We start from the raw sequence: 63,804 nt of genomic DNA on the forward strand, positions 1-63,804 counted from the left end.
GCAGGAAGCAGACAGGCAGGGCGCTGGAGCAGTGGTTGAGAGCCTCACATCCTGATTTGCAAGGCGGTGGGCGGGGGGTGGAGGAGGCCACACCTCCTAATTCTTCTAATCCTCCTCTAACAATTGTTCCGCTGAGGACCAAGCATTGCTTCTGAGCTCATGGGGGCCATTTTCATTCAAACCTCTGCAGTGACAAAGACACTGGAGGGCTCCAACAGTCGTCTGGGCTGGTCTTCTCAATGACAAAGCTGCCTCTGAGACCCCCTACTCCCATAAGTAACCCTACTAACTCCCGGATCCACTAGACTAGACTTGTGTGGAATCATTTCTCGGGTTTGTCATTAGTACCCAGCCTAGTGTAAATAGACGTGTATTCCTGTATCCCCGGAAAAGGACGAGCCATCACACCCCGGCTGGAGTCCTTTCTCTTCTGTAAGAATCTCCCAGATCTTGCCTAGCCTGGCTTCCCAGCTGTGCTTCCTGCCTTTTTATTATCCCGGCGGGTGTCAGAGTTGACTTGGCGACCCAGGAAATTTTGCACTATTTACCGATCCTGTAGTGTGGTGTTGCCTCTTGAAGAGGACTTCCCATCCACTTCTGGGTTGGATTTTTTTTTTTTGTACTGTTTGTTTATTTAATATGTATGTGTATGAACCTGCATGAGTATATATTCATGGAGTGTATATGTATGGAGTGTGGGGAGGTGCCCGTGGAGGTCAGATCTGGAACTGGAGTCCCAGGGAGTTTCAAGTCACCACGTGGGTGCCAGGAACCAAACCCAGGTCTTTTGCAACAATACTGAGCATTCATAAGGACCTCTCCAATCCTTAGGTTGGGAATTTTTAAGATGGGCCACTGCACTGTTCATGGATGGACCCAGGAGGACGGGCCACTGCGCCATGCATGGATGGACCCAGGAGGACGGGCCTCTGCGCCGTGAGGATACTGATCCACGAAGGTGGGTAACTGCTGGGTGGAAACTAATCCAGGAAGATATGTGACTGTGCTGTGCGTGGGCCGAGATAGACGGCCTGCTCAGCACGCAGGAGCTTCAGGCGCTGCACTGATCTGAGCACAGCAGCAGCGCAGCAGTGTTGATGGGGACTCAGCACAAGCCCTGTGGCTCTAACAGGTAAAACGCTTGCTCTGCAAGCCTGGTGGCCCGAGCTCAATCCCTGCATCCCGAAGTGGAAGGAGAATCCAACTCGAAGAAGCCATCCTCTATCTAACTTCCACATGCAGGCTGGTACTTGCTCACTCATGAACACACACATGCACACACGCAACAAACAAACAAACACAAACATACAAACACATCATACACACGTGCTAATAATGATAAATTGTTGAAGCTGACAGGTGTGGTGGCACACGATTTTAATCCCAGCACTCAGGTGGCAGAGATAAGCAGATCTCAGTAAGTCTGAGGCTAGCTAGCCCAGGCTACAGTGAGATCTTGTCTAAAATAAAAAAAAATAAGTAGTCTGAAGGAGAGTTGGTAACTCTGGGAATTAAGGCCTGTGCCTGTAGTTCTAGGCCTGCTAGGCTAGCACCTGACCACTGTGTTGCCTCCCTAGTCATAGGACTTAATTTTTTAAATTTAATTTTATTAATTTTCTTGTGTATGGACATTCTATCTGCATGTATGTCTATGCACCATGTTTGTGCCTGACACCCTCAGAGCCCAGAAGAGGCTGTCAGATCCCCTGGAATTGAAGTTATAGATGGTTGTGAGCTCTCTCGTGGGTGCTGGGAATTGAACCCAGGTCCCCTGGAAGACTAGCTACTGCTTTAAAATGCTGAGCCATCTCTCTAGTTCTTAATTATAGGATTTTTGAGACAAGGTCTCACTATTTGCACTCCAGGCTGGCCTTAAACTTGTGACCCTCTTGCTAAAATTAGAGCTATGAGTTTCCATACCCAGACGAATTACACTTTGACACATTACCCAGATGAAGCAACACAAAACCCTGTATCATTAAGGAAAAGACTGAAATGATGAACTTTCTTGATGTCTGTATAAAATAAGTTACATGTATAAGATGACTAATGAATATTAGGGGTTTGCTGGAGAGAAGAAAGTTCTCTCTCCAATATCGTCTAAATTAGGCTTCATCAAGATTAAAGTGTTGCGTGTGCTGGGTTCTCATTGCTGCAAAAATAGAACTGGCTTACACAACAGAAAGCACTTTCTTCTGCTCCCTAAATGAACTGACGATTGCAGCCTTGTTTCAGCTGCTCAAGCCCTCAAAGGCTCAGGCTCTCTGCTTTGACAACTCTGGCTTTTGGGTTTTCAATATCATGTTGACATCCTCATTGTTGCAAGGTGGCTGCCGAACATCCATACGTTGTACCTGAGCTGAATTTTGTGTTTGACTCATTAGATGAAACAATGTCACATTATATGATCCTGACGCCCTCTTCTGGCCTCCAGGAGTATAAGCAGAGACTGCTCATTCGTTTCCTGGATGTCCAGATCCAATAAGCACACAGAAACCATTATTAATTACAACAATGTTCGGCCAATGACTTGGGCATATTTCTAGCTAGTTCTTACATCTTGAATTTCTATCAATCTGTGTATTGCCACGAGGCTGTGGCTTACCAGAAAGGTTCCTGGTCCTTCTCCTTTGGCAGCTGCATGGTGTCCCTCTGACTCTGCCTACTCTCTCTATGTATCTCTTCCAGTCTGGCTATATTCTGCCCTGCCATAGGTCAAGGCAGTTTCTTTATTAACCCCCACATCATCTCCCCCTTTCTATCTAAATAAAAAGGATGGTCTTAACATTAATATAATAAAATTACAAATACAAAACAGCTATCAAGCAAGAATTATAGTTACAATAGTTAGTCCATTTACATTTGGAAAATATCATCTATTCTATCTTGTGAGTCTAAAGTTTTATATCTGATTTGTCTTTTACCATAACTAAGGAAAACTATAACTATCTGTTATTAACTCTTCAAATTATATCCAAAAGGATATAATTTTACCTAAGTAAACAGAAAGTGCATTGTAAGCAACTTCCAAAACTAGAATTGACAGGAACATACCGTTGCCTGGATAGTCACCCAAAGTTCTTCTGTAACATTGGTGCATCCATCTTCAGCCTTCAGGACCATAGTATCTGGCAGACTTTTCCATGAAGCAAGAAATTTGAAAGACTGTTTCACCTATATTGGCAGAGTTGATCAGTAGCTTCCTTCTGTGTCCTGCAGAATGTCTGGCAGTTTCTTCTGTGAAGCAGGAACCCTCAAGGACCATCCTGTCTTTTGAAAGGTTCAGCAGTCATTTTTCTGTGGGTCCTGTATGTCCAGTTCTTACAGCATAGCCTAAAGCAGTCCCGGCAAGAGCAGTTTCTTGCCCAAATGACTAGCCTTGTCACATTGAAGGCGAATCCCATAACGAGGTTCTTCAATGCTCATCATCCTCTTGACGTAGATGGGTGCAGTAGCTGCCACAACCTTGGTGGCTTAAAGCAGCAGAAGCTAGGGGCAGAGAGATGGCTCAGCAGTTAGAGAACCGGAGTTGGGATCCCAGCACCCACATAAAAAACTGGGAATGGTCGTAGGAACACCTGTGACCCCCAACACTGAAGGAACAGAGACAGAAGGATCTCTGAGGTTTGCAAGCTCTAGGTCCAGGGAGAGACCCTCAGAGGAAGAGCAAAGAGAAGGAGGAGAGGACACTGAAACCCTCCTCTGGCCTCTGCAAGGGCATAGGTGCACACCCTCACCCCACCACCCCCATCACACAAAGACATATAAACGTTTACAAATTTTACAAATAAAAATTTACAAATGTAAATAAATAAATAAGCCCAGAAGTGCACTCTGACAGAGTTCTGAGGACAAAAGTCCTCTATCTGTAGCCTTGAGTTGAAACCAGGGTATCAACGGGAACTACACTTCTGCCTCTCGTAGTTCCTGTGGCCACCAACATTTCCTGACCGGTGGTGCCATTACTCCAAGCTCTGCTTCCATGATCACAAGGCATCCTTTTTATCTGTATAGTCTGCCCCTCTCTCTCCTAATGACGTTTATAGTGATATTTAGTGTCCTCCCAGATAATTGAGGGTAAACTAATCTTAAATCCTTAATTTACCTGTAAAGACCTTTGTTCTAGGGAAGGTCACACTCATGGTTTCTTTCATGATCTCATGAATGGAGACAAGGATACCCTCTTCAGGGAGACAGTATGTGTATCTTAGTCTATAACAGTGGGGGAAAGCAAGGAAGAGGAGGAAAGGACTTTGAGATCTCAGACCTTCCTACTTGAAGGGTTACCCTCCTTTAGAATAAATATCATTGTCAATTGGCCTCTTCTGATGTCACTGGCAGGATGGTAGCTCTCTATATGCACCAGGGGCCGCTCAGAGCTGTGACTGCAGGGACAGTGAGGACCTAGGACCTTCGCCACTGTCTTCTAAAGCTCACTGTGCTCGAGAGGAAAAGACCTTGCTTCCAGCCTTCCCTTCCTTTCTCAGCATCCTTTTCGGGGGGGGGGGAGCTCCCTACCCAGGCTTGATCACCCTCCGCATCCTGGAGGACAGAGCTCTCATCCTTTGGTCATCTTCAGAGCTGGTTCTGTTTGGGTCTCGTGTTTGACACTGAGGTAGTCACTATGGCCAAGGTGACAGAGGCTCTGATTAGCTGGGTAACATGTCCACCTCTCACAGGTGGGGTGGAGCCAGCCTGTCTAGAACCAAATAGGTTTAGAGCTGGAAAAAGCAGTTTGTCACTGAGAAAGGCTACAGGGAGGGAAGGCCCTGGTACAGGTAAGAAAACTGTCCTGACTTTCCGAGACAGTGTGCCTCAGATGTGGAGACACGGAGACCTCTGCAGAAAACTTCCACTGTGCTTACGGACTGAGTAGACTCTTGGCTCAAGTGGGAAAGGCCCTGCTAGTTCCTATTGGGGGCTCTACACGTTTTATAGAACCCCGGATGAGAGCTTAGGGGCATTCAGGCCATTCCTTTTACATTTCTATTGGCATCTGATCCATTGGGTTATGGAATATTCCTTTATACTGTGTGTGAATATATTTCACTGTGATTGGCTTAATAAAAAAGCTTAAATGGCCAATAGCTAGGCAGGATTTTGAGGGCAGAGAGTGCTAGGGAGAAGAAGGGCAGAGTCTGGGTAGTCGCCAACTGGATGAGAGGAAGCAGCATGAAAAGATGAGGCAAATGAGCCTTAGGGCAGAACACAGATTAATAATAAAAGTTATAAGAGCTAGCTAAAAACAAGCCTAGGTTGTCTGGGCAGTGGTGGCACACACCTTTAATCCCATCGAATCTCTGTGAGTTCGAGGCCAGCCTGGTCTACAGAGTGAGTTCCAGGACAGGCTCCAAAGCTACACAAGAGAAATCCTGTCTAAAACAAAACAAACAAACAAAAACCAAAACAAGCCTAAGCTATTGGCCGAACATTAGAACATGCATAATTAATAAAAGAAGTCTTTGTGTGGTTATTTGGGAGCCAGCAGTCCAGACAAAAAACTCTGCCTACATTGGGTCTATACACTAGTTTTTCAGGAACACTGACTCTTCTTACACACACACATACACACACACCAGTTTTCAGAGTCTCTATGCCACCCTGGTAGGTCTGAAATTTACTACTTGCCCAGGCTACCAGAAACCTTGGAGCTGTCCTCTCACCACTGCTTCCTGAGTGGTGAGATTGCAGGTGTGCACCACCACCCCTCCTGCCTCCCACAGAACTTTGGAAGACGTTTGTCACCAACCAGGAAAGGCCTTTTGTTCCAAGTACTCTAAAGGATTGTATTAAATCTATATATGAGGGCTGGGCTGCAGCTCAGTGTCAGGACCTTTGCATGGCATAGGTGAGCACCGGGAATGCATTCTGTACTCCAAAATAAGTAAGAAAATGAAAATTTAACTCTCCAGATGGACTTGCGCTTTCTTCCTAGTTAGGAGTTCCCTGGTCTGTTACATGGTCTGTCCACTATCAATATCTTCTTTAAAGTCTTTCAGTTTCTCCAAAAGAAACCTGCACATTTGGAAGGTCTTATTTCCAGGATCTTCACGTTGTTGACACTACTGTGACCATTCCTCTTCATTGATTCATTTTCCTGACTGCTGCCAGCATTTAGCAGTGTAGTCACGGGGCTGGAGAGATGGCTCAGCAGTTAAGAGCACTGGCTGCTCTTCCACAGGACCTGGGCTCAATTCCCAACACCCACATGGCAGCTCATGGCTGTCTGTAACTCCAGTTGCAGGGGATATGACACCCTCACACAGAGAGTGATAATATACGTAAGCTAAAAATAAATAATTACTTAAAAAAAAGAAATGTAGGGCTGGAGAGATGGCTCAGAGGTTAAGAGCATTGCCTGCTCTTCCAAAGGTCCTGAGTTCAATTCCCGGCAACTACATGGTGGCTCACAACCATCTGTAATGGGGTCTAGTGCCCTCTTCTGGCCTGCAGGCATACACACAGACAGAATATTGTATACATAATAAATAAATAAATAAATATTTTTTTTTAAAAAAAAGAAATGTAGTCACGACATACTCATATCTTCTATACAATGACCTACCTTTCTAAATTCTATTAATTTCATAATATACGCACAGACTCTGCTGGGTTGCTCACATAGATATCCAAACTGACTATAATAAATGGTAGTCGTATCTTTTTCCATGAAAATCCTTGTACCTTGACTTTTTTTCCTCAACATTAAACGGTGTTCCTTGGCTGACCAGGAACTCACTGTGTAGACCAGGCTGGCCTTGAACTCTAAGATCTGTCTGCCTCTTCCTTTCAAGGGCTGGGACTAAAGTTGTTAAGAGCTGGACAGCCATGCCCAGCTTGACTTCTTTTCTATTTTATAGCACCTTTAGGGGAATTGACAAAATAATGAATGGAGGCTTGAGACCAGCATTAGACTGTGTTTGCTGGTGTTGTCTGTGCAGGTGAATTTGTTTATCACACACACACTCACAGAGACAGAGAGAGAGAGGGAGAGAAATACAGACAGACAGACAAAGAGAGAAAGAATACTTCTGCTTGTCCGTTAACAATTGAGCTACTCCTCCAGCGGCAACCTATTTCCTATGGCTGTGTGTTCTGAGTACCACCGAGCAGGTCTGTACTTGTCTATTTCCAACCTGACAGCAGTTTCTGGAGAAAAAGCCTTAACTAAGACTATGTAAATCTTCTGACCTGAACTTGAACCATGGGAAGGGGAGGCAGGGGAGGGGACTCAAGAAAAATGTGTCACCTCCAGGACAGAATGAGAGATGAGATGGGAACACAAGTTGAAGGAGATATGTTTAACCACAGGCAACATTGCTGTTGGAGGTAGTGAGTCTTTCAGTACTGGAAGGATTCAACTGAGCTGGATACCCATTCTATGGATCCCATACAAGATGCTCATCCTCAGTATTTCATGGGGTGTGGGTTATATCCTGTTTCTCATCTTTTGCTTCTTCAAGTCTAAAGTTTTGTTATTTTAATAAGATCTGTTTGCATACTGCTTTTGAGGCTGCATTAAATGCAGAGGCTGGTCCTTTGTACGTTAATGATACTGATAAACACATATCAAGACTGAGTTTTAAAAATAAGAGAATAAAAGCACATTAGGATTCTTTTCTTTTAATACTTTTTAGAGAGGATTTGGCAAATTGGGGGAGGGGAACCGTGAACAGAATGTATGAAAAATAATTATTCTCAATAAAAAGAAACAAGAAACACCTAGCAAATATATATCATAGATGTATATCCCTTAAATCGTATAATAAAATCAAATTTGTTATTCTTCATTTCCAGTGTCCTCAAGTTTGCAAAGCCTTTTAAGGTTTCTAAACATATAAACCACAAGTCTATATGATCTTTTTAAATAACAAAAATAATGATTCAGTGATTTGAAATCCGGAATAAGGGAGGGAAGGAGGGAGGCAGAAAGGCTAGCTTTAGCAATAGAATTGACTGGTTCTTGAATAAAAATAAGGAATTTTGAATGAAGTTTTGAAAATCTTTAAAGATGGAGGATAATTCTGTGGCTTCGTGGTTTTATTTTTACTCTTTCATTCACCACGCTCCTTCTTTCTAGCAAGTCTCCAGTTTGTTGGCAGATAAAAATACATCTGCAGAGTTGCCCAGAAGCTGCGCCATTAACTCCGTAGCCAACAAGCCTCATTTTCTCTTGCCGCTATAGACATGTCTCCCTCCTCTAGTTTACCAGGATCAAAGTCCTTTTCATTCTTAGTCGAGTTTTCTCGGAGGAAACCTGAATCCAGAGTTGATCCCAGATGGGGTCAATCCTTGAAGACAGATAGATCGGTAATCGTGGTGCGAATGCCTTATCTTCCCGCACAGCCTCGCCCGAGTTGCGCCCCCTCTCTGCGTTCCGTGAGAATACGGCAGGCAAGTCCAGAAATCCGTTACCAGGCTTCTGTATCCCTAAAGGCCAATCCAAAGGCGGAAGAAGATCGGGACAACCTCTGTATTGATTCCCCGGGCCAAGTGGGTCGGGAGCGCATCGGGTCGTGTTATGGGCAGGTGAGGCTGGCGGTTCTATGAACCGCAGACACCTGAGCACCCCTGGCTAGACGAGCCCGGCAGCCTCCAGCAGCTGGTACTCGTCTGCTCACCCCCTGGAGCCTGGCGCCCACGGCGGTGGCTGTGTGGGTTGTTCTGGGCGCAGCGCAACAACGCCTTGGTATAGGGGTATCGGGGTCCCCAAAATGAGCAAGCCTCCCCTATAAACTTAGTATCTTTTACCAGACACATCCACGCCCCCTCCCCCACACTTCCCTTCAGGAAGGAAAACAAAACAAAACCCCCCAAAAAACCCTAAAAACAAAAAACTCAAAGCTTTCCCGCCGTCTTCAACGGCGGTGGAGGAGAGAGGGTGTATCAGTTTTCAATCCTTGGCTTCCTGGATGGGTCTTTTCTTGCCTCCGAATTTGAGGATCCAGTGGTTAGCGTAGGCAATAATGGGACAGGTTGAGGACCAGAGAGACTCGCTTTAAATAAGCTTTCTCGTGACTTGCACTTGGCTTTTGTCTTGATTGTGCGTTTATCTTGGGTGAAGGGACACCTGGGGTGCAAGGTTTCGGGGTGGAAGCTGCTTTGGTAATACCAGCTTTATTTTCTTAGACTGAGTGGCACAGATCAGGAAAGCGAAGTGCTTCAGAGATGCAAGATTTTTAGATTTATTATTGAGGGGTGTTCCAGATGATAAGAAACTTAAGCTCTCAATACCCCTCCCTTTACCTGACAAGCGTCCTGTGGACCCTCCCATATCCGACCACCGAGATTCCAGAAAGCCTGGAAACAGTCCCACAAGGTCCAGAGCCAATTTCTGGCTTGCTTGACCGAAACAAATCCACTTGGGAGGTGGGGGCCAACTCGTGGGAGACCCCAACTCGTAGGAGAGGTGCGCGAGGCAGCGGACCTGGGGCTTGTTTTAAAGAGTTTATTTCATAAACTGCACGTGATGGAGGTATGAAGCAGAGGGTTGATTTTAAAAATGTTCTTCCTTTTTTAAAAAAGAGGAGGGGGGAAGAATCAGACGTTAAATTCTTTTGCAAACATTCATGCCTAAGGTAGGGCTGGATCAGGCAGCCCCGGCCGCCGGAACCGGTCGGACAGGTAGCGAGCTTGTTGACACCGTTATGTTGCAGGGCGCATGCTCACTCCCAAGTTTCCTGGTGCCTTTTCTATTCCACCTTATGAAACTTTTTCCCCGGCGTGGTCTCACGCGCGATTTAAGGCATAGGTGTCGCCGAGCCCGGAGGCTGCGAGTCACCCGGAGTGAGGGGAGAGGCCGAGGCAGCGCGGCAGGGGGTGCAGGAAGAGGGCAGGCAAGGCGGGAAGGTGGGCTCGGGACTCCCGGAGCCAGGAGATCCAGGCGCCTCCACCGCCACTAGCGGGGAGCAGCGGGGAGGAGGGGGCCGCAGTCGGAAGAGGGGATCCCACCATGCCCAAAGTCTTTCTGGTGAAGAGGAGGAGCCCGGGAGTCTCGGTCCGCAGCTGGGATGAGCTCCCGGATGACAAAAGAGCAGACACCTACATCCCAGGTGAGGAGCGTGGGGGCCCGGCCTGGGTGCGGGGCTCCCGGGTGGGGGCAGGGTGACCGCGGCCCTTCTGCTCGCGATCAGGGCTGACGTTCCTACCCCTTCCTCTCTCGACTGGGGTCGTGGGGGTTCTTGCGGGAGGGGGAATCGAGGACCAGGTTGGGAAACCTGGGACGCTCGGTGCTTTCTCCCTAGACAGGGCTAATTGCCTGGCGGCGGGACCGTTGGCTGCAGCGCGGGCCGAGGTGGCCCTGGAAGGGGGTGGGAGGTACTGAGGGTTTCTTTGCCCCCTCTGTCCTCTAAGCCGCACGTGAAGGTCCGCTAACCTCTCTGGAGCGAGGCAAAGCGAGGGCACACCCGCCTCCGCGGGCGCGAGAGAAAACTTGGCGCGCGGGGTTCTCCGCGGCGCATGGCCCTTGGTGCTTCGTGGGCGCCGGGGTGGCCTGAGGACCGGTCTCCCGGCACCCTAAGTTAGTTCGAGGGGCCGATCGCCCGGCTGACTCGTCTACCCTCGGGACGTCGCCCACTTGGCGAGGTGCCCAGGTCCGGGGCGGGGCGGCGGCACCGCCCGCAGGTCAAACTGCCGTGGGCGCCCGGGCGTGACGCCGCGTGTGGTTGAGTGTCGGGGTGCGGCCCCCTCCCTCCGCAGTGAGCCTGGGCTGTCTGCTCCCCGACCCCCCCGAGGACTGTCGCAGCGACGGCGGCAGTAGCAGCGGTTGCAGCAGCAGCAGCAGTAGCAGCGCTGGGGAGCCCGGAGGCACCGAGAGCAGCTCGTCCCCGCGCGCGCCAGAGCCTGAAACTCCTGAGCTCCACGACGCCGAAGGCCCCGATGGACACCTGGCAGCGATGCAGCGCCCGGTTGCCAGGTCAAAAATCAAGGTAGGGTGTCGACTCTGCCCCCGCCGCCACCTGCACCACGCCCTGGCGTCCGGCTCCGGAGCCCCGGCGCCCCTCCCTGCCGCGCCCGCCCGCGCACGGGGGCCCAGGCGCCGCACGCCGGCCGTCACTCCTGCACCTGCCCCTGGGCGGCAGCCAGGCTCCGCGCGACCTGTCCTCTGTGCCACAGTGCCCGGGTTGCCAGCATCTTAAGCGGATCCAGCCCCCAGGGTGGTGGCCCTGTCTGACCCTGGTAGTGGCTCAGCTATCCGGGTTCAGATGCCCACCTTGTCTCCAAGGCCAGACTATTAACTAGGTGACCCAAGATTTCGGGTGGAGAAGGAGCGCGACCCGAGATCTTAGACGTGATGCCCTCTGGGACGCAGTCCTTGGCACCTCGAGGTCCTGAGAGTTGTTTCCCTCCTTGTTTTTTGGGACACAGTGAGCCTTGCAATCACCGCTATTCCCAGTGCCCTGGTGGTGGAGCCTGTTAGACGGGAAGCTGGTTGTGCAGGGCACTGTAGATTTGCCTTTTCTCTCAAATCTTCAAGAATTAAATTAGTAGGTAAAAGATGAAAGGGTTCACCTGCAGATTTTTTTTAAACGTTCCTACCCTAGTGGGTTGGAATGTCCCCCTCGAAAGCTATAGAAGGCAACGTCTTATCTGGATGGCCATCAGCGCCTTGTTGGGTGGAACTTCCATGACCACCTGTTCAAAGGTATCCGCTACCCCCAGGATTAAGGAATCCTGTCCCGCTGACTCAACGGCCCGCCAGAGGGGGAGGGGAGGCGGCGCGGTTTTTGCATAAACCCCAGGTCCTAGCCTGGCCGGCTATAGTGCCACCTTGTACAAAATGAGCCATAATTCTAGGGTGCTCCAGAGTATCGGCTATCCAGGTTCCCAGGCCCATGCAGGGAGGGAAGGGTGAGCCCAAGAGTTAGGCTGGGAATAAAGAAAGCAGCCTTTTCTTTCCCCATGGGTAGGCCGGGAAGCATTTGGTTCTGAATTAGGATTTGAAGCCAGAGCACCGGAAAGACTTGAGGATTGAGGATGCTGCGAGCTGGGGGGAGGGGGGGGGGTAGCCATGACTATACTTAGCAGAGTGCGCCGAGGTTTAGGGTGAGTGGTCCGGAGGCTTTTGGGCCAGGCGGGGTTAAGTGGGAGGGGAAAGTTTTCCTGAAGCGGATAGCTCTTGCCCTTTGGGAAATTCTACAAAGTGCCCCACTTGCATATTTATCGCCAGGCTAGAAAGACAATTGTAAGGTTGTTTGGGGAAGGACAGTAGTTCGTTAGCTTGCCCCTCCTCCATCGCCATCTCGGTAAGGAGAGAAGCCAGTCTCATGAGATTTTGGAAGATCTCTTTTCTGCCTGGGGCAGACACAAGTGTTGGAATTTTGGATTAAGGGAGTCAATAAACCCGTCATTTCCAAGATAAATTGCCTCTGTGGTGGGGGAGGGACTTGGGCATATTTGCAGACCGTTAACAAGCAACCTGCTCCCCACACTTTTCCATTTCCTAGGGAGTTTTTATTCATTGAAAGAGGTCAGGTTCCTACCCTTCCTTTCTAGACCAGCATTGGAGACATTTTGGTATTAGGATTGCCAAAGCCTCTGGAAATATCTACCCTGGTATGGACAGTTTTCAAATGACTGATCAAATTGCCCACCTCTTAGCACAGTGTGTGACTACTTCACCGGGATACAGAACTCAAAGAATTTCCTCTAAGAATTAGTTTCTTAGCTTGGTGGGGTGGCCCGTGCCTTTAGTCCCAACACTCAGGAGTCAGAGGCAGATGGATCTCTGTGTTGCAGGCCAGCCTGATCTATATCATGGAGTTCCAAGCCAGAGAGGGCTGCATAGAATGAACCTGTTTCAAAACAAGCAAACAAAAAAAAAGCTTGGTTTTTTTTTTTTTTTTTTGACTGGAAGAAGAAGAAAGCCATTCAAGAATGAGGATGATCGTCCCCACCTTCTGTGTCAGACAAGCACCATATAACTGAGTTACCTCCCCAGCCGTGTGTACGGTTTTAATGACTTGAAGACACACATTGGGCAGTGGGCTTGTAGAACCAAAGAAAGGGCAGGTTTGAGCCTGTGCCCTACCCAGAGAGGAAAAAATAAAACCACAATAAAACGTCCAGCAGCATACGTTATGTCTGCTCTGTGCAAGACAGACAAGAGATAAAACACTCCTAGTGTGTGCCTTCCAGAACACGCTAGCAGTAGTGGTTACGTGTCTATGGACTACATCTATAAGTTCTGCAGAACTGTGCAAGCTTGGGAGTTTTTCATTGCTCTGGGCTCTGGTTTCCTTACCTCTAAAATGAAGATATTTGTGCTCTCTGCCTGATGGGCAAAGGGTGCAATGCAGTGTATGCTCGCTCACTATGATGGTCTCTGGTTCGGCAGGGGAAACACCTGCAGCCCTTCTGTAGAGGAGAATGAGGACCAAACTGGAAATGCCAGCAAAGATGTCATTGCTGAGCTGGGAAGGGTTTCTGATACGGATTCCAGGGCTGTGGAAATGAGGGGGCTGCTCTTAGGGTGATGCGGGCGAGCCCTGTGCTTGAGTAAGGAATCAATGTCCTGGGGAGCAAAGGACAGGAAATGTGCCGGTTAGGATCAGGGACAAGTTGGCAGCATGGAGCTGGAAGTGAAGCCTAGGAAAAGACAAGAGCAGTCGAAGGGCCAAGCTAGGTGGGCAGAGGAGTAGCTTTTGAAGGCTTCTTTTTTTTTTTTCTTTTTTTCTCTCTTTTTTTTTTTTTTTTTGGTTTTTCGAGACAGGGTTTCTCTGTGGTTTTGGAGCCTGTCCTGGAACTAGCTCTTGTAGACCAGGCTGGTCTCGAACTCACAGAGATCCGCCTGCCTCTGCCTCCCAAGTGCTGGGATTAAAGGCGTGCGCCACCACCGCCCGGCTTTTTGAAGGCTTCTGAGGGAAGACTGGGAACATCTTACTCCTCAAAGCCACTGTGAACAACTGTGTGAGTTCAATGAATAAACAGAGTGGGGAGCCGTTAGCATTCTTGTGCCCTCACTGACTGCCCCACAGGAAGGTCATCAGACAGCCCCAAGGTGAAGGTTTTGTTATTGCGCTGCCCTGCACCGGGCACCTGGGGGTTTGACCACCTGGTAATGTTGGCTGTGGTGAGCGGGTCTAGGAAGAAGGCTTGGAACCAGGCTGGGAAGATGGAGCTCATCCCTGCTTGTCTGACCTTTCATTGCGGGCTTTTGGGGCAGGTTGTGACGTGATCTCTTTAAGAATTCTGTAATTTAAAAAAAAAAAAAAAACAGCAGGTTGTGGTGGGGAGATGCATCCGTCTGGGGGTTCCAGTCAAGGACCTCATTTGCAGATCCCTAACTGTGGGCTAGACAAACCCTGGGCATACAGGTGCTCCCTGTCTCTAAGTCTTACCCCAAACAAAAGTCTAGAGCGAACTTGGTGAGTTGACTCACTGTGGCTGGCAGGACCCTGGTGCAAGTAGGGACTAGCAGGCGAATTTCCATTCTCATCCCATCCTAATCTGTTCTCTTTTGGCTTTCCCCTCCCTTGTGAGTTCTGCAGAAGTATAGCCAGGGCTGGTGGCACAACGCCTTTGATCTCAGCACTGGAGGCAGAAGCAGGCCGATCTTTGTGGGTTCAAAGGCACCCTGGTCTACATATGCAATTCCAGGTCAGCCAGGGCTATAGAGTGAGACCTCGTCTCAATAAAAAAGGAAAAGTATTCCACCTTTTATTTGGCTCTCTAGTGGGTGGTGACAGTCTGTATCGAATGTGTGCCCTTTTTTCCTATCAACTTTAATTATGAAGAGTTTCAAAGACAAAAACATCTGTCACTTCGTCCCTGCCCGTCCTTACTGGCTTCTATCCCCCACCTGCCCATATAAGACTTTGAAGCGGTTTTCAGATATACTACAGTCATGTTCTACATAACTACGGGCCGTACGTAGAACTGTGGTCCTGGGAGGTTTTAATGGTGTGTGACGTCTTAGCCGGCTCAGCTTGTGTAAATACACTCTGCAATGTCCAAGCTGTGGCAAAATCGCCTAAGCAGGCTTTTCTCGGAATGGGTCCATCATTAAGCAATGGCTGACTGTATTTCCATTATAAGTGGTTCCAAATGGGCCCCAATCACACCCACTTGAATTGTGTGTTCACATTGTTAAACGGCTTGTAAATGCCTGCTCGCCTCCTCCCGTTTGTTTAATCAGGTCCGTGTAATGTCCACACGCTGTGATTGACATTTGGCATGGCCTTTAGTTGCTTTTCATTTACATACCTTTTCCTCCCCATTTTTATGTACTTGCAGGTTAATTGTTGGAGCCAGGGGTCTTTTGCTTTGTAGAGGTCCCAGCAGCATTAGTCACCTTGGGCATTTCTCAGTCTCCGTTAACTTCAAATGGATTTTAGGGATAAGGGTGTACCATCCAGCAAGCAGGACAGTCCTTGTTAAATGTAGCTTAAGTCACATAGGATTAAAAGAGAAAGTCCTTAGTGCTGCTGAACTGGCCGATTCTGCATAGAGATTTCCCATCATAGAAAGCTGCACGGGACAGCACCGTTCTGTGTGCTTGATCAGCTATTTGGTTTTGGCTTGAACATGTCACTGTGTGTGTGAGAAGGTGAAGGGTTGGGTTCCATAAACAGGCAGTGCGTGTTTGTTACCTTTCTGGGGTGGTAGGAGCTGTTGATGCTTAGGGTGTAAATATTTTTGGCATTGCAAAATAGTGATATTCCAGTTCTGTTCCTCTGTTAGCTGTAGCTGATGTTGACCTTGAGGCCTTGCACACACTAATCACCTGCCTTCCCGTTGAGTCACACCCTAAGAGACCTCCAGAAGACACAAGTCTTTGCTTTGTTTTGTTCTTAAGTTTTTCGAGACAGGTTTCTCTGTGTAATAGTCCTGGCTGTCCAGGAACTAGCTCTGTAAACCAGGTTGGCCTCGAACTCACAGAGATGGGTCTGCCTCTGCCTCCCAAGTGCTGGGACCAAAGACATGCGCTGCCACCACCCGGAAGAAGGCATATTTCTGTAGAGACAGAGTTTTACCTCACATTCTGTTTGGTTTCGTAGGGATAGTATATTAGGACAGTCAGATGAATACTTGATCCCTGTTTGGTGTGACTGTGCACACCTATAGTCCCAGCACCCAGGCTATCTATAATCCCAGCACCTGGGAAGCTGAAGGCAGTAGTCTCTGGCAAGCCAAGCTGTGTAATCACATAATTATATATATATATATATATATATATATATATATATATATATGTCTATCTGTCTATCTATCTATCTATCTATCTATCTATCTATCTATCTAGATATATCTGAGCATAGTGATGTACTCCTTTAACCCCAGCATTTAAGAGGCAGGCAAATCTATGTGAATTCAATTCAAGACCAGCCTGGTGTACTTAGTGAGTTCTAGGACAGCCAGAGCTACACAGGGAGACCCTGTCTTAAAAAAAGAAAGAGTAATAACAAAACCAAAAAACAAATAAAGAAAACCCAACAATGAGAAGTGTTGGTTTCCTTTATGAATGAAGATCATCAACTGATTGACAAATTCTTCAGTGTCTTTTTTTGTTGTTGGTTTTTTTTTTTTTTTTTTTTTGGAGACAGGGTTTCTCAGTAGCTTTGGAGCCTGTCCTGGAACTCACTTTGTTGGCTTGACCTTGAACTCACAGAGATCCTCCTGCCTCTGTGCTGGGATTAAAGGCGTAAATGGCCACCGCCCAGCGAAGTGAGAAGGGTTTCTCTGTGTTGTCCGGGAACTCACTGTGTAAACCAGGCTGGCCTTGAACTCACAGAGATCCACTCGCCCCTCTCTGCCCGTACCAAGTGCTGGAATTAAATGCCTGAGCTACTACCACCTGGCTTCTTCAGTGATCTGAATTAGTTATTTCTTAACAATTGCTTTGATCCATATTTCTGTTTAGCTTGTGTATGTGTGCAGGCCTTGGCCCACTCTGAGAGACAGTTCTCTCCTGTCAGATAGGTCCTGAGCTTGAACTCAGGGCCTCAGGCTTGGGAGAAGGCGCCTCTACCAGCTGAGCCATCTTGTTGATGTTCTCTCTCTCTCTTTCCCTCTCTTTTAATTAATGAGTATTCATAATTCTGGGTTTCAGGAAGGTATTTTCATGTTAATTATTAGTCATTTTAAATATTGTTTTGAATCATATATTTAAATAGTTAAAACTATCGTTGTACTTTTATCTGGACAGTGGTGCTGTGCACCTTTAATCCCAGCACTCGGGAGGCAGAGGCAGGTGGATCTCTGTGAGTTTGAGGACAGCCAGGGCTACACAGAGAAACCATATCTCTAAAAAGACCAAAAAAAAAAAAAATCAGAAACCAAGAAAATGGTTTACTTTTTAGAAGAGAAGGGAAACTGAATGTAGGTAGAATCGCCGCCTGTCCTGTCTCCCTGCGCTTCTGAGCATCTTCCTGGCTGCACATTCGGCCAACCAAACTCCTTTAAGAGCAAACTCGGCAAAGTCAGGAACATGGCCTTCTGGACTTGTATCCTCAGCACTCCGTTAAGTGAATGACCACCAGCCTACAGAAAACAAAAATACAGACCTGGAAGGAAGAAGGCCACGACACCTAGACAGGAGTTATGTAATATGCAGGGAATAATATAGGAAGCAAGAAGAAAAGGGAAGTGTGAAGAAATGCTTGATAAACTCAGTGGGAGAGGGAAAGGGGAAATAGAGAAATATGAATGAATGAATGAATGAATGAATGAACGAATTGGAGTCAGTGCTGGGGCTTCAAATCAGGGCATCAGACAGGCTAGGCAGACACATATACCTCTAGCCTCTGCCACAGTTTTAAATCTGAATGCAGATGAAGTGGATTTTTGTTATTGGAAGAGACCTTGCAGGTTTAGTTGCAGAAAACAGAACCCGCTGCAGCTATTTTAAGTAAAGAATGGGTAATTACACGGCACTAAATGAACTAGAGACGTAGAACTCCGAGGAATGACTCAGAAGCCTACAATGCAGAGCCAAACCTCTGAGGCAGCTGCTGGGTTAGGGTTCTCTTCTGCTCCACCCTCACCCCCCAACCCCCTGCAATTTGATGCGTTTGTTAATAATCCAGGGTCAGATACTTTGCTCCTGCCTACCTCTGCTCAGTTAACTCGGGGCCTAATCCACATCATTTCAGAGTTGTGTAGCTGATAGAGCCCAACTTAAGCTTCAAGTCCTAGGTTCGAGGGAATTTGGGAAAAGGAGTTTGTAACCTTGCAGTAGAAGAAGGCTGGCTAAAGGGGAGTTGGTATACAAATGGAGAGTAGCCATTCAGAGGCTATATACTGTGCGGACTCTCGTTCAGGCGAAGAACGCAGAGAGTTTTCATTAAGTTCCTGATAGTTGTTAGTGGCAGGGGTCATTTCAGTGTTACAGTAGTGCCTTGCCATAGTCAACATATAACTTGGACGCTTGAGCTATTATCTGAGTCATAGGTTAAGGAATATGAAGTTATTTCTCATGTGATATGAGATAAGAAATGAGGATTCATGGCCAGACCCATATCCTTGTCTTGAGGAAGATGTAGGCACAGAATTTGGGGGGAACAGACATTCAAAATCTTAATTTGGGGCCGGGCGGTGGTGGCTCACACCTTTAATCCCAGCACTCGGAGGCACAGGCAGATGGACCTCTGGGAGTTCGAGGCCAGCCTGGTCTACAAGAGCTAGTTCCGGGACAGGCACCAAAGCTACAGAGAAACCCTGTCTCAAAAAAACCAAAAAATAAAAATAAAAATAAAAAAATTAAAAAAAAATCTTAATTTGGCATCTATAGACCATGTATCCACAGGTCAGTCCCATATCCTTGAGTCTTGTTTTTGTTTGTTTGTTTGTTCCTAGACAGGGTTTCCCTTAGTAGCCCTGGCTGTTCTGAAACTCACTCTGTAGACCAGGCTGGCCCTGAACCCACAGAGATCCGATACCTACCTGTCTCCCAAGTGCTAGGATTAAAGGTGTCTGCCATCACTGCCAGGCAAGTCTTGGTTTCTTACTTATTCACAAGTCTAACATTTATTTTTATTCGTGTGTGTGTGTGTGTGTGTGTGTGTGTGTGCCTGTGTGAGTTTATGTGCATGATGTGTGTGCAGGTGCCCACAAAGGTCAAAAGAGAACACAGTATCATCTGGTACTGGAGTTGTAGACAGTTTGTAGGCGCTAGGAACAGAACCTTGGGTTTCTGCAAGAACAATACGTGCTCTTGATCGCCGGGTCTTCTCATCTCTCTGGCTCCACTTCCATTCTCCTTTTCATCTCGTCCTTTGAGGAGGTCCATTCTGTCATGTGCAGGAGTTGAGCCTTAGGTGACGAATGGTACACGAACCCAGGCGTCCCAAAGGAGTTGGAGCAATGTATTTAGCATGTTTTGAGCAGGCGGGTGTAGCTGACACGCATGACAGTGGAAATCTTATCCAAGTGGCCACCAGAAAGTGTCCGGGACTCGGGATTCTCCGGTGGATACAGGAGCATTGATTTAGTGGCCTGGTCGGTGGAAGCATCCCACGACTATAAAGGGTTGTTCCCTTCTGGGTAGGTTTTCCCTTAGGAGTTTGGCAGGCAATGATCTTAGACACCTGGGAAGTTGGTCATTCCAGCTCAGGTCCTTGCCTCCCTGGACGCTGCTGACACTTCAGACAGTCCTTACATAACGACTGGTTTGTTGTGGGTTGATTTTTTTTTTGTTGTTATTGTTTTTGTATTTTGTTTTGTTTCTGGCCACAGAGGCCTGCTTTTTAGAACTTAGTTGGAATTTGGCTTCTTTTATTAGATGAAAGCTGAGATCCAACAGAGAACAGGGCTGTGAGCAGAGACAAGCCAAGTCCTAGGCTTGGCGAATCACTCATCCTCTCTTTATCTTGCTCTGAATTAATTTCCAGGCTGATGTCATTTCCCAGCCTCTGTGGCAGTTTCTCTACTTCACTAATAAGCCTTGGCAAAGTGTTGACTTCAGATAAGGTGAGGCTGGGGAGCATTTCCAGAAGATCACCCTCCCGGAGACCTGAAACAGCACCTAGTAGTTAAATGCATTAATAACTTCCATTTCAAACACAAGCAGGGGGCTGGAGAGCTGGCTCAGTTGCTGAGAGCACTCATTGCTCTTGCAGAGGACCCAGGTTTAGTTCCCAGCATCCACAAAGTGACTTCTAACTTCCATGACTCCAGTTCCAGGGCATGTGATGCCCTTTTCTGTATTCTGTACCAGACACACACGTGGGCAAAACATTAATAAACATAGACTAAAAAGTAAATCTAAAAACGTTTTTAAATAAGTAAATTATTTTTCTTAAAAATATTTATTTATTTATTTATTTATTATGTATACAATATTCTGTTTTGTGTGTATGCCTGCAGGCCAGAAGAGGGCACCAGACCTCATTACAGATGGTTGTGAGCCACCATGTGGTTGCTGGGAATTGAACTCAGGACCTTTGGAAGAGCAGGCAATGCTCTTAACCTCTGAGCCATCTCTCCAGCCCAAATAAGTAAATTCTTGAATTGCAAGCAGAGATAGAGGAAAAAGTAGGCTGAGTCAGTGAGAAGCCGTGTAGCTGCTGCAGGAGACAGATGCCAGGTGGAATTTACCAGTGGGCTACAACCACTTGGTGATACACAGATGAATAGAAATGCATTAATTTAAGATATAAGAGCTAGCCAGTAAGAAGCATGAGCTAATAGGCCAAGCAGTGTTGTAATAATAAAAAAATAAAATAAAATAATTAAATCCTTTAAAAGAACAAATGATGCCAACCCTGAGGGGAACAGAAGCTGTGCTTCTTGTACATTGCTGGGGTCAGATTTAACCACAGCTTTTTTGGTTTTTTTTTGGGGGGGAGGTTGTTTGTTTTTTGTTGTTTCATTTTGTTTCGAGACAGGGTTTCTCTGTGTAATAGTCCTGGCTGTCCTGGAACTCATTCTTGTAGACCAGACTGGCCTCGAACTCACAGAGACCCTCCTGTCTCTGCCTCCTGAGTGCTGGGATTAAAGGCTTCCACCACCACCGCCCAGCTAGCCGCAGAATTTTGGGTGAAGGATTTAGGGCTTATGGCTCACACTAAAGGAATATTCTCTCTCCCATCAGAGAGAGCAAAATTGAAAAGCAGAGTAAGGAACAGGGAATTTTGACCAGTTATCTTTGTGTGTGTGTGTTTTCTTGCCATGGTAAAAGTGTATGTGTGGAGGAGGTGTCAGGAAATGTCTTGCATGAGTTGGTTCTTCTTCCACCATTCACCGTGTGGATTCCAGGGATCAAACTCAGAATCATCGAGCTTGACTACAGCATCATTACCCGCTGGGCTGGCCCTCTCACCCGCCCTCGGATACTTTTGTTTTAGCGTTATAGAAATTTGGAACCGCTCTAGGTGTAGTAAGACTTACTTTTGCTGCTGTTTTTTAAAAAATAAGTAGCTTTCTTCTCTTTAATTTACTCCCAAGAGGCAAATGCCATTATTCATATTTTGGGGGTGACAAAATTAAGGCGGAGAGAAGTTAAATTGCTTGCTTACATTCTTGGGTTGTGGGAAGAAATGAACGTGTTGAATTTGGGAAGCCGGGAAACTGGCTCTGCTCTTAGCTTCTCACACTCCTGAGGAGACTGTGTGGTACCTCTTAGTATGTTTACATGTAGAGGAACTGATCTGGGGTTGTGGTTTGGGTTTTTCAGGACAGGGTTTCTCTCTGTAGCCCTGGCTGTCCTGGAACTCACTGTATAGATCAGACTGGCCTTGAATTCAGAAATCCCCCAACTCTGCCTCCCAAGTGCTGGGATTGCACCATGCCTGTCCTGATCTAAGGTATTAAATAGGTATTTTAAAAATGGCATTTCATATCATACAGATGGTCAAAGCTAAAGATCTATTCAATCTCTTGGAATTTCTTGCCTCTCTATGGTTGTTTGTTGTGCCTTTGTGGGGGTGGTGCAAGGTTGTTCACGTATGTGTGGGTGCAGCCTATGGAGGTCAGAGAAAACCCTGGGTGTCATCTTCAGAGATGCTGTCTCTTTTCTCTGACTGTGCTGGCGGCCACCAGCCAGGCGAGACTGGAATCCTTCTCTCTTGTCTCCCCAGCTCTGGGATTCGGCCATATTCCACGGCATCTGTCGTTTTCAGGTGTTCTGAGGCTCTAATGCAAGTCTCCGTGCTTGTCAGCACTTCGCTTACTGAGCTAGCTCCCCCGTCCGCCGCAGTCTTTTTATAATTACCGTGGTTAAGATGTAATTTTGGTCTAAGTTTTGGTTCATGATGTAACTTTGGCATATTACCTGTAGAGCCAAGTAAAGAAATCAGAGTGGCTGCTCTGCTTTGAACACCGAGGAGAGAGAATGTTAGCTGTAAACCTGTGGGAGCATAACAAAGATGGCCCAGACAGCAGACGCAGGACCTGGGGAGGGAGGACTGGTCCAGGAATCAGTCATGTCTGCTGTGCCCTGGGAGGGGGGACTGAGAAACATGGCAGGTCGGATCTAGGGATGCAGCTGCGTGGTAAGAATGGGTTCTTGATGTACAAAGATTCTACGTTCCATCTCCAGTTCCAAAGTTAACAAGGAAAAATGCAAGCAGTATGACAAAGCTGATATTCTGGAAGAAAATCTGTTTGCTGTTGATCTTTACTGTTTTATTTTCATTTATTTATTTTTTTAAATGTATTTATTTTATATGTATAGGAATTTTGCCTGTGTGGCTGTCTGTGCACCATGCGAGTGCTTGGTACCCATATACACTGGGAGAAGGCCTTGGGTCCCCTGAGATTGGAGTTACACACAGTTGTGAGCTATTATGTGGGTGCTCGAGATCGGACCCAGGGCCTCTGGAAGAGCAGCCAGTGCTCTTAACCACTAAGCCATCTCTCCGGTCAATTTATTTTCAATTACGTGCACGTGGGGATCGTGTGCACACGAGTGCGGGTGCCCTCAGGCCAGAAGACAGGGTCAGATACCCTGGAGCTGGAATTATAGGTGATTGTGAGTCACCTGTCAAGCATGAGTAATGGAAACTGAACTCAGGTCCTCTGCAAAAGCAGTCTGTGTTCTTAACTGCGGAGCCACCGCTCCAGCCCACTGTTACTGTTTTAGCTAATCCATTTCTTCTGTGCAAGTAAACCCAAATTGAGTAGCTAAAATAATGTATATCCTATTTTGTTTCTTTCTCTCTTTCTTTTTTTGGGGGTTTGTTTTTTGAGACAGGGTTTCTCTGTAGCTTTGGATTAAAGGCGGGCGCCACCGCCACCCAGCTGTATAGCCTATTCTCTGTATCTGTGGAGTGGCTGGGTAGTTCTTGGTGGCTTTCTCTGGAGGTTGCAGACATCCCTGATGGACTGCTTAGGACTTAGTACATTTATTTTGAAGCCCATACTAATAGGCATAGCATCCAGTCTCTTGCTATTTATTATAGACCAAGTTTTAAAGCACCACACCTGGAATACACCTACAAACCAAATACCCCTTTCCTTATTAGAAGTGGTACAATCTGGCAGAAACTAGTTATTGACAGTGATCCTTAGCCAATTGTTTCTGTCTCTTTATGTTTTTTAAAAAACAATACTTATTTGTTTTATGTGTAAGAGTGTTTTGCTGCATGTATATACATAGATCATATGTGTGCCTGGTGCTCATGGAGGTCAGAAGAAGGTGTTAGATCCCTTGGCACTGGTGTTATAGACAGTGTGAGCCACCATGTGGGTGGGTGCTGGGACCGTCCTCTGGAAGAACAACAGGTGCTCTTAACATCTCTGAGGCATCTCTCCAACCCTTCCTTCCTTCCTTCCTTCCTTCCTTCCTTCCTTCCTTCCTTTTTGAGACAGGGTCTCCTTTTGTAGCCTTACTGTCCTGGAGCTCACCGAGTAGACTAAGCTGGCCTTGAACTCACAGAGATCCACCTGCCTGCCTCTGCCTCCCCGAGAGCTATAGATGAATAAAGGAGTGTCCCACCACACTTCAGTTGCCTCTGTCTTGTCTGGGAGTTCTTTGTTCTCTGTCAGGCGACCTCTGCCCCTCTGTAGCCGTGTCCTTTAGAAGCCTAGAGTACTCAGTGGGCCTCAGTTAGTCTTTCTCCTTTGTCTTCAGAGCTCTCTCTTGCTTGTGGAGTAGATCTTACCCATTGGGTCCCCAAGGTGGACACTGCTCCTTTCCATACTCCTGTGACTGCTTTCCCAGGCCCTGGCAGCTCACACTGAACCAGACAGATGGCTATTTTCCACCATTTTCTTATCTCCACTCTCATTTCTGCTTGGCCACAGGACTTGGTTTCCCTGCCACCCTCTCTCTCCCTTGGTGTTCCATATCCCAGCAACTATGGCATCTTTTTGGGAAAAAGCTACTTTGACAGTGCTTTGACCAAAGGGCCCATCGGTCACTTTAGTGCTAATGCAGACACTGGCTCCGAGCCAGTGAGAATGAACAGGAGAGGAAGCAGCCTAGGAAAGCCTGTCCTGGCATCCTGCGGCCTCCCTGCGTCCTGAGATCACTCCCGGCTGCCCAGCGCACTAGGTACTGCCCTTGGGCATGGAGAACTGGGAGGCAGCGGTGTGAGTGGACTCGGGCTTTCTGTCCTCAGGGCCTTGAGTGGAGGAGTCCGCATGAACCCCTCAGAAGTGTAAATGTAATAGGCTATCTGGAATGGAGTGGAGCAAAGTCCAGGCAGCTCTCTATACCCGAGGCGTCCACATTCTGTGGATTCAACCCATTTGAAAAGAACACAGTGTCCGTGCCAAATATGTACAGATCTTTTTCTTGTCTTTTGTCCCTATTCCTTAAACAGTACAGCATAACACTAGTCACATAAAGTTTACGTTGGTACAAAGTTCTATAGACATCTGTTTAGGTCATATAGATGTACATGGGATGATACCCAAAGCCACAGTGTTGTTTTATATCAGGGCCTGAGCACCTGAAGGATTTAGTGTCTGCACAGGATCCTGATCTCCATCTCCGTGTCAAGGGATGACTGAACTCTAAGGACTGGTGCCCAGCCTCATTTCTCCTTCCTCTTCCTTCCTTCCCCTCCACTAACTCCCCCATTTATTTGTTTGTTTGTTTATTTAATACAGGGTTTCTCTGTGTAGCCCTGGCTATCCTAGAATCCATTCTGTGACCAGGCTGGCCTCGAACTCAGAGATCAGCCTGCCTCTGCCACCCAAGTGCTAGGATTAAAGGTGTGCACCACCACTGTCCAGCTATTTCTTTATTTTGGTAATAGTAGGGCTGGAGTGCAGGACCAGCATGTCCAGGTTAGTGCCCTGATGCCGAATTGCACCTCCAATCCTTGAGCTCCCTACAGGCAGAGCAGCTGGACCATCTCCAGGGTCTCCGCTGGTAGCACACCTGACCTTAGAGCACGTCAGATCTGGTGTTTCACATCATATCGACGGTCAATCCGGTGTTTATCCAGGGAGACAGCAGAAGTGGCTGAGAGAATCCTGCGCTGGAGATGGGGGACAGGCAGGAGGCTGGAATTCAGTTGTGATCTCAACTGGTGATAAAGCTCTGGAATCCTGACTCGAATCACTTTCCCAAGTGATGGTTTTATTTGTGCACAGTTTGGGTATCTGGACCTGGGGCGTGGCCCAGCTAGGCAGTTTTCATCTGAGTGGTGTTGTCTGGGACCACTCGGTTAGGTAGTGGTGACCCTGGGTTGGACTGGAAGGTACATAGCTAGCACCGTGGTGCCCCCTGCATGGGGCTCTGGCTCTCCACATGGCTAACCTGACCTCCGTCGGCTTCAGACATGGAGGCTGGCTTTTGAGAAGGAGGCAGTGAAGCTCCCAGGTGTCCCATATCCCAGAATTAACACATCCCTTCTGCTCTCTGTTTAGTCATAAGCCCTGCCCTGGTTCAGGGGGAGAGAAATCATCTCCATCCTTCTTCTATTCCTTTTTCAAAATTTGAATTGCATTTACTTATTCTGGGGGGTATGCTATGGTCTGTGACAGCTTGCGGGAGTTGGCTCTCTACCTTCGCTGTGTTGGTCCCAGGGATTAAATTCAGGTCGTCAACCTTTGTCACCAAGGTTGGCAGCAAGTGCCTTTCCTCACTCAGCCACCTCTCCAGTCCTGTTTCCATTGCTTGGAGTCTGGACCAGTACTCAGAGGCACAGAGAAAAGAGCTGACTGTGTCTGTCTTTGGGAACCCTTGACAACAGGACCAAGACCCTTTCCTTCTGTTCTTCCATCCTCAGCATTTGTTCCTTCCTCATGGTGCAGGCTGCTGGGGCTCTAGCTACTGGGAACCTTGCTTTTCCCTTAAGGAGATGTCTTTTTCATCAGTCAGGTGATCACATGTCTGTGTCTTGTTAAAAGGCTGCTGTCACATGCCTTTAATCCCAGCACTCAGGAGGCAGAGGCAGTCAGGTCTCTGTGAGTTCGAGGACAGCCAGGGCTACACAGAGAAACTCTGTCTCAAAAACAACAAAAGGCTGCTGTAAGATAGTGCAGAGATAGAAAGGAAAGATGCTTTGCAAAACCATTTCCCAGTACCGGCGTCTTCACACCTGTCTCAAAGCTGAGCCTGCTTGCCCTTAGAGGGAGCAGAAGCCATAGCCAGGCTCGACCTAGAGAGAACACGTCTGGTTTCCCAAATGAGCCCCCTGTGATCTCACGTACTCTCTCTCTGCTCCCAGTTTACCACAGGCCTGTGCAATGACTCCGTGATTCACAACTGTGACCTGTGTGGCAAGAGCTTCCGCCTGCAGCGCATGCTCAACCGTCACCTCAAGTGCCACAACCAGGTAAAGAGGCACCTGTGCACCTTCTGCGGCAAGGGCTTCAATGACACCTTCGACCTAAAGAGGCACGTTCGCACACATACAGGTGAGGCTGCGCACGTGACTTGTTCACTTCCAGTTCCTTTGTCGTCCATCCATCCGTGTCATATGTCTGTCCGTGTGCCCTCCCCTGCCAGTCTTGTCACCTGTCACATGCGGGCCACCTCTCGTGGCCTAGTTTTGCTCCTGTAAGGATGGGCACAATGTACAGGTTTGAGGGAGGCCAACACAAAAAGTCTCAGCCCCCTTAGTCTGACTGCAGAATGGGATGCTTAGGACAGGCTTCAAATATTTTGTGCCTCCTTCTCTTGACTCTTGCTTTATTATTGTCATTGGTTTTGTTTTGCTTTTTTTAAGGTAAGGCTTTGTCACGTGACCTGGCCTTGAATTCTCCAACCTCCTTCCTGGGCTTTCCAAGTGCCAGGATTGAAGGTGTGCACACGCGCACTGCTGTGCCTGGCTGACCTCTTGAAGTAAGCCTGCCTCCTGAGGCAGCAGAACAGCTGCCCTGAGCTTCCTAATGGAGCAGGCATTTTCCTGGAGACCTCTTCCTTGGCTTCCCAACTTTTTTTTCTTCTCCTCCTCCTCTGCCTCCTCCTTCTCGGGATAGAACCTAAAGCCTTGTGCATGCTAAGCAAGCATTTCCCCACTGAGCTACACTGAGCCCATTTTCCAACTCAGGCAGTCTGGATTTGAGGCCTCCTCTGGTGTGTTTCAGAGAGTCTGGGGGATGAATTTTTGCCTTGGTTGCAAACCTGCTGATTGGTCACAAGCTTCATTAGTTTTATCTTAGGCACATCTGGCCTCTAGGCTTCTCCACTTGAGGTCCAGTCTGTAACTTTGGCCCAGTAAGTCCTGGAGGAAAATTACAAGGATGCCACTTCTCTGCTCAAAATTCTGCAACTCCAGGTAGAGTAGATGCAGGCTTCTCCAGGTAGAGTAGATGCAGGCTTTTCCATTTCACATGAGGTCTCTCACTATGTGGGTCTTGTCATCAAATCTCCATCAACACCATCCCATCCCATTTAAACATGACCCATCTTTTCCTTTTTCTTTCTCTTTCTTTTTTCTTTTTTGTTTGGTTTTGCAAAACAGGATTTCTCTGTGTGTAGCTCTGGCTGTCCTAGAATTTGCTCTGTAGACCAGGCTGGCTTAGAACTCAGAGATCTGCCTGTTTCTAATGCTGGGATTAAAAGCATGTGCCAGCGTGCCTGGCTATGCATTTTCTTAATATATATATATATATATATATATATATATATATATATATACACACACACACACATATATATATACACATATATATGTATATATATACATATATATATTCTAAACTGAGCTTTTCATTGAAATGACATATCCAGCCAGATAGTGGTGGTGATGGTGATGTACACCTTTAATCCCAGTACTTGGGAGGCAGAGGCAGGTAGATCTCTGAGTTGAGGCCAGCCTGGCCTACAGAGCAAGTTCCATGTCCAGAAAAATGCATAAATTATAGGTCTCTAGATCTAGATGCATGCAATTAAAATGAAGTTAAAAAAATCAGAGTATTTCTAGCCCTAGAGGTCATTACCCTCTCACCTGCTTTTCTCCAAGGGAGTCACTGTCACAAATTCTAATTAGTATATGACCGGTTTTTAGCTTGATGACATAAATAGGATCTGTACCCCTTTGAATCTGGCTACAGGCCTTTTTCAGGCTCTAAAGGCTAATTTATTTATTTATACATTTCTGGAAATTGAATCCAGGGCCTTGAACATACTGGGCAATTGCGCTAACACTGAGCTGTAATCCCAGCCGTTTTAACTTGAATTTTGAGTAGGTTCTCACTAAGCTGATCAGACTGGCCTTGAACTCACTGAATAGCCCTGATCAGTCTTGAGCCAGGAGCTCTAGTGCCTGACAGGTACCTCCAGAAGTGGAAATACAGGGCCATACCAGTCTGGACCACAGCCACTGGCTCGGTGTGGCTGCTGAGCCCCTTACCTTGGGACTTTTAACACTTAAATGTGGTTTAAGACAAATTTTAAGTTTAAAACGATTCACTGAAGAAGATAATCTCTTTAGTCCTAGTACTCAGGGGGCAGAGGCAGGAGCATCTCAGTGAGTTCTAGGACAACCTGGTCTACATATGGAGTCCTAAGCCAGCCAGGGAAATACAGTGAGACCCTGTTTCAAAAAAAAGAATGGTACCTGTTTCTGGTTGTTTTCTCACTTATGTTTTGAGACAATGTTGCCTGTAGTCTAGACTGGCCTTGAACTCTATATTCTGCTGCTTTTCTTGGGTACTGGAGTAAGAGCAGCTGGGGGCTGATAGCCATGAGTTGTCACTGATCTGGGCAGGCAACGGTGGTGCTATGGGCTGGAAGAGGAGGCCAGGCCTGTGATTGTCTCCTGGGCTTTACCAACCATCAGCATGATTTCACGACAAAAACGACGTTGGAAAGTTCTCAAGTGTGTTAGTTCATGTGATCCAATCTCACTGGCTCCAAAGATCGTCCTGGGATTTAGTGGAAACTTGGTCTTTGCCTTTGGATGAGCTGCGAGCATCACAGTTTGGCTACTGACTATTCTAAGTGTATTTAGGCCAGAAACAAAGATACAGGCACTCGGCACAAACAACAGCAGACAGCTGAGTGAGAGATATGTTTGCATTTTAAAAACCTGGCTAGAATCCTAGGAACCTCCATGAGAGAATGGTTAGCAATGTTAAGTTCAGCAAAGACAGGAGTGGGCCATAGCGCTAACCTTGCCTCTTACCCGCCACCAAATGCATGACTTCTCATCCCGGGAGCTGGGAGGGCGTCCAAGGAAAGACTCGGAATACAAAGTAAACTTTCTGAGAAAGGTTCAGGGAAACAAGAGCCTGAAAATATCTTATGTTAATATCCAAACAGATGAAAGAAAGGATTGGCAATCCTTATTTGGGGAATGACGTCACCAAGAAAAAAAGTAACCATAGGGTTCTCTGTCTCTGACCGTTTCTGTCTCTCCGTGGTCTGTGTGTGTGTCCGGAGTAGGGAGTGAGGACGTGGTGTCATTGAAACAAACCCAGTGATGCTGAGGAAAACTTCCATAGCGTTAAAAAATAAAAGTGTTGGTAGCTGGCTATGGTGGTACATGCATGTAATCACTATGGAGGTGAAGAAAGGAGCCTTGAAGCTGCAGGCCAGCCTGGGCTACAAAATGAATTCTAGACAAGCAACAAATAACCACCTCCCAACACACACAAAACCAAACAAACCAGGACTAACAACAACAGAAAGCAGTAAATGAGCGGCAGGTTTTCATTCTTTGGAGTCTTGAGTCCTGCGTCCTGGAAGCTGTTCTGTATTAAAATGATGTTTGAAGTAAGGGTTCCTAGGAGAACTTGTCAAGACTGGGAAAGAGAAAAGTGTGTTAGCCTCAGCCCTACCTCAGAGGGCTCTGGGGTTTGAAGGATACCTCAGTGCTGTCCGGTGCACGGGTTTGTGGAGGACCTTTCTGTACCCATTTCAATCAGACAAAAACAAAAAAGAAATACTGAAAACATTTCATTCCCGGGCATTGGGAAAGTTAGTTGCTAGTGCTCAATCTTGAAGAAGGGGACATCCAGGAACTGTTAGCTGCCAGCTCACGTGGCCACTGGGGCTATGCATCAGCCCAAGAAGTTGATCTGGGTGAGGAGCCAACACTATCTTCTGTATACTTGACAGAGACGATTGCTTTCGTCCAGTGTCAGGGTCAGGGATACAGAGGCCAGACTCATCCACATCAAGACAGAGAAGCCCTGAGCGTTAAAGGAACAAAACATGTATGTTCAGTTCACAGCCTGAGAAAAATGCCACAGATCTGCTTTTATAGAACGTTCTTTTGAATGTTCTACACTTAGGCCAGCTAGGTTACTTCTAAGAATGGCTGCCTGTTGGCAGACATGATTTGTTTGGGGGAGAGATCTGTGAATTTGAGTGAACATTACTGGCCACCCTTGCATGCTCCACGCCAGGTGTCCACAGCTATACTGCCCAGTGTGGGTTGAGAACCAGCAGCACCTGGGAGTTGGTAGGTGCACACATTGATGCCTCAAGTGCCAGCTTGTTGTTCAGATACAGTATTTATTGAAAGTATTCTATTTTTCTATTTGGTAAAAATGAAGGTTTATGCGGCTGAAGACTTCAGATGGCATAAAAAGCTATAGCAAGTCAGCTCCCATAAATGGCTGATAAGGCGACACACATCAGTGGGATTCTGCTAAGCCTTGGAGTGAGGGTTGGTTGGGCCTGGGAAAATGATAACTCACATTTCTCAAGGTGTGGTGGCTCATGCCTGTAATCCCAGCACTCAGAGGCTGAGGCAGGAGGATTACTGAAATTTAATGTCAGACTGAGCATTTGTTTTTCTTGTAGAGGACCTGGGTTCAGTTCCCAGCACCCACACGGTAGCTTGCCAGGATCTGTAGCTCCAGTTCTTCGGGAGGGAGGTGCTGGGAAGGGTCTGATGCCTTCTGACTTATGCAAGCACTGTGCTCGCATGGTACATGAACATACATGTGGGATCATACACATAAAATAAAAATAAATACATTTTGTGGATTTTTGGTTTGTTTTTGAGACAGGATCTATCTCACCATGTAATTCTGGCTGACCAAGAACGCACTATATAGACCAGGCTGGCCTCAAACTCCCAAGGTGTTCACGGTTATCTTCAGCTGCACAGTGAGTTTGAGGCCAACCTGGGCTACAGGAAAAAAGTAAAAAGAACCTTGAACCTCCAGATGAAGTAAGAAGCTCATGCCTTTCCTGTGGACTGAGTTCCATAGAGAGAACCTGAGGAATTCCAATTTGAAGTCAGGTCTGGGGAGGGGCTGCCCACAGGACAGGGGGCCCTCTTACCTTATCTTACATCAGGGGCTACATTGAGAGAGGCCAGAAGGCAAACAAACCACAGCCTGACTAAAGCAGAGAAGACAATGGTGTCTTTGTCTGGAGCCTTAGGAGAAGGATTGACTGGATTGGGAAAAATGCAGAGCAGAAGTCTAAGGCAGGGCTGTTAGCTGAGGAAGCTCGGAATCCGCTCCCCAGCAGCCCCAGCTCGCCTGTGGAATTGCCTCCTGAACGGTTTCATTTTTAGTTTAACTTACATTTTTTTTCTTTAGCCGAAAAGATAATATATTTGTATGGGGGAAATTGAAAATAAGATTTTTTTTTTTTTAAAGCCAGCCTCCAGACAGCCCTAGTTCCTTTCCGAAAGCGATCTGCCATTTGTCTTCTCTCCTGGACGTTTCTAAGGCGCGCAGCTGCTGTCAGGGGAACTAGACCTCGGGCCTTGCTTGATGTCTACGTAGTGGGTGTACCTTATTCCTATCACCACTGTCCATTTAATACAGATCACGACAGAATTTCCACTACGGCACAGTCCTTTTCCAGTTCCCCAATGGAAGTACTTGCTTCCATTTTCAGGTTGTCATCCCCTCCCCCCACCTCCGCCTTCTGTTTTGTTTTATTCTGACAATGCCACCCATGATTTTTCTCTCTTTTCTTCCTTCCTTCCTTTTTTCCTACCTTCCTTCCTTTCTTTCTTTTTTTGGTTTTTCGAGACAGGGTTTCTCTGTGTAACAGTCCTGGCTGTCCTGGAACTCTCTCTTGTAGACCAGGCTGGCCTCGACCTCACAGAGATCTGCCTGCCTCTGCCTCTGCCTCTGCCAATCCTGTGCTTGGATTAAAGGCGTGCGCCACCACCGCCCAGCCCACCATGATTTTTCTTGTACATCCTTTGCCCACCAGTGTGAGTCTACCTCTCACGTAACTTCCCTCAAGTGAACTTACTAGGCCAAAGGGCAGGAACGTTCTGGGTTTATGGGTATTGCCTGCGTACCTTGCTGGGAGGCCGCCCTCAATGTCTCCTCCCACAGGGAGGCCGGTAGCAAAGCTTCTTGTTGGAGTTGACAGTTGGATCAAAGTCAGGAAAGGAGCGCTTGACCTGAGAAAGGGAAGCTGACAGAGAGTTCCGGTACTGAGGGATTTACCTGGAGATTGGAATATGAGCTCAGCTTGGGGTCAGGAATAAACAACTCAGAACTCTGTTAACTCCCTCCCCCCCCCCTCCGAAAAAAAAGATCTTTTTTAAAACTCGGTAATAAAGGCCTAGAATACAGAATTCAAAAGATCGGTCAGTGAGAGATATCTCTGCTAGTCACCTAGGGACCACATTTTTTTTTTTTAAATCCTTTTTTCTTGTTGTGAAAGACATAGTACATAAAAACCGGTGTCGCTGAAAGACAAAGGCTAAACGTTTAGGGACGTGCAGCTGATTCCTGCATGGCTTGTTTCCGTTGCGTTGCTGGATTCCAAACACCTAAGCTGTATCTGAATTCACCAGGCCCCGTGCCTGGGATAGCGCAGTTGGTCCTTAGACCAGCCATCCCAGGTGTGAGTGCTGTCTGCATTCTGTGGGTGAGGAGACTGGGCTGTGGAGGGGTTAACAGGTTGACCGTGGACTCCGTTAATGAGTGGCAGACGTGAAGTGCCTGGCTTTTCAGTGGCCTTGGACTTTGGAACTCAGGTAGGTGTCAGTAGGTTAATTATGTCTGGCAACAGATGGCGCTTTCAGTTCCCAGCCTGTTTCTGACTAGGACAAGATTGGCTCTTGCTAGACAGAGGACAACGGGCCAGGTGTCACTGTTAGGGGAAGGGAGCTTAGTATGGATCCCCCCACCTTACACAAGTCCGCCTTCATTCCCTTGACGGAGTGGGGAACAGTAGTGCTCCAGGAGCGAGGAGCTGATTCCCAAGCCCTGGAAGGAGCTCTTTTGACAAGACATCTGTCTGTAGGAATGAGATTCCAGGGTCCGAAGAGGAAGCAGGAACATTGGCGCTGGGATCAGTTTTATAAGGGGATCAGTTTTATAAGGTGGACGTGTCATAATGAGAGCTATTATGGTCTGTCTCCTTCTTTGTGTACATCACGAGGCACTGAGCCTCAAAACCAGGTTCAATGCCTGTACTGTACCCTCTTGGAAAAAACCCTCCTAGTCAGACCCTTTCTTGACTGACCAGGTGATGCAGGACCCCCCCCCCCCCAAATCTCCTAACCCTTGCTGGGTGCTCTGTCCATAGAAGACATGTGCAGACTGTATGTTAAATTCTATGGGAAAAGTAATGGGGTTCTGCGCAGGCTCGGCCCAGTGTGGTCTAACTCTGGGAGTAGGAAGCTCCACGCCTAGAGCCCGAAGCACAGAAGCATTCATTTCTTTCATATATATATATATATATATATATATATATATATATATATGTGGAATATCATAGCCTTTTAAAAAAAAGCGAAATTACATCATCTGCAGGAAGCTGGAACTGGGAATCCCCATATGAAGAGAAATGAGCGACTCCAAAGGACAGATATTGCTGTTTTCTCTCTTATGTGGAATCTGACTTGTTCGGTTTTTTTGTTTGGTTTTGTTTTGTTTCTGGTTTCTCGAGATGGGGTTTCTCTGTGTCGACCTGGCTGTCCTGGAACTCACTCTGTAGAACCAAGCTGGCCTCAAACTCAGAGATCTACCTGCCTCTGCCTCCTGAGTGCTGGGACTAAAGACATGTTATTACTGACTGGCCTTTTTTTTTTTTTTCTAAGTAGAAAGTGGACCATTTGAGACGAGGAAGGCAATGGAAAAGGATGAAAAGTAGCTAATAGTGTTGGGTGTGAATAGGACCAAAGCAGTTTTATTTGTGTGTGGAACGATCGTTTGTGTGTGTGTGTGTGTGTGTGTGTGTGTGTGTGTGTGGTGTTTTTTGGAGGGGGGGTTTTGCCTGCACTATGTCTGTGTAGTGCACAGCACAGGCCTGGTCTCATGGAGGCCAGGAGTGGGCGTCAGATATCCTGTGCTGTGGGACCCGAACCTGGGGCCTCTGGATGAACAGCCAGTTCTCTAAGCTACTGAGCCATCTCTCTAGTGCTTGAAAAGATCGTAATGAGCCAGGTGGTGGTGGCGGTGGCGCACGCCTTTAATCCCAGCACTCGGGAGGCAGAGGCAGGCAGAGATCTGTGAGTTCGAGGCCAGCCTGGTCTACAGAGTGAGTTCCCGGACAAGCTCCAAAGCTACAAAGAGAAACCCTGACTCAGAAAAGATCCTAATGGAGGTCAAGTGTGATTGACGCACACCTTAGTCCCAGCCCTCAGGAGGCAGAGGCAGGTGGACCTGTGTGAATTCCAGGCCATCCGGGGTGACAAGGGGAAGCCCTATCAGCAACAAGAACAAAGGACAAATTTCTCGGCTCTGCCCCAATGAAAACTGGGAGTTTGCTTTTTGTTTGGTCTTTGAGACAGCTTCTCACTATGTAGCCCAGGCTGACTTCAGGCCCTGTTAGTCCTTCTGCCTCAACCTCCCAAGTGCTAGCATTAGAGGCTTGCAGGGCCCCACTGGCCTAACATATTCTTTCTAGTGGCTGGTGAGGACTTTTGCTGAGACTCCCCAAGCACCTCTCTTAACTCAGACTAAACCCAGCCCTAGCTGGGTCTGAAGAGAATTGTAGAAGTTTGTGAACCTACTCGCTCAGTCTTGGCTGTGGAGTCTCCTAGGGAACTAAGAAGTCCTTGTTCAGACCATGTGCAGAGCCATTAAATACATTTTAAAATAGATATAGTAATATGTACCTGTACCTATGTATTCCTAATTTTGTATAAAGCTTGAACGATCGTAAGAAGCTCTTGACTGGACTAAAAGAGATGTGTATGAGGTGAGGAAGGCCTTTTCAGATTTTTTTTTTTTTGGTTTTTCGAGACAGGGTTTCTCTGTGGCTTTGGAGCCTGTCCTGGAACTAGCTCTGTAGACCAGGCTGGTCTCGAACTCACAGAGATCCGCCTGCCTCTGCCTCCCGAGTGCTGGGATTAAAGGCGTGCGCCACCATCGCCCGGCTTTTTCAGATTTTTGTAAAAATGTTTGTTTATTTATTATTGAGACATGGCTTATTTAGTCATGTGACCTGGGTTGGCCTTGAACTCCAGATCCTTCTGTTTCTACCTCCCAAGTACTGAGATAGGCATTGGCTTCTGTCCCCCTACCCCTGTCTGATGGGATCTCCCTTATAGAGTAGCCGGGGCAGCCCCACAGTTGCAGGCCACCACTGCACACACTATTTCGTTTGAAAAGCAAAACAACACACTGTTTGAAAAACAAAACTGAGATAATTTATGTGTGAGCACAAACATGTGGTGGCCAGAGGTAGGCCAATGACACCAGGTGTCCTCTATCCCCTCCTTCCCTTCCTCCCTCCCTCCCTCCCTCCCTCCCTCTCTCCCTCCCTCCCTCCCTCCCTCCCTCTCTCCCTCCCTCCCTCCCTCTCCCCCCTCCTCTCTCCCCGCTTGCCACCATGTGTATTTGGAGGTCACAGGACAATTTATGGGACCAGTTCTTTCCTTCTGCCATGTGAGTTCTGGTGTTCAAACAGATAGTCAGCGTTGGTGGCTAACTACTTTAGCCAATCACTGTGTGCCTACCTTCCACAGTCCCCTTTTCTGAGAAAGGGTCTCTCACTTGGCTTGGAACTTGCCAGTTAGGCTAGGCTGGCTGGCCAGTCAGTGCCAGGGATTCACCCATCATGCATGGATTTCTAGAAACCACAGACAGGGTTTCATAGTAGCCCAGACTGGCCTTGAACTCACAGATGCTTGCTTCTGCTTCTCAGTGCTGGGATTGAAGGTATACGCCATTGTAAACGAATGGCATTTGCACTTCGCATGACTACGAGTTCCGAGCAAATAAGAAATGTTTCAGATTTCTTTCCCTCCCACTATGTTATTGTTATATTAAGACTTCTTCCAAAGGTCAGAGTTTTAACATTAATCAAACAGAGTTCCTTTGAACCTGTCAGCCGCCACACCCATCTCTTGCTTTGTAAATACAGGTTCTAGGGATGGAGCTCAGATCTTGGACTTGCTTAGAAAGCAAGCGCTTTACCAGCTAAGCTGTCACCCCAGTCACCTCCCGCTAGCTCATTTCATCTACAATGCTCTGCACCGTGTAAATGTACTCCGTACCGTCTCTGGTGACGTTCTGCACAATGCACCCTGCTTGGCTTCCTCCCTTTCGTGTCTTTCTCCATTGCCTAACCTGTGCTTCCCGGGATGACCTCTCCAATAAACTTAACCTAGAATCTTTGTCTCAGGGTCTGTTTCCAGGAAAACCCACCGTGCATAAAATGAAAACATCGTGGGGGCTGTAGAGATGACTCAATGCTCTTCCAGAGGTCCTGAGTTCAGTTCCCAGCAACTACAAGGTGGCTCACAACCATGTATAGTGGGATCTGATGCCATGCAGGCATACATGCAAGTAGAGCACTCATATACATAAAATACATAAATAAATCTTAAGAAAAAGACAAAAATTAAATCATTTACATAATTTGCCTTGCCACCAAAAGAGAAACCATTAAGGCGGATGAGTAGAAAAAATATAATTCTCCCCGTGTCAAGTGTTGGGTTCTGCCTTATTGGCACCCACCTGTGTTAGGTTTGTTCATGTCGATGCCAGGACCCTTGTAGATGGTTCTGGCCCACTTTCCTCACATTGGCAATGATCTTGGTCATGGGAAACTTTAATGGCATCATAGGAGGGTCGCTTGGGCTCGGCTCTGACCAGCTGGTGATGTGTCTGCCCCTCATCCTTGCAGGCATCCGCCCCTACAAATGTGATGTGTGTTACAAGGCCTTCACCCAGCGGTGCTCCTTGGAGTCCCACCTGAAGAAGATCCACGGCGTGCAGCAGCAGTACGCCTACAAGCAGCGTCGGGACAAACTCTATGTGTGTGAGGATTGCGGCTACACGGGCCCCACCCAGGAGGACCTGTATCTGCACGTGAACAGTGCCCACCCGGGTAGCACGTTTCTCAAAAAGACTTCCAAAAAGTTGGCGGCCCTTCTGCAGAACAAGATGACATCCCCGCTACAGGAGAATTCTGCCCTGAGTGAGGAGGAGGAGAAAAAGTGAAGAGCAAGAGAAAGTGGAGGAGAGACGCCCGGTGCCACGTTTACTCGGACTTTCGGTTCTGAGGTGTAGCTCTCCTCTGCCCCGCTGGTTCTTTTCAGTAACAAATACTCAGTCCACCTCTCTTTTCTTTTGGGACATCGATGGTAAGATGCATCCCCAAGTTGTCAATCATTCTGCCACAACAGACCCTGTACCGTGTGTCTGTTTTCTTGGTGGCTGAGATCACGTACGGGTTCTTTTGTGTGTGTATGTGTGTGTCTGTGTTATGTGTATTTTTTTTTTCTAATGGAATTCTCAGACATGAACAGAGGGGTGTTCTTAAAGAGACCATCATCTTAGGGTGCCTTGAAACGCTACTCAAGCAAGGAAAATGTATATTCTTCTGAAAGAGTTTACAGAAACTATTTTAATAAATGAACTGTCCGTGTGAAATGTCTCTTTAAAAAAAAAAAAACAAATAGGGTTGAGCTTCAGCTCTCCTGTTGAGGGTTGACGTGACACTGGAGAGAGGCTGATGGTTCTGTCTTGGTGGAGAGGATTTAAAGAGGCCAATCTTGTCAGTTGGGTAAGACAAATGGTTGACTGGTGGATAAAACCGATGGGGTGGCTGGTTCATGGATTGATGAACCTTGAGGCACAACCTTTGAGAACTCAACTGTTCTCTTGGTGTCCCCGGGGGGTTCCTGTGGTCCTAGGACTCGCTGGATGAAGGGCCCTGCTTCCTCCCTGGAGGCTGGCCCTAGGTGAAGCATGTGATATCCCTAGAGTATGAGAAACTAGCCCAGGCATGAAGAACACCTGTGGAGGCATACCTGCTGGGAGGCTGGGCAGCAGACAGGTTTCCTTCAGGGTGCTGGACTGGGAATGCAACTACCTTGAGCAACACTACATTCTCCTCACCTTGGAGTTCCATTCCTAGGTGTGGGAAAGGTTAACAGGCCAGCCTACCTTTGGACTCAGCGGAGGAGATAGGGAAGCTGCAAACTGAGTGGGTGAGGAGGTGGGTTCCACGGTCACTGGGCAGCAGGAAAGGCCCAGACCCTCCCTTCGGAAGCCCCCTAGCCAGGAAAGCCTTGACTGACAGTCTACTTTCCCTGGATTGACTGGGAAGTCATGATACATGTTGTCCTTGTCTTTCACTGCCCAGTGTCTCTGGACCCTGGCTGGGCTCCTTGGTCTAGGGAAAATTGTGGCTAACAGGGCCATTTTCTTCTTTCCTTTCTCTGTACTTTATCCTTCCCCTTCTTGCCCTCTCTCTTCGCCTTCTCTTCCCTCAGTTCCACCTTCTTCCCTTTTTTTCTTTCCTGTACTCTGAGCCAAGCGTTGTGCCAAGGGCTGGACATGAGACACATTACCGTTTCTCTTCCAACCACGGCTTTGCTTTTGGAAGAGAGATCTGTGAAGCCCTAGTGATGTGCCGGGCACTGACCTGGGTGCCCCTCACTGTGCAGGTGTCACCTAAACATCTGTAAAACACCCCAGGGGTCAGCAACCCCATTTCTTTGAGTCAGTGCAGAGACCTTCAAGCCTTCAGATCTGGACAAAATGCCTCTTTTCCTCATTCTTCCTTCAAAGCAGAGAAAAGGTTTCGGGTGCAGCAGGGTCGGTGCAGAGAAAGGCACAGGGATCAGAGTGGCTCTGAAGGCTCCTTCAGATGCCTGAGGATGCTCAGCTAAGCATCCATCTGCAGATCCCACAGATGTCTGTCCCACCCCTCTTGAAGCACCAGATGGGTGGCTTGCAGCTTCAGAGCTACAGTTGAACAGCTATGGTCAAGGCATCAGCAGTGGCAGGAGCTGAACTGGGATTTCATGTGGCCCAGGGTGCAGTCATTCAGGGCTCCACCCTGACTTCGGGGGACAAACCACTGGCTGACAGGCGCCTAGCTCTTGCCACAGAGTCTGAAAGTCAGCTGACCAGCCTAAGCCCAGCTTGCGCAGGTGGTGATGGTGCCGGAGCGAGCTGCTCTGGCTGGAAGTGTGTGGCTGGCTGCCCCTGGAACTGTGAATAAGGTAATGGTCCCATTAGGGCTAGTATTTTATTAAACAGCTTGCTCAGTTGCAAGTGACAGAGACCCAGTTAGCAATGGTTTGCATACTTCTTCCATGACCGAGAGCTGGCAGGAAGCCACCTTCAGAAAGACCTGCTGGAATCAGGGCTTCAAAACTTCAGGTTCTAGGCCTCTGAGATGGCTCAGCAGGCAGAGTGTTTGTTGCCGAGTCAGTCAGATGCACTAAGCCCATTACCCTCTACGATCCACATAGAGAACTGGCTCCCACAGCTTTCCTTGAGCCCCCATGTATATGCTACGGTCCCTACGCACGGCCCCTACACACCTGCCCCTGTAGGGGCAAAGGTTTTCAAAAGCTCAAGCTTCAGGATGACCAGATATAGTGCTCAAGAAATAGCAGCAGCATCTTTCCCCCATCTTTTCTGTGTTCTTATGAATTGAGACGGGATCTTGCTATATGGCTCAAGGAGGTCTTGAGTTTGTAATCCTGTCTAAGTCTTCCAAGCAGCTAGGTATGCCATTATATTCATGCACCACCGCTGCCCCTCTATCTTTGAGATCCAACCCCCCCCACCCCGTGACTTTGTAGGAGGTTCAGGTGGGACTCTGGTGACCATCCACAGCCCTAGATTATGCCCAGCCAGTACAGTGGTGTAGCGGACAGTTTCCCTTTTTGCCTGAGGTGGTGGTAAATTTGGTTCTGGGACCCACCTTGAAGCATCCCTGTGCCCTGGGACGTGTTGCTCTCTTGGCCGAGGCCTGAGGCTCCCACTGTCCCTAAATCAGCTATAGTGAGCAGATTAGCTACAGTCCTAAGAAAGTGGCTCCCCAGCAAAACCAGTGTGGTGGGACCCAAAGGAAAAATGGATGTTGGGTAGGTGTACTGGTTAAGACAAGACAGTTTGGGGTTGGAGAGATGACTCAGTGGTTAAACACGTTAGGTGCTCTTGCTCAGGTCTAGAGTTTGGTTCCTGGAACCCACAAAGTTAGCCACAGAGTTAGCTGGTACCTACTCTACTGCGTGCATGTGTGCACACACACACAGTGAATTTAAAAATAATCAAATTCACTGAGACTCTAAGCAATAGTGGAGAGGGTCCCCGAACTGGCCTTGCTCTATAATCAGATCGATGACTACCTTAATTGCCATCACAGAACCTTCATTTAGTGACTGATGGAAGCAGATGCAGAGATCCACACCTAAACACTAGGCTGAACTCCTGGAGTCCGGTTGAACAGAGGTAGGAGCAATAATATGAGAAAAGGGGTCGAGACCATGATGGGGAAACCCAGAGAAACAGCTGACCTGAACTTGTGGTAGCTCACAGACTCTGGACTGACAGCTGGGGATCCTGCGGAGGAACTACGCCCTCTGAATGTGGGTGACAATTGTGTGGCTTGGGCAGTTTGTGGGGCCACTGGCAGTGGGATCAGGATTTATCCCTAGTGCTTGAACTGGCTTTTTGGAACTCATTTGCTTTGGAGAGATGCCTTGTTCAGCCTAGATACTGTGGGGAGGGCCTTGGTCCTGCCTTACCCTGATGGGACAGACTTTGTTGACTTCCCCATGGGAGGCCTTACCTTCTCTGAGGAGTGGGGGAAGGAGAAGGAGTGGGGATAGCAGGAGGAGGGGAGGGAGAGGGAACTGGGATTGGTATGTAAAATAAAAAATAAATTTCTCTTTAAAAATCAGACAACTCTTTTACAGAGATGTCCAGTTAATTGTGTGGCATGCCAGGCACCCTGATTTCTCCTCATGTCACCCTGTCATATCCTGGGATGTTGCTAATACATGCTAACTGAAGCCAATATAACAGTGGGTAGCCATCTTGGATTTGATTTTATAAGAAACTGATTCTGAGTAGGGACTGGGCAAGGGTGATAGGAAGGAAAGACGGTAAAGGACGCAGAAGGGGAAAGTTACTGCTGGGGGCAACTGCAGATCTAGGAGGCAGAAAGCCTGGCTGGCTGTTCTTTCAAGAAGTAAGTAGAGGAAACCCCAGGAACTCCCAAGGTGTTTGTTTCTGGGCCCTTCCAACTTGTCTGTGATTGCACGGGCCAAGTATACATGCTGTGCCAGCAACTCCCCAGGAAAGTGGCAGTGGCCAGTCAGAAACAGCCTTCAGGCCGTAGACCTAGAAGCAGATGAACTACAGGTGAGGGATATCCGTGTCTGTACGTGTCTGGAAAAGGTTCCTCTCACTGTGTGAACATACTTGCCGTACAGGCACGTGACTCTTATACTTCCTCATGGCGGATCCTTGGGGAGGCTGTAGCTACACCAGCTGAGGGTGGGATTATTAGCTTTCTCAACAAAGCTTATCTGTGACAAAGTGGGGGAATGGATTGTGACGGTCAACTTGCAGTCTTTACATGACAGGCAAAGTCATCTCTCGGCTTTTTTTGGGGGGGGTGAGACTCACATGGTAGAGCATACTTTTTTTGAGTCCAGAACTTGGAAAGCAGAGGCAGGTAGGTCTCTGTCTGTGAGTCCTAGGCCAGCCTGGTCTATATTACAAGTTCTAGGGCAGTTAAGATGACATAGATCCTGTCTCAGAAGGGGGCGGGGCAGCACTTGGGAGATGGCTCAATGGTTATGAGCACTAACTGCTCTTCCAGAGGACCTAGGTCTAGTACCACTTAGCAGCTCGCAACTGTCTGTAACTCCAATTCCAGGGATCCAATACCTTAACCCACATGCACATTTAGGTAAATCACTAATGTACATGAAATAAAAATAAATCATTAATTTTTTTTAAAACGTCAGAGTTGAGTGTTTTTGGCGGTGTGTATGTCTAGGCCTGAGGTGAGCCAGAGGCATTGTTCTTCAAGTGTCTTGTTTTTAAAGATAAGGTTTTTCATTGGGACTTGGAGCATTCCAATTAGGCTGGGTCAATAGGACAGTGAGCTCTGGTGATCATTTACCTGTCTCTGTTTCCCCAGGGATAGGATTTCAAGTACATGCCACCATCCCAGTACGTCACACAGAAGCTGGGTGTGGAACTCAGAGCCTCAGACTTGTTCAACAGACATATAACTGACTGGTCTATCTCCCCCACTCCTTGTCTTGGTTACTTTTCTATTGCCCTGATAAGACACCATAACCGCTGGGCGGTGGTGGCACACACCTTTAGTCCCAGCACTCGGGAGACAGAGGCAGGCAAATCTTTGTGAGTTCGAGGCCAGCCTGGTCTACAAGAGCTAGTTCCAGGGCAGGCGCCAAAGCTACAGAGAAACCCTGTCTCGAAAAACAAGAACAAAAAAAGAAAAAAAAGATACCATAACCAAGGCAATTCAATTTATAGAATAAGGAGTTTATGCTAGGTGGTGGTGGCACATGCCTTTAATCTAGCACTTGGTGAGGCAAAGACAGGTGGATATCTGTGAGTTCAAGGCCAGCCTAGTCTACAGAGTTCCAGGACAGGCTACAGAGAAACCCTGTTTTGAACCCCGCCCCCCCCCCAAAGAAGAAAGAGTTTATTGGACCTTATAGTTTCAGAGGGTAAGTCCATGATCATCATGGCGGGGAGCATGGCAGCAGGCAGAGAGGCAAGCATGATGCTGGGTCAGTAGCTGTGAACTTAGATCCTTCTACACAGTAAGAGGCAGAGAGAGAGCGAGAGAGCGAGAGAGCGAGAGAGCGAGAGAGAGAGAGAGAGAGAGAGAGAGAGAGAGAAAACAAAGCATCATGGGCTTTTAAGCCCTCAAAGCCCACCCCCAGTGACACACTTCTTCCAACAAGGCCAGACCTGCTGCTAATCCTTGCCAAACTGATCTACCAACCGTGGACCAAGCATTTAAATGTTTGAGCCCATGGTGGCCATTCTCATTCAAACCACCCACCCCCCTTTCATTTTTTTTATATATAAAATCGTATGTAGGTGGTGTTTTGCCTGAATGTATGTCTATACACTGCTTGTACTCCTGGTGCAGCGGAGGCCAGAAGAGAGCATTGAATCCCCTGGAGGTAAAGTTACAATTACGAGCCCCATGTGGGTGCTGAGAAGGGAATCCAGGTCCTCTGCAAGAGCCACAACCACAAGTGCTCTTAATCACTGAGCCATCTCTCCAGCCCCTCAACTTATTTTTAGTATTTTATTTTATTTTGGCTTTTTTAGACAGGGTTTCACCATGTAACAATCCCAACTGTTCTGGAACTCGCTTTGTAGACCAGGCTGGCCTTGAACTCAAGAAGATCTGTCTGCCTCTCCCTCCCAAGTGCCGTTATTAAAGGCATGCACCACCACCACCCGGCCTATCTTCAGTATTTCATTTTTATTTGATGTGTATGAGTGCTATTCCAGTGCTCTGCAAGAGAAATAAGTTCTCTTAACCACTGAGCATAATTGAGGTAGGGTCTCAGTAGTCCAGAGTGACCTTGAATTCCTATTCCTTTTGCCTCAGGCTCCCAGTTGCTGGGATTACAGTCACAAACCCACCACATTCAGCTTGGATGTCCATTCTTGACTTTCTGATCTCAACCTCATCTCAACCCTGCTAGCCAAGTCTGACCTGCTCAGCCAGTTGTCAGGCAGTTCAGCCTTGACCTGGGGACTAGTCCTGGTGGTAGTGGTGGCTCTGAAGCCTTGGGTCTGTCGGTGGTGGGGATCAGACCTGTGAGTTCTGACATGCTTTGAGTCTATTGAACAACGCCAGCTTTGGGTTAGTGTTCTGGCAACACACGGAAGCAGCGCTGGCTGATGCTGATTTTAGGTGGCTGTCATCCTGGGGGTTCATTTTGGAGAAAGAAATCTACTATTTTATTTATTTATTTATTGGTTTTTCAAGACAGGATTTCTCTGTAGCTTTGGGGCCTGTCCTAGAACTATCTCTTGTAGACCAGGCTGGCCTCGAACTCACAGAAATCCATCTGCTTCTGCCTCCCCAGTGCTGGGATTAAAGGCGTGTGCCACCACCACCCGGCTAGAAATCTACTATTGAGCCCAGCAAGCAGTGTGACTCATTTTATGGATGTCATAGACTGGCTCCTAGAAGCATAGAATGGGACAGGGTTTCTAGGACAGGTGATGTATTGAAGGTGGCTGTGGGAGAAAGGAATAAGGAAGTGAGGGTAACAAGGTCTACCTTGTTCTTCTAACAAGAAACAGAAACAAGATGAAGATCCGGGTTCCCTAGAAATCCGGCTACAGTCTGGTATAATGGGTTCTGGAGTGTGAGTGGCACCTAGAAGTGCCACCTGGAGCAAGGGACCAGTGATCACACGTGACTGACACAGAGGGCATGACCTCGGGGCATTTTCAGTAACAGTAACTGTGAGCTCTTGTAACCAATGTGGTTCACTCAGAGGTCTCCAAGGCGGGGCAATGGGACCAGACTGATGGGTTCTCAGAGATTAAAAAACCAAACCAAAACAAAACAAAAACTGAGGTCCGCAGGTTCCGACCCTTCTCAGAACACATGCATTCTGATAAGGACCTACTTTTAGAACAAAGAAGTGTATCAGGTGCTGCAAATTATGTATCTGGCATTCCAAGAAGGTGTTTTTAGAATATTTATAATAATATAGTGAAGAAATGTAGTGCCTCCAAATTGGTTCCTCATCTGCCCAGTCTCTCCTCCATAGTTAGCTGGTGTTAGCTTTCTCCCCCACAAGAAAGAGGATTTTATTTCACAAGATAGATGGAACTCTCATAGGATGCAAATAAAATTGGCTTTTTTGGTAAAATCAATGTGTGTGGTTTTTTTTTGTTGCTGTTGTTGTTTTGAGGTAGGGTTTTTCATTGTAGCCTTGGCTGTCCTGGCACTCACTCTGTAGGCCAGACTGGCCTTGAGCTCACAGAGATTCGTCTACCTCCTGCCTCTGTCTCCCGAGTGCAGGGAATTAAAGGCATGGGCCACTACCACACTACAATATGTGTATCCTTTTAAAAAAATTATTTGTGTGTGTGTGTGTGTGTGTGTATCACATGTGTGCAGGTGCCTGAAGAGGCCAAACGAGGGTGTTACATCCCCTGGAGCAGGAGTGAGCCAGCTGACACGTGCGTTGGGAATCAGACTTGGGTCCTGTGCAAAAGCAGTACACATTCTATTTTGGTTGTTAGTTTTCGGGTTTTTTGAGACAGGGTTTCTCTGTTGCTTTGGAGCCTGTTCCTGGAACTTGATCTGTAGACCAGGCTGGCCTCGAACTCACAGAGATCCACCTGCCTCTGAGTGCTGGGATTAAAAGTGTGTGCCATCACTGTAGTACACACATTCTTAGCTGCTGAGTCACCTCCCCTGAATGTTCCTTCTACCAGTACACATCAGGGCCAGCAAGAAGGCTCAGCTTGGAAGGGCCTTTCGTATCAAGTCTGTATAGCTGAGCTCAGTCCCTGGAACCCCGGGGTGAAAGAAGAGAACTGACTCCCTCAAGTTGTTCCCTGATTTCCACAGGCATGGTGTGGCATGTTCATACATGCATGCATGTGCATACACGCGCACGCGCGTGCGCACACACACACACACACACACACACACTCACTCTAGAATAAATGAATGAATGAATATAATAAAATGGATAATATTATGAAAACTAAAGCCCTATCTAGTGTTGGTTGGAGGCACCATACTTTAGGCTATCAGTTTTCCAGTGACAGACGCTTATATGACTTCCAGTGTTTTGCTACTATGTAGAGAATGCAACAATGAGTAACTTTATATATGTGTCATTTCACATAAATACAATCCTGTCTTCAGGACAAATTCCCAGAAATGCAATTGTCAGTGCTAACTGTGTCATACATTATGGGCAATTTGTGGTTCCCTTTTCTGTAAACTGCCCGAGTGCCCATTTTCCACAGGTTACTGGCCTGTTTTTCTGCCTATTTCCGCCTTCACTCCTTCAATTTCCTGTGCTGTGGATGGAACCCAGGGCCGTGCCTACGATTGGCAAACACTATCATTGTGCTACACCCTTAGCACCTCTGCTGAATTTCTAGGAATTGTACAGATCCTGTTAAAAACATATATGTATATATGTATGTACGTATGTTTATATGTATATAAAGAAGGCTGGCCTTTGGTGGTGTAAGTTGCTGGGTGTTGTACATTGGTGAATAGGGCTCAACTACCCTACAAGGAGATGGTGCTCATTTGCAGTTTGTGCGTATACCCATGTCCTTGCCACTGTGCCAACATTGTATTGCTGTGGGTTTGGCTCTCTGCCCATCTGATAGGAGGAAAATAGTTTTTCAGTGTCGTTTTCTTTGACACTTGTCTCACTGTGTGAGAGGAAGGCTGGATGTCTTGTCTTATCAAGAGCCATTTGTAGCTGTTTTAGGGTGCAGACTAACATCCAGTTACTGCCCAATTTCTTGGTCCTTTTCCTGTTTGATATTTTAGAGTGTTTTGTTTACGTGCATGCTTGAATGTACCAGGAAGTTCATCCCTTTGTGATTAAAGTTGATTCTTTTCCTCCTAGAGTATCATTTAGCTTTGACTTTCACTCACGATGAATGGTCTTTTTCCCCATGCAAAAGTTTTATGTTGTGTGATTTGACCCATCTTTTTCTTCTATAGCTGCTGTTGGAGGTCAAGCCATAGGCAGAAAGGCCTTTTGACACCAAGGTTACATCAGAATTCTACCGCGCATTTTTCTAGGGCTGTAATGGCTTCATTTTATGGCATACAAATCTTTGATCTGTTTGGACTATTTCCTGGGCTATAGTGGGAGTTATGGATCCAACTTTATCATTTTCCAGATGGCTGACAAGAGATATTTTTTAACAGGGAGCTAGTCCAAAACACACCAGAGAACACTTTCTTCAGGAAAAGGTCACATGCCTCAGCAGAAGGTGTGCGAATTATAGTAAGGAGCAGTTTTCTTTAATTAGCAGGGATTCATTTGTTCAACAAATATTTCTCAAGTCCCCATGGTATACTAGGGGCTTTTCTAGATACTAAGGCTAGAAAAATAAAACAGGCCAGTGTCCTTTCGTTTGTTTTGTTTTCTTTGCTTATTTGGAGATAGAGTCTCATGTAGTCTAGAATCACTATGTAGCTAAGGCTAGCCTTGTTCCAGTCCTGCTGCCTTAGCCTCCCCAGGACTGGAACTGTAGGTGTGCACCATCATGCCAGGATAGCCCCTGATTCTCTAGGGTAGAGACAGACGACAGACAAACAAGTTCATCAACCCATCTCACACTGGATGCTGTAGAGGACATTGAATGAGGTGGTTGGTTCCTATGACTTCATCACTAGCCGAGACAACATTTACAGACTCTGTGGGCCTGGGTTTGGGGAAGGCACAGCACAGGTGTACAGAGGATGGCTTTTTCTGTCCTTCAGATGTCTGGGGCTTTAGCGGGGAGACTGCAAGGTTGGACCCTGGCATCGTCTGAAGGCCTTATCAGTCACCCACCCGGTGGTGAGTGTTATCTGCTGGGTGGCATCTCCCTTTCCTTTCCTTATGCGTCAGCCCTTGTGGTCTGTATGATCTATGTGAGCATCTGGGACATGGTATACTCTTTGTTGTTTGACACAGTGTCTTACTAGTCAACCCAGGCTGGCTTTGAGTTTATACTCCGGCCTTAGCCAAGTGCTGGGATTACAAGTATGTGCCGTCACACCCAGCTTGATAGGGTCAGTGTTGAGGAAGCTGAGCGAGGCAGAGGCTGAATTACAGGTTACTGGAGTTTGCCAGTCCGGCAGCGTTGCTACCTACACTGCCGTTTTCCTTTCTCTCTCTCTCTTTTTGTTTTTTGAGACAGCGTCTCACTCTATAGGCCTGACTGGCCTGGAACTCACTGAGAGCTGCCTGCCTGCCTCCACCTTTGAGTGCTGGGAGTAAAGGTGTGTGCCACCAAGCCTGCCATGTCACCATGTGCTGTCCCTATTCTAGGAGAGGAAGCTCGGATCCCTTTTGAATTGGGGAATGGTTCTTGAAGAGCTGATGGGAAAATGTGTGTTGCAATGGCCATTTTTATAAAACATCGTTTGTCACCTTAAAGCAAAGAGGGTCTGGCATAACTGGAGGTGGTGTTAGGGGAACAGGGACATCTAACCTGAGAGCAATGAGGGGAGAAGCCCTGTGGCTACTCGGGGAGGAGTTCCAGCCAGAGGGAGCACCAGAGACACAGGCCAGGAAAACAGACACAGTGGGGATGTGTTTGACGTATCCGTAGAGGATGAGTGGAGCGTGTGTGGAGTGAGAAGTATTGGGGAGTCGTGCAGACAGATGGGAGCAGGGATGTGGGGGTGGGGTGGGGAGCAGATCACTGCTATAGGCAGACGTCAGCTTTCCTTCTGAATGAATCGGGAAACTGTTAACCATCTTCACATTACCGTAAGAGAACTCCCAAGCTACTTAACTTACAAAGGAAGAAAAGCTTTGCCAAACATGGTGGTTCTTTCTTGCAATCTTAGCACTTGGGAGGCCAAGGTAGCCAAGGCTTGCCTGGGCTACATAGTAGGTCTTAGGATTGGGAGCAGGTCATGGTGGGGACAGGCAGGGTATGGCAATTTAGGTCGTAGCCTAAGATGAAGTGGACCCATTTAGCTGGGCCTTGGATGGAGGGCTGGGTGGCAAGTATAAAAAGAACGTGACAAGCCGGGCGATGGTGGCGCACGCCTTTAATCCCAGCACTCGGGAGGCAGAGGCAGGCGGATCTCTGTGAGTTCGAGACCAGTCTGGTCTACAGAGCTAGTTCCAGGACAGGCTCCAAAGCCACAGAGAAACCCTGTCTCCAAAAACCAAAAAAAAAAAAAAAAAAAAAAAAAAAAAAAAAGAACGTGACAGAACAAATAGCTCACCTCGCAGCCAGACGCTAAAAGGGAAAGACCACCAGGGTCCTACAAGTCCCCTCAAGGGCAAAGCTCCAAAGACCTAAGGACCTTCCACAATGTTCCACCTCATAAAGGGCCACAGTACCACCTTGGGGACCAAGTCTTCTTTTCTTCTATATGAACCCTCAGGGAACACTAATCCAAACTTGAGCCGAAAGTATGGAGAGCTCTAAGGGCCAACATGTTCTTGTTTGTGTTGCAGGGGACTTGCTCTGGATGCTGAGAGAACAGATTTGGGGGTGGGAGGCAAGGGTGGAAGTGGGGAGACCAATTAAAGAGCCTTTGCAAAAATAAAGCAGGACACAACGAACGCCTGGACTAGGAGGACGGTGGAGGAGGTGGTGAGAAATGGCCGGATGCTGGCTATGTTTTTAAAAATAGAACGAACTGGGTTTGCTGATGGGTTGAATATGGGTTAATGGATAGGCCATACATCTTTATTTGTCCGGGGGCAGTTCTGGTTTATGTAATTGAGTGGTTACCCTGGTATTGAGAAGAAGAGGGGACTCCAAAATGACTCGAAAGCTTTGGCCTTCCGCTGGAAGCCACCCTAGGAACTGAGGCAACGCCAACTGAAATGGGATGACCGTGACCGAAGCTAGGTTAACTGAGGTCGTGAATCAGCACAGGCTCAGATCTTTTCAAGTTGCAAATGGGCCTCATAGCACAAAGGCACATTGAGCAGGTGGTGGAGTCTAAGGGAAGAGAGGAGTCTGGGTGCTGCACAGAGTGCGATGCCATGAAGCTGACTGTTCTCACGCCAGGGTGAGAGGTTGCACGGCACACTGTGCAGAAGCTGAAGGGTCATGTGGACTCAGTTAAGGGCAGTGCTGGCATTTTGTTGCTGTAGTAAAACACCTGTCATAGAGTGTGTATTAGGCAGGGTTCTTGAGGGGAGCAGAGCCATTGAGTGTCTATGTATTATAAAAGAGGATTGCTCAGGTGACTTACGTGAGAGGGGCTGGGTAGTCCAACAATGGCTGCGCACTACAGAACACTGTAGCGGCTCTGTCCTTGAAGCTAGTAGGTGCCTTAGTAGTCCCAACTTGGCACAGAGGGCCCGGAAGATTCCTGGGAAGATGCTAGTTTTCGGTCCACACTGGAAGCCAAAGCTGGAATCTGCTGGAGGCAGCAGCAATAGGCAGGGATAGATTCGCTCACTCAGGGAAAAGCAATGGCTGCTTTCCTTATATCTCTGTGTGTGGACAGCCATGGAAGGTTCCTCCCACACTGAGAGTCTTCTTTCAGTTAACCCTTCTTGAAATGTCCTCACAGACCAACCCAGATGTTCCACGTTGTTGGTTTTGGATAATCGAGACTGAAGTTCAATGGCTGCTTATACTAAAAAGGATAATTTAGCTCAAAGTGTGATTTATTTATTTAAGTTTTTTCGAGACAGGGTTTACTCTGTGTAACAGCCTTGGTTGTCCTGGAACCCGACTGGTAGACCAGGCTGGCCTGGAACTCACAGAGATCCGCCTGCCTCTGCCTCCACAGCTGAGATTAAAGGAATGCGCCACCATGCCCCATTAGCTCAAAGTTTGAGAGGCTCAAGATCATGATGCCTGCATCTACTTTCACCTGGAGGAAGTCCTCTCTCCCAGCAGAAGCAAGTGTGTGTATGGGTCATGTCACCAAGAAGGAAGTCAGAGGCAGAATCTGGGGACTCTACAATCCCCTCCAAGGGCTGTCTCCATGACCCAAAGACCTCTACTAAGATTCATTCATCTCTGAAAGGTTCCGCTTTCCAAAACGACAGCCTCGGAGACCATTCTCCAATCATGAGTCCTTTTTGGACTCACAGTGACAGAAAGACAGAGCTCCTGTAGGAAAGCAAGGGCAGTGGCAGGGTCCAGTAGGGGACTGTCCTAGCTTGCTGTCTATTGCAGTAATAAAGCCATAGCTAAAAGCAACTTGAGAATGAACGGTTTTATTTGGCTTACAGGTTAGAATCCATCATCAGGGGAAGTCAAGGCAGGCTCTTGAGACAGAAACCTATGAGCAGGAACTGAAGAAGGGACCAAGGAGGAAGATGCTTACTGCTTTCTTATATGACGCAAAACCATCTTCCCAAGGGTGGTACCACCGACAGTAGTCAGTGCCCTCCCACATCAATCATTAATTAAGAAAAGGCCAAGCTAGCATGGTGGCCCACACATTTAATACCAGCACTGGGGAGAAACAGACAGGTGGATCTCTGAGTTCGAGGTCAGCCTGGTTTATAGAGCAAGTTCCAGGACAGTCACGGCTACACAGAGAAACCGGGTCTCAAAAACAAAAAATAAAAAAATAAAAATGAAAACAAGAAAGAAAGAGCCTCCACAACTTACCCGAAAGCAAGCAGATAGAGGCATTTTCTCCTTCTAGGTCCCTCTTCATACATAACTTTAGTTTGTGTCAAGTAGACAAAACACCCAACCAGGACCGTGTTCAATGATGTCGCCTACAGCAGAGGAAGAGCCTATTCATGGAGCCACTGTCTCTGTTTTGAATATTTTTCCCTTAAATATGTGCCTGTCCTCGTCTTAAACTGAGAACACTGAACACAGTTTGCTTGATTATGTGTGGTGTAACAGAGGCTGGAGAGGTGGCTCGGCTGTAAGAGCACTTGCTGCTCTCCAAGAAGACCAGGGTTCAGTTCCCACTTCTGGCTTCCAGGAGCATCAGGTACACAGATGGTATATCTACATACATTCAGGTACTCACATATACACATAAAAGGAAAAGTTTTCATTATATTATTTTATGTGTTATTGATTGCGATTAATGTAACGAATCCAGGTGGTGGTGCATACCTCTAGCACTCTAGAGGCTGAGGCAGGAGGATTCTGAGTTAGAGGTTAGCATGGAATACACAGTGAGCTTAAGGCCAGCTGGGCTACCTAGTGAGATCCAGTTTAGAAAACAAACAAATCGTAACGATCCTTACAGATATTAACCGTTGTCACTCAGTTTGCAGGCACAGCCTCAGGACCTGCTGAGGTTCCCAGGCCAGCTTGTGTGGCTGCAAGGCTCTGGACTGCCTGCTTGGAAAGAGTGCCTCCTGTTTCCATTTTGGTTTTCTGTTTTCCTTATGCTGGCAGCAGCTGTTTTCCTTCTTGTCCTGGCCACTCCCCCTTCAACAAGGACTTTCCAGGCTACACTGTCCCGTCGCCAGCTTATCAAGTGTACCTGAGTCAGGTGAAAGAGGGTTTGTCCTGGGACCTTTCCAAGGCCTTCCTTTTCTTTCGTTTTCTTCTGCCCTGTATGATTGCTTACTGGAAGGTGACTTATGTATAAGCTGAGTGGAACTCTAAAAGCCACTGTGCTGCCGAGCAAATTGAGACATTCATTACTGGCTCAGGCCGTGGCGTGCACCGAACATCATGCTGGACTCAGTGGGGCCTGCAGAGGGGGCTGACCAGTCCGTCAGTCCATCATTTGTTGTGGGCCCACAGCTGCAGCACACCAAGATCGTTGACTGCTTGGAGTTGACATTTTAGAGGGGAAAGACAGACGGCCAACAAGATAGATCCTGATAATATGGAGTACTTACTACTGCCATGGAGAACTCTTCAAGCAGAGGAAATTACAGGAATAGGATACAGGGTGGTCTTGGGAGGTCTTCGTGAGAAGTCCATGGGAGACTTTAACCCAAACTCAACCCCGCAATGAGGGGGATGAGAATTAAGCTCGCTACCTGTTTCCTGCCACATTGACAGTAGCATCCCCTGTCATGGCTTCTAGGGCCAAGGTGGTCCAGCTCCTGGCTGCCTGCGTCATTGCCAGCTCCTCTAGGCTTTGCTCACTCAACTCCTACGCCACTCTTCTCTCACACGTCCTTGTCTCAGGCCCTCTTCACAGCCTCTTACTGGCTTTTCTCCATATTCTGACCTCTGTATACACAGTGAGGCTTTCTGGATGACTGGTTCAGAGTGAGCCGTGCCTTCGGGCATTCCCTGCCTTGTGTAATTGTTTCCCCTTACAAACTCTAGCGTAGCCCTGTAACTCAGTTTAACCAACATATACTGCAGGAGGCAGTGCCTGGCAAAGTCTCCAGATGTCTCGGGAAATTTGACTTTTGGGAACTCTGAGCTGCCAGACAAGAAGTCCAGCCAGATGCGGCTATACATGCCTAGAATCCCAGCACTCGGAAGGCAGACACAGGAAGACTGTATGAGGCCAGCGTGGTCTATGTAGTGAGATCCTGCCTACATGCACGCACATGGAAGTCTGCCTACCCTGATAGAAAGTCCACATGGACTGGTTCCAAAGAAAGGGAAGCACCCTAAGGCTACATGGAAGGGGGGGCAGTGACGACATGGAAGGGGGGGCAGTGACGACATGGAGGGGGGGGCAGTGACGACATGGAAGGGGGGGCAGTGACGACATGGAAGGGCACAGTGACGACATGGAAGGGCACAGTGGTCTGCAACCCCACCTGAGCTACTTTCCAGTCATCTCTGCCAAGACCTCAGAAGTAAATGACCTGCCAATTAAGACCCAGGTGGCATCAGCCCACAAGGAACCAAAGAGCCACCTTCCCAGTTACTCCGTGGCATCCCAAGATGTAACACAGCTGTTTCACTCAGATGGCTGCCATGCAGCACAGCAGGAGGTCGGGTCTCCAACCACCTCAGCTCAAACAGGATCTCCATTTCCTCTTCTTCTTCCTTCCATCCTTCCCTCTCTACCTTCTTTTTCTTCCCTTCTTTCTAGAGCGAGATGTGGTCTCATGTAGCCCAGGCTGCCCTCAGATTTGCTGTGTAGCTGAAGATGTCTGATTTTATGTCATGCTGGGGGTTGAACTCAGGTCCCTGTGCATGCTAGGCAAGCGCTCTACCAACTGAGCCACACCCACAGCCCCGCTTGGCTTTGCAGCATAGCTGTACCTGTTACCTGCTGACTCCGGGCTGGACTGGAAGCTCCCAGATGATAGGAAGTTTAGTGTATTTTGCTCATTGCTTTATTGCAGGAGCCCTGGGCAATATCTAGCTCAAAATAAGCTCAGTAAATATTTGTTGAATGAAATGCATGTATAATTATCTAGTCTAAGATCCAAACAGCTGTGTGGTTAGGACGACCCTTTCCCTTGGAGAGATAAACACCAGATTTGCAGTCCTCGGAGTGGGTACACACTGACCTGGGGCAGCCCCCCTACAACTGACCTCAAGTTGAGAATTCGCGAATTTTTGTTCAACTACTACAAGGAAGATTTACCAGAAAACCAATAGGGAAACAAACAGCAACTAGTTACTTATTTTTGGAGAGGTAAGGTATTTCTGTGTAACCCAGTCTAGTTTTGAACTCACCATCCTTCTGCCTCTGCCTCCTGGGTGCTGGGAGTATAGACCTGTCACTATCAATCTTAAAGAAATCTATAGTTCTTTCTACATGTCAAAAGCCCTGAGCCGGGCGATGGTGGCGCACGCCTTTAATCCCAGCACTCGGGAGGCAGAGGTAGGTAGGCGGATCTCTGTGAGTTCGAGACCAGCCTGGTCTACAGAGCTAGTTCCAGGACAGGCTCCAAAGCCACAGAGAAACCCTGTCTCGAAAAACCAAAAAAAAAAAAAAAAAAAAAAAAAGCCCTGCTCTTGCAGGGATACAAAAAGCAGTAGCTAGGGCTGGAGAGATGGCTCAGTGGTTAAGAGTATTGCCTGCTCTTCCAAAGGTCCTGAGTTCAATTCCCAGCCACCACATGGTGGCTCACAACCATCTGTAATAAGGTCTGGTGCCCTCTTCTGACCTGCAGGCATACACACAGATAGAATATTGTATACATAACAAATAAATAAATTAAAAAAAAAAAGCAGTAGCTGATGTGAAGGGCTGGTTCCAGGAAAGGGCCAAGAGTGCCTAGGTATCCAGGAGGAAATGGGTGGGAAGGCCCTGAGCCAGCGGCTAGGTTCCCAAAGCTCATTCCAAGTCCACGCAGCCCCATGAGAGGCCGCCTGTGTTCCCTCTGCCCCATCCAGAAGGGCAGATCTGTGTTGCCACCACTGTCCACACAATTGCTATTTTGGTTTTCTTCTCTCTTCTGCCAGCCTGACATTTCCTTAGCCAGTTCCAAGCCCAGTGTACCATTTTAGCTGACGTGGGTGAGTGTTTCTCAGGGACAGCAGATGGATGGAATGACAAATAGCAGGATGGCGGGGACAGCTGAGAAGTGCTTTTTCCTGTGCTAGAACTGTTGGCTGTGCACGTGCTCCTGCGTAGTCTAGACACGCTGTGGGAGCATCCCTGTGTGGTAAGGGACAGCCAACGGGTTGGCTTCTATCTTCACTGTGATGCGTACTCACCCACACACCAATGCGATAACCAACCCATTGTATTAATTTGAGGTTCCCCAAAGCTGACCTGATATAGTCATTTGTTTGGTCCCGGGCACTGTCATAGAAGAAGACAGGGCCATAACAGGTGGCTAACGAGCAGGTCATTGCTGTAGGCATCTCTGGATGGCCCAAGGTTGGTTTGGTCTGGTCTGAGTCACTGGTTCCCAATTTTCATTGGTTAAAAAATTTGCCCACGTGGGCAAGAGAGGTGGCTCAGCAATTAAGAGCATTGATTGCTCTTCCAGAAGACCTAGGTTTGATTCCTAGTAACCACACAGTGGCTCATCACTGTCTGTAACTTCCATTCCAGAAGATCCAACTCCTTCTGGTCTCCTTGGACACTGCATGAACATGGTACACAGACATAAATACGGGCAAAACACTGATACTTGTGAAATAATAAAATGAAAGTTAAAGAGAAAAGGGAAGAATTGAGCTTGAGAGATGGTCCAGCCGTTAAAGGATCTTACTGTGCTTCTAGAGGACCCGGGTTTGATTCCCAGCAGCACATGAGAGCGCACAACGGTAACTCCAGGGCCAGAGACTCCAACACCCACTTCTAGCCCCTCGAAAGCACTAGGTACACTTGTGGTGTGCAGACATGCAAGCAGAAAAGTCTCCCACAGAAAAAAATGAGAAAAAAAAAGGCACTTCAAAGGCTAGGCAGGCAGATCTCAGTGAATTCCGGGCCAGCTGTGTCTACCTAGCAAACTCTAGGCCAGCTAAGGCCGTCTCAAAATAAGCAAACAACAGCAACATAAAGATCTGATCAGGTGTGCTAATTCCATGGAACCTTGGCCTTACCTGTACCCAGAAAACATCCTCAAGTTGTAAATTCTTGGGTCTGTGGTAAGAGGCTGACATTTGGATTGGTGATCGCTAGTAAAGCATTGTTTTGTGTAGGGGTGTTGTGTGGTGTGGCATTTGAATCAGTGAGCTAAGGAGGTTCCACCTTTACCCGTGTGTGTGTGTGTGTGTGTGTGTGTGTGTGTGTGTGTGTGTGTGTGTTTGGTGGGGAGGGGCAGCTGGATGTAGGAAGCACTGTCCAGTTGTCTGGGTGGTCAGCATGGAGGGAGACAGAGGACAGGTAAATTCACTGTCTACCCTGGAGACGGAAGACCAGTTTCTGTCCTAGATCAGCACTCTAGGCTCTCTGGCCTTGGGACTGTAGGATTAACACCTGTGGCTCCTGGGTTTCGGACCCTCAACCTCAGGCTGAACTTCCCGGCTCTCAGGACTCTGAACTTGACCTAAACCACAGTTCTGCTTCCCTGGTTCCCTAGCTCACAGTTGGCATACCATGAGATTTTCTTAACTTCCAAAGTTATGTGAGCAAATTCCCCTAATAAATCGTTTTATATCTGTCTACGTGTCCCGTTGCTTCTGGCCAATCATGACTAATTGCCCTTATAACTCACAGTACCGGGACTTCCAGCACCATGTCCTTACTCACTGTCTGAGGTCTCTAGCGCTGCATATACCGTCTAAATCATTGTGTTCACAGCCCCTCCCAAGCACTGACCAGCACTAAATACATTGTCTGGTGAAACATTCTGGCCTACGATCTTTCCCTGATTTCCTGGAGCAGGGCCATTTCCTGTGCCATTTGTCCCTTCTCTTATTTCCTTCTTTTGTAATAGCTTATTTTATACACATGGATGTTTTATCTGCATGTATGTCTGTGTACCATGTGTATGCCTGGCACCCTCAGAGACCGGAAGAGGGCATCTGATCCCCAGGAACTGGATTACAGATGGTTGTGAGCTGCCACATGGGTGATGGGAATCAAAGCTGGGTCCTCTGGAAGAAAAGCCAATACTCTCAACCACCGAGTCTCTTCTCCAGCCCTTTTATTTTTCTCTTAAGGCACGATTCTATATGACTTTGACTATGTCTATTATTTACTTCACTTTGAACTAACAATGTGTCCATGTATTTCAATTTATGACCAGTCTCCTGCAACACATTTTGTGGTTTTTCAAGTTTCATTTTATTTTTACACTTATTTACTTACTTATTTAGTATGGGGGTGCACGTGTGTCACACAGTTCATGTGTGGAGTCAGTTCTCTCTTTTTGCCGCATGAATGGTTCTGGAGGTTGCACTCAGGTGACTGGGCTTGGTGGCAAGCTCCTTCACCCACTGAGCCCTCTTGCTTGTCCATTATTCAAGTTTTAGATCACACACACACACACACACACACACACACACACACACGTGTGGTTCATAGAGCAAGCAGCGTGTGTACGTACTAAAGCTGTGCATTATCCAGCCCTGTAGGCATTTCCCATGCTCTGGGAGGTCACCCCCCCCCCCCCCCCCCCGCAACAGTACAGGGACAGAGGGCAGAGTGCAAAAACAGTGTAAGAACAGCGGCACCCCTGGAGTTCAGGGGAAGGGTTGAACCAGTTCCAAGAAGAAAGGGACAAATATTTTCTCAGTGTCATTTCTCTTCCCATGTTAAATTTCCAGCAAGTCTGAGTTTAGAATCTACCTAAACCACCAATGAAAAATAGGCACTGATAGCCGGGTGGTCACCACCTTTAATCCCAACCCTAGGGAGGCAGAGGCAGACGGTTCTCAGTGAGTTCAAGGCCAGCCTGGTCCACAGAGCGAGTTCCAGGAGAGGCTCCAAAGCTACACAGAAAAACCCTGTCTCGAAAAACAAAACAAATGCTCAACAGTGGTGGTGCACTAGGGAGGCAGAGGCAGGTGGATCTTCTGAGTTCGAGACCAGCCTGGTCTACAAGAGTCCAGGATACGCTCCAAAAGCTACAGAGAAACCCTGTCTCGAAAAACCAAAAAAAAAAAAAAAAAAAAAAAAGGAAAGAAAAACAAAGCAAACAAATAAAGAAAAAGAAAACAGGCGTGGAGAGGTGAAGTGACTCTCACCATTACAGGACTGGGATTTGAGCCTCTGTCAGCTTCTGCAGCTCCTGCTTCCTGTTCTCCACCATCTGGGATTTGGGCCCATTTATACCATACTTACACAGTCCAGATGTGACTGGGGAAAGGGAAGAGGGAAGTTATTCCAGGTTAAGGCACCCATCCAGGGGCTGGAGAGGCGGCTCGGTGGTTAAGAGCATTGACTGCTCTTGCCAGGGACCCAGGTTTGATTCCCAGAACCCACATGGCAGAGCTCAGTCGCCTCTTTGACTCCAGTGTGGAGATCTGATGTCTTCTGGCCTCCAAAGGTACCAGACATGCACATAAATACATGCTAACACTCACACACGGAAAATAAATCTTAAAAAAAAAAAAAAAGGGCCGGGCGGCGGTGGCGCACGCCTTTAATCCCAGCACTCGGGAGGCAGAGGCAGGCGGATCTCTGTGAGTTCGAGACCAGCCTGGTCTACAGAGCTAGTTCCAGGACAGGCTCCAAAGCCACAGAGAAACCCTGTCTTGAAAAAGAAAAAAAAAAAAGGTTCAGTACAAAGAAAAGTTTCAAAATGTGCATGAGCCTAGCAGTGAGATGCTCAGACTGGCTGGGTTGGATGTTTCTAATCGCAAATGGCTCTAAGTTGCTACTTAGTCCTTTTTCCTTTCTCAGCCTTCTGGCAAACCATTCATTTCGTCCAGAATTTAAAGCCATGTTATATGAATTTTGGCAATATCACTTTTTTTAATTTATATTTATTTATTTGTTATGTATACAATAGTCTATCTGTGTGTATGCCTGCAGGCCAGAAGAGGGCACCAGACCTTATTACAGATGGTTGTGAGCCACCATGTGGTGGCTGGGAATTGAACTCAGGACCTTTGGAAGAGCAGGCAATGCTCTTAACCACTGAGCCATCTCTCCAGCCTCAGCAATATCACTTTTTTTAAAAATATTTTTTATTTATTTATTATGTATACAATATTCTGTCTCTGTGTATGCCTGCAGGCCATAAGAGGGCACCAGACCCCATTACAGATGGTTGTGAGCCACCACGTGGTTGCTGGGAATTGAACTCAGGACCTTTGGAAGAGTAGGCAATGCTCTTAACCTCTGAGCCATCTCTCCAGCCCAGCAATATCACTTTTGACACCTTACTTTCCATGAACATTTTTGTACAGATCTTTAAAAAAAAAAAAAAATCTATCTATGGGCTGGCAAGATGGCTCCGTGGGGAAAGGTGCCTGCCGGAAAAGCCTGAACAATTGAGTTGATTCCCAGGACCCGCACAGTGGAAGGAGAGAACTGACTTATGAAAGTTGTTCTGCCTCCATGTGTGCCATGACGTGCAGGTGCACACATACACAGAACGCATGAATACATGTAAACTGGATCTGTGCCTCCTCTAATTGCTACCTAGTGTTTTAAGCACTCCCAGGTCCTTTCAGGCCAGGACACTAAGTGTTCACAGCAGATAGGCTAGGGCTGATTTGGAAGGATGTGAACCAGGATTCTCCAGCAACACGGCCAGCTTTGAGTTGTGCCCTACTGGTAACCTCCCATTTGCAGGTTAGTAGTGCTCAATGGTAGCCCCCCTGGTGGGAGGTAGCTGCAGTCCCCTGCTGGCTTGGTAAATAGCCAGCCTCATTCCTAATTTATCCCTCGTCTGAGCAGTGACCCAGATGCATTCATTTGAGAGAGGCCTGACTGGGTTTGCAGACAGGGCTTCCCTCGTCTGAGACTTAGAGAAAATTCTACCACCGTGGTAGAAAAATGAGAAGTGCAGCTGCTTAAAAAATAGAGACCAGATGATGGAAAACTCACCTGGTCCATCTTGTTCCAATCAGAGAGCTGGTCCTCTGTGGTAGACACAGGGGTTTGAGGCAGGATGAGCAGTAGTATGAAGATGGCTTGAGAAACTCTGAGACAAACAAATTAAACAAAACAAAACAGGTAAATAAAATCAAACCAGACCTATATTGTCCACCCAATTCCCTAGAGAAACGGGAAGGTCTACCCATTTCTGGCTCCTGCATCATAATCGCAGTGCCACTTGGTACCACTAGATGGCAATCCTGTTCTAAATGCAAGCAATTATGGCTAGTATTTCAAATGGATTGTTTCCAGCCTATCAGGTTGGGGGAAAGTCTTGCAACTTTTCTGTTGATGGGGATATGGAAAAGTCAGAAAAGTAGACGCTGCTTGTGGGTGTTTAAATTGATAATTTCATTTGGAAGAGAAATATTTTAATTATTTCTTTTATTTTTGAGATATAGTTACACCATTTCCCCCTTCCCTTCCCTTCCCTTCCCTTCCCTCCAAACCCTTCCATATACCCCTCCTTGTTCTGTTTCAAATTCATTGACTCTTTTTTCATTAAGTTTTGTTACATGAACATATAAATGTTATATATAACATATGTTATGTTTACATGTAACATACATGTCTATACATGTTCCTAAGTTCCTGGGTAACTTGTCCACGGTTACAGAGCTAGTAAATGAGAGAGTCACAGCTATACTCTATTGCACTGTCTAGCGCGTGCTTTGCACATACTGGAAAGCACGTAAGAAGTGTTCCCCGAAGCGCTGCCGGCACCGTCAAAAGTGAACTTGATAATTGATTAGCATGGCAGTAATCATGAGGGAATGCCACAGAGTACTTAAAACTAATGCTCATGCTGACTGTGGCACGCATCTGTAAGCCCAGCACTTGAGAGGCAGAGGCAGGCAGATCTCTGTGAGTTCAAGGCCAGCCTGGCCTATGAAATGAGTTCCAGGAAAGGCAGGGCTACGTAGAGACCTTATCTCAAATATTAATGTTGATGATGACGACGATGATGATGATGAAACGCAGCACATTCACATGTGGTCAGCCTGGATAGATCTTGAGAACTAAGTGCCGAGGGCAGGGCATAGCACTCATACAGAACATGAAAGGCCTTTGTTTAATTCTTAGCACTGAGAAAAGATTTTTTAAAAAAAATCTAAAAACTAAAAAAAGGAAGGCAAAACTTCCTTATTCCTGGAGACCAGCCCATGTCCTAAATCTATAAAGGTATACATTAGAAAGATCCAAACATGCTGATGTTTGTCTCGCTGAGGAGGGGAATGGGGTCAGGGAAACAGCGGACTCATCTGTTAGTGTTCTTTATATTTCTCATCCTTTTATAGCTCTTAAGCAAACTGGGAGAACCTCAAACCCCAAACCAGAATGTTGTTTTATATTTATCAGACTCGTGGGGGTGGGGGCAGAAGGAAGTCAGTTCTGCCCTATACTTAGGGTTGATTGCTTTAGAATGGTTTCCTCTAGGTACCAGCTCCAAACATGTTAAGTGTTTCTTTAAAAATAGACGTTTGGCTACTCCCTTGCTTCACTCTTCTGGATCTGGGGGAGGGCAGACGAAGTTGTAATCAAATGTTAATTGCTCAGGTGGAAAGCTGCAGTGATTAGAACAAATTACCCCCTTCTAGCGCTTCTTAAAGCCAGTAGGCAAATTGGTTACCTAGAAACACAGTCTCGCTAACCAACCCTCTTCCTGTATTTGCCAAGGTCAACACATAAAACCACAGGGTCACATGTTGACATGTTTCCCTATAACTTAAAAATAGGCTCTTAGAGGTTAATGTTCTCAGATCATCCCAGGCTAATGGCTACAATGAAGGGGTCAGGTCTGAAGGGGAGGAAAGTAATTTGGGGTCAAATTGGAATTGTTTTTATTGTCAGTGTCTCTGCCATTCTAAAGCAATGAATGAGTAGTTACATCAGGTTGTTTCTGCAGTACTGGGGCTAAACCCAAGCCCTTGTACATGCTGGGTAAATGTTTCACTATGGAGCTATATCACCAGCCCTGAATTATATTGGAAAAGAGAATATACTGAGCTTTGTTTCAAAAGCTAAGAACTTCCAAATCGTGTATTTTTGTAAGGAAGTTGAGATGGCTCAGTGAGCAAAGACACTTGCTATCAAGTCAGACGAGCTGAGTTAAGAATTCCCAGAACGGGAATGGAGAGATGGCTCCGTAGTTAGGAGTACTTGCTATTCTTGTGGAGGATCCATGTTCAGCTCCTAGAACCAACACTGGGTTTCCAACCACCTCTAACTTCAGACCCAGGATATCTGATGTCCTCCTCTAGACTCAAAACACACAAAATCTTTAAAAATATTACTAGATTCTTTTTTATGTGTTTGGCCTGCATGTATGTATGCGCACCGCATGTGTGCTTGGTGCCTGTAGAGGTCAGAAGAGGGCATCCAGATCCCCTGGGACTGGAATGACAGATGCCTGTGAACCACCATGTGGGGTCCAGGAAATAAAACCCGGGTCTCTGGAAGAGCAGCAAGTGCCATCTCTCCAGCCCCATAAAATCAAGTTTTCAAAAAGAGAAAAAAAATTCCAGGACCCAGGTGGTGGAAGGAGAACCAACTCCATGAGGGGTCTTTACGTCTATGTGTGCACTGCACAGACACCACACAATGCATGCTGTAAACAGGTAAATGTTCTCTAAAGCCTTCAGTAAAGTGTGATTAGTGCACACCTGTAACCCCAGCCTCCAAAGCTGAAACAGAAGGATTGCCGTGGCTCAACTAGGTACAGCGAATGTTCAAGGCAAGACTGGGCTGGCTAAGCAGTGAGGCCAGACCCCGCCTCAAAATAAAATAAAACTTTAAAATACAAAACATTCTATACTCAGAAAACCAATCTCATTGAATATATATACCATTTAGGGGGAAAGAAGGCATTAAAAAATTGAGTAATATTGTTACTCAAGTGTGACCTTATTGTTCTACGCCTTTAATAGTGATCATTTCTTGAGATTCTGTTTTTCCATGCTGGCCCTCAGCTTTTGGGTTCAAGACATCTTCCTGCCTTAGCCTTCAGAGCATCAGGACTGTATACGTGTGACACCATGTCTAGTTTTTCTTTTTAAGGTTAAAAAAGATAATGCCCGTGTGTGTGTGGGTATATAGATGTGAGTGCAGGTGCCCTCAGAGGCCAGAGAGTGCATCAGAGTCCCTGAAACTGCAGTTAGGCTATTGTGAGCTGCTGTGTGGATGCTGGGAACCAGGCGTAGGTTCACTTGAAGAGCAGACGCTGACTGCTCCTAGCCATCAGGCACTCTATTTAACACTTCTCCCCATTTATTTATTATTAT

At 47.3% G+C, this 63,804-nt stretch overlaps 1 protein-coding gene across 1 annotated transcript; it reads left to right on the forward strand.

The window, feature by feature from the left end:
* Positions 1 to 9,512: 9,512 nt before the first annotated feature.
* Ovol2 (ovo like zinc finger 2) lies at positions 9,513 to 38,115 on the forward strand. The gene is made up of 4 exons (XM_041670505.1): positions 9,513 to 10,052; positions 10,699 to 10,928; positions 26,562 to 26,751; positions 37,349 to 38,115. Exons 1-4 carry the CDS (start codon positions 9,953 to 9,955, stop codon positions 37,663 to 37,665), a joined length of 837 nt encoding a protein of 278 aa, XP_041526439.1. The 5' UTR covers positions 9,513 to 9,952; the 3' UTR covers positions 37,666 to 38,115.
* Positions 38,116 to 63,804: the final 25,689 nt, after the last annotated feature.

The sequence above is a fragment of the Microtus oregoni genome, unplaced genomic scaffold (genome assembly GCF_018167655.1).
Source record: "Microtus oregoni isolate MIOR12 unplaced genomic scaffold, Mior012 000020F_ref0000438, whole genome shotgun sequence".
Lineage (NCBI taxonomy): Eukaryota > Metazoa > Chordata > Mammalia > Rodentia > Cricetidae > Microtus > Microtus oregoni.

What these genes read in the sequence shown, in the direction of transcription:
- Ovol2 (XM_041670505.1), top strand. Translation starts at nt 9,953, where the DNA reads ATGCCCAAAGTCTTTCTGGTGAAGAGGAGGAGCCCGGGAGTCTCGGTC. An exon ending in AGCAGACACCTACATCCCAG is followed by an intron (nt 10,053 to 10,698) that starts GTGAGGAGCGTG and finishes CTCCCTCCGCAG; the next exon opens with TGAGCCTGGGCTGTCTGCTC. An exon ending in GCACGTTCGCACACATACAG is followed by an intron (nt 26,752 to 37,348) that starts GTGAGGCTGCGC and finishes TCATCCTTGCAG; the next exon opens with GCATCCGCCCCTACAAATGT.